The sequence below is a fragment of the Periplaneta americana genome, chromosome 15 (genome assembly GCF_040183065.1).
Source record: "Periplaneta americana isolate PAMFEO1 chromosome 15, P.americana_PAMFEO1_priV1, whole genome shotgun sequence".
Lineage (NCBI taxonomy): Eukaryota > Metazoa > Arthropoda > Insecta > Blattodea > Blattidae > Periplaneta > Periplaneta americana.
In genome coordinates this window covers 181,994,425-182,066,513 of record NC_091131.1, presented here as the reverse complement: position 1 = coordinate 182,066,513, position 72,089 = coordinate 181,994,425, and the positions used below count along the sequence as shown (strand labels likewise).

Genomic DNA, 72,089 nt, shown 5'->3' with positions numbered 1-72,089 from the left:
TCGTCTATTTCCGATATTTCCTTCAAAATTCTCTAATGTTCCTTCATATGAAACGTGAAACATCGAAGTAAGCCAACTGACCAACAAGCTACGAGCTCACAGAGACATTTTCTCTTAGCCCCAATTCCCTTAGCAAGCACGCGTTTCCTCCCATTTCCCCAGCATTTTTATTGGTATAAAACAGGCCTGGACGTTAATAACTCAATCGAGTCACTGCAGACTACCCCTTAACTTCCCACTCCACATTTCCAGGCATGTTTCGGACCTATACGAGTAGACAGGTAGGCAAATTGCTGAATGACAGATTGTATAAGGCAGGCATCATAGCTTTCGGCTCTCGCTGGTCGCCTAAAATCCACCACTGATGCACAGTGCGTTACTGTGTGTTTGTTCCTAAAGCGGTGTAAACGAAAAGGACATGGGCGGGGGGGGATCTCCTTTCCTTTTCCCTTCCCCTTTGCATCAGGGGCTAGTATAGAATTAAGCAAAACTACTTACGTTTTTATACTATCAATCCAAAATGGAATTATTTTTGTTTCAATTCTAAGCAAAATTTGATGTGGAACAGAAATTTAGATTTACAATAACTTTGTCTGATTTGATTGAAAATAAAATTGTACCAACCTTGAACTCGTGCCTGGCTTGGTTGGTACCCACAGGAACACGGCGTCTTTGGTGGAGAAGGTGTATTTCTACGGTCATTCGGAGTCCTGCTGTGCAGGGCCATGCCGTCAACCTGTACGCAGTCAACATCATCGACGAGAGTCTGGCAGCCAGCGGCGTGCTGTACGACGTGCCCACCCACAGCTACCATCTGGAAGTGAATAAGCACACTAGTCTTACTTTATTATTCCACTTATCAATCATAAACTGCTGTATAGGTGAGGAGGCGAGACCTGGCATGTGAGCTGTGTGAGAGGGGAAAGAAAGAGAGTTTGTTTCATAATGGTTAATACATGGGTCATTCAATAATTAGTGGCAACAACGTTTGCATGTGGCGCTATCAGCGGTAAATGATGCAAGCTGATAACAATGAGAAAGAAGAGAATATGATGTGTGTTATCTGTGAGTTTGAGGGCAATAATCTCATTTATAAGATATTTGTAGCGGTAGTGAATTTATTTTGTAGACTGTTATCTGTAGTGCTCTAAAATGTTAAGCAAATATGAACAAAGTTGCTTCATTAAAATTCAGATTGCAAGAGGCAAGAATGCTCGACAATGCCACAGCATTACGGGAAGCTTGTGGTAGAGAGACTTCACCATATCGTCCAAAATTGTTTGACGCTGATTTGCCTTTTTCTTCCTGAATGGATAGATGGATCAGTGAGTGAGTGAGTGAGTGAATGAGCGAGCGAGCGAGTGAGCAAGTGAGTGAGTGAGCGAGCGAACTAACTAATTAACAAATGAATGTATTCCCTTTGACTCTGTTAACGCTAAATCTCTGACAAGCAAACATTCTGATGGGGACAGATGAAAAGGTTAAATTTTTTCACCATATTAATGTTGTCAAAACAAGTGCTTAGGTATACAAATTTTGGCCACTCGACCGCAATTACCGAAGGCCGTAAAAAAAATAAGTTCGCTAGACGCCGTTAACAGAAAGAAAACACAATTTCACAGGACAAATTGATTGGAAGAGATAAAAATTTGTTTAACTATTTTCCAACATTGAGACATTTGCCATGTCATGGGATCGGCAGAGAGGTGCAGACAGCTGCCAAACGCAGGTTCTGATCCCAGGCTGCTAACTTCTACGATAAAGGGATACAAAAATTGGTCCTATGGTATGACAAATGTCTCAATTCCAGTGGGGATACGTTGACAAATAGCGCAACAATTGCTGTATCTGTTCCAATAAACCTTTCCATGCAATTGTGTTTTTTATCTTTAAAAAGAAAATCACCTTCCGGACAGCCTCGTAATTGCGGTCGAGTGGCCAAAATGTGTATAAATACTTGTTTTGACATTTTTAACATGATGAAAGAAAAAATTAACTTTCTTATCTGTCCCCATGAGAATGTTTGCTTCTCAGAGATTCTGTAACAGCATGTTACGTTTGAGATGATATATCACACATAGCAGGAATTAACCTGAAGTCATTACTGTGTATTTGTAAGATGTTGAATATTGGATACTGCGCAAATTCCATGCACATATTACTTTATTCATTGCGAAGCTTTTACGGAACTCTCCCGTTTTCAACTGACTAATGCTTTCTCCTTACAGGCACATCGGCTGCTGGTGCAAATGACCACGGACACTGTGGCCCTGACTGGCCTCCGGTTCTTTCCCGTCACAAGAACACTGCTCCTCACGGTATGTTTGTCACTCTATTCAATCACATTTAACATCATCATCATCATCATCATCTTCTTCATAGTCTCTTCTTATGTTTTTAGCTCGCTGGCACCATCGTTACGTATGAGGTGGTGCTGGTGCAGTTCCGTGACACTTCGGGCATCAGCACTACCAATACTACGGCGCTTTGCCTCAGCATCGCAGATCAGTCTTTCTCTAATTAGACAGCTCTAGTCTATACAGTAGACGCTGTATTGAAGAGATCCTCTGTACTTTGACCACCCCGCATGGCTAAATCCAAGCCTCAGCTTTCTTCTAGAATTTAATTCATTCTCTTTGAGGGCTAAGATTGCTGTATTAGCGATGCACCACAAAAGGTTAAATGTGGTACGAAATAATTAATCTGTAATGAATGTGGCTCAAATTCATTGATTGACTTTCAATGCTGGATCCAAGTTACTGTGGTCCCCAAATTACCTACTACCCCGTCAGATATAAAAATTGTACATCTTGATTACAACTGACAACACACAATCAACACAAACAAATACAACAACTGCAACAACTTCTACATATGACAGACAGGCATGAAATAAATATAATTATTATCTTTTGCTTCATGGATGCAAGTGTTACAGTTCATCATAATATATTTTCTGAATGTATGAAAGGTAAATCGCATACTGCCGTATTTTTATACCTGGAAAAACTTTCTTATACATCGCACAATGCAGTGGGTGCAAATTGAAAACATGCAATATCAGTGTTGTTTATGTCTTCTTGAGTGTCTGTCGGATACAGGGGGGAGAGCCATTAATCCTTCCCATTGAAGGCTTTAAGGAACCAACCTGGACAAATACCCAATGTCCCATCCCTACCTTCCCGTGGTGCAGCTGTTAGTAAGCATAATTTTACAAGCTGAACTAAAGGGAGGGGCTACTCATTCATTAGCACTGGTCAGCTTGATGAGTTAATGACCGAATTTGGTATAATTTTCCTCTATTCAATACCTAATTCCCTCTTTACCCTTTCCTATCCAGTCCTCTGACTGAACTCTTACTTTCTTCGACCCCAACGGCATTCGAGCATTCGAGGCCTAGGGGTTCATTTCCCTTTCTTTCCTCCTCTTTCTACTTTTCTGTTCCTAGTGCTGACCTGCTATGGCACTAAAATCGTCCTCCAGTGGCTTAAGGAGGGAAAGCTGGTGATCAACAAGATCTCCCAGCTAGGTCCAATGGACCCGTCGACCAACAGCTGGTGTGGTTCTCCAGACATTCTGGAGGTTGTGTGTGAATGAAGTAGGCACCAAAACGTTAAAATATGGTGTTCACTTAAATCGGCTACAACTTGCCATTTAAATCTGTGCTTCAGTGGCTGGTCATGATAATATCTTTGAAAAATATTGGAGTGCAAGAGGTCAAATGACTTTTTTTGTCAAACACCTGGCATTAGAAAACAACAACAACAACATTTAATAAGGAATATTTTAATTTCGAGGGGGAGAATGATCACTGTGTTGTCTGTTAGGTAAAGTAAGAATATCAGAGTAAGATAAATGCAGAGATAAGTATTCAGTTTAAACGATGTTTGTCTTGGGGCCATAATAACTTGAATGTCACAACGATATTAGATAAAATGAAAGTGCTCAGAAACAAACAGTGACAAAACCACGGGATCAAAGCTCGAAACAAGTTTATATATCCCCGTTCAAAGAGAAAAAGTGGCATTGCATTTACGTGCCTTCTTTTATTATTTTGGGAAGTATGTGCACTTTAAAATATTTAATTTCATACAGGCCTGTGAGTGAGTAGAATTTTACAACAAAACTTTGTTGTAAAAAGTTGACTTTTGGAGCGTATCTATTAGCCCAAGACATTCCCACCAGCCAATCATATTCAATAACGCGAAATATTATTCTCAGTGCATCCAATCCTAGCGTGTGAATAAAGTTAAACAACTTTAATTTTCCTCTGTGACATAGATTAAGAATAGCCTTCCTAAATAATGTTTAGATGTACCAATGGAAAAAATAAAGAATTGTAAATATAAACTCACCAATATATGGCACCTGGAGGGCAGCAGGCTTTCCATGATCTTGTCGGGGCTGTAAATAAAGGAAATGACAGTCTATTATTAATTCAAGTCATTAAATGATTTGTATACACAGGAAGTAATGCTAATTAGGGGGATGCAGAATTGAATTTAATATAAATTATACTGATCGAAATTTGGACTTTATGCCAGCTGATGTCGAACTGATGCGGAACACATTGCTCAAACAACATGAATTAGAAATATTGTTCATAACCTGACTCGTATGTCATCATCTGTGGATCAGTGAACGAGAAAAACATGGACAATTATTAGGATAGGTTTTTCTCTGAACACCAAGAAGAAATCATAATAATAAATATTTGGGGCTAAGCGGGATGAAGTTATAGGAGAATGGAGAAAGTTACACAACACAGAACTACACGCATTGTATTCTTCACCTGACATAATTAGGAACATTAAATCGAGACGTTTGAGATGGGTATGGCATGTAGCACGTATGGGCGAATCCAGAAAAGCATATAGAGTGTTAGTTGGGAGACCGGAGGGAAAAAGACGTTTAGGGAGGCCGAGACGTAGATGGGAGGATAATATTAAAATGGATTTGAGGGAGCTGGGGTATGATGGTAGAGACTGGATTAATCATGCACAGGATAGGGACTGCTGGCGGGCTTATGTGAGGGCGGCAATGAACCTTCGGGTTCCTTAAAAGCCATTTGTAAGTAAGTAAGTAAGGGAAAAAAGCACTTGACGATCAAGTGATGGCATAAAGTGCTTGATTTGAAAACAGGTAAATTGCCTACACAGTGCATGATGTAACAGATGATGATGATGATGATGAGGAGGAAGAATATGAAGCGTGCTGAAGATGGAACTGAGAAACACATACATACAGAGACGAAAAAATTCTCACCATCATATGAATAAATAATTGGTGTATTTACAATTACTATTAATTCATCACTGGTGTAGAAATGTAAGCTTAATTTGTATGGCCAATCAACACAAATGAAATCTATTTATTACGTAATCTGAGTAATTTCCCATGGACCATGTGTATCGGTATCACTTCTAGCATCAGACTGTATATCCCCTTCAACCTATTCCCAGACTGTAGGTCCTACTATAATGTGTGGCTGAGTTCTCGGATAGGAATAATTTTTTTAGCCATATTTGACAGTTGAATATCAATTAAGACATTAAGAGTAGTCCGTGGCGCACCAGCAATTGAAGCTCCAGGGGGCAATCTACAGGCTGCTAGGGTGACGTTCACTTGCTTGCAGAGAGGTTAACGATCATCCAACAGGTATGGGGATGACGTACTTTCAACATAATTATGCTCCGTGTCAATTGACACTTTACGTAATGCAAATATTTGCAGAGTGTGAACAAAATAATCAATAACACCAATCCGTTACTCTACAAATTCAGCTCATTCTAATTCTTCATTCGTGTTCCTTTTCAAATTATTTAAGACACTTAACATTAAGATGTAACGCCTACAAGAATATTGCCACATATACAAACTACACGATAATTGTAACCATACTCAAATCCATTCCTCAAAATATCCCGGTTTTCTTAAATTCTTTCATCAACGTTACCCATTGTATTAACACATTATTTTCATTCAGATAACCCAGATATAAATTGTTCATACACATCTCTGATATTATTTCCTCCATATTCATCTCAGTTTCTGAAGATTTCTAAGTTCATTGAGGTTCTCGCATTTACATCATATACATTCTTAGAAGCCCTGTAGCGAAATGCGTTGAATACGAATGTGGAATAAACACTGTATAGTACAGAACTTTGGGAAAAATAGAGATCAGTGTCCTATTAAGAATGAAATTGTTAGAGATTGTGCATATGAATTTGTTAAACGCAACAATTTCGTAATCCTTAGCTATAATTTCCTGAAATCCATTCCAGATGATGTGATATAGCTTATTTCATGATGCGACATTTCATCAATTGCTAAGGTTATATAAAATCTCAATGAAATGTAAGTGATAAAGGATGCGAAATGAATCCAGCTCCCATCGTCGAAAGTTATCCAACATTTACCCTTAATGGCATGAGGGAAAACCCTGAGAAAAATTCACGCATGTAGGCTAATTTGTCCCAACTCCACTGGATAAAGAACCCGCTCGCTTCACGATCATGTGCACTCATATGATACAAAGTCACAACATTTAATAAGGAATATTTTAATTTCGAGGGGGAGAATGATCACTGTGTTGTCTGTTAGGTAAAGTAAGAATATCAGAGTAAGATAAATGCAGAGATAAGTATTCAGTTTAAACGATGTTTGTCTTGAATGTCACAACGATATTAGATAAAATGAAAGTGCTTAGAAACAAACAGTGACAAAACCACGGGATCAAAGCTCGAAACAAGTTCATATATCCCCGTTCAAAGAGAAAAAGTGGCATTGCATTTACGTGCCTTCTTTTATTATTTTGGGAAGTATGTGCACTTTAAAATATTTAATTTCATACAGGCCTGTGAGTGAGTAGAATTTTACAACAAAACTTTGTTGTAAAAAGTTAACTTTTGGAGCGTATCTATTAGCCCAAGACATTCCCACCAGCCAATCATATTCAATAACGCGAAATATTATTCTCAGTGCATCCAATCCTAGCGTGTGAATAAAGTTAAACAACTTTAATTTTCCTCTGTGACATAGATTAAGAATAGCCTTCCCAAATAATGTTTAGATGTACCAATGGAAAAAATAAAGAATTGTAAATATAAACTCACCAATATATGGCACCTGGAGGGCAGCAGGCTTTCCATGATCTTGTCGGGGCTGTAAATAAAGGAAATGACAGTCTATTATTAATTCAAGTCATTAAATGATTTGTATACACAGGAAGTAATGCTAATTAGGGGGATGCAGAATTGAATTTAATATAAATTATACTGATCGAAATTTGGACTTTATGCCAGCTGATGTCGAACTGATGCGGAACACATTGCTCAAACAACATGAATTAGAAATATTGTTCATAACCTGACTCGTATGTCATCATCTGTGGATCAGTGAACGAGAAAAACATGGACAATTATTAGGATAGGTTTTTCTCTGAACACCAAGAAGAAATCATAATAATAAATATTTGGGGCTAAGCGGGATGAAGTTATAGGAGAATGGAGAAAGTTACACAACACAGAACTACACGCATTGTATTCTTCACCTGACATAATTAGGAACATTAAATCCAGACGTTTGAGATGGGCAGGGCATGTAGCACGTATGGGCGAATCCAGAAAAGCATATAGAGTGTTAGTTGGGAGACCGGAGGGAAAAAGACGTTTAGGGAGGCCGAGACGTAGATGGGAGGATAATATTAAAATGGATTTGAGGGAGCTGGGGTATGATGGTAGAGACTGGATTAATCATGCACAGGATAGGGACTGCTGGCGGGCTTATGTGAGGGCGGCAATGAACCTTCGGGTTCCTTAAAAGCCATTTGTAAGTAAGTAAGTAAGGGAAAAAAGCACTTGACGATCAAGTGATGGCATAAAGTGCTTGATTTGAAAACAGGTAAATTGCCTACACAGTGCATGATGTAACAGATGATGATGATGATGATGATGATGATGAGGAAGAATATGAAGCGTGCTGAAGATGGAACTGAGAAACACATACATACAGAGACGAAAAAATTCTCATCATCATATGAATAAATAATTGGTGTATTTACAATTACTATTAATTCATCACTGGTGTAGAAATGTAAGCTTAATTTGTATGGCCAATCAACACAAATGAAATCTATTTATTACGTAATCTGAGTAATTTCCCATGGACCATGTGTATCGGTATCACTTCTAGCATCAGACTGTATATCCCCTTCAACCTATTCCCAGACTGTAGGTCCTACTATAATGTGTGGCTGAGTTCTCGGATAGGAATAATTTTTTTAGCCATATTTGACAGTTGAATATCAATTAAGACATTAAGAGTAGTCCGTGGCGCACCAGCAATTGAAGCTCCAGGGGGCAATCTACAGGCTGCTAGGGTGACGTTCACTTGCTTGCAGAGAGGTTAACGATCATCCAACAGGTATGGGGATGACGTACTTTCAACATAATTATGCTCCGTGTCAATTGACACTTTACGTAATGCAAATATTTGCAGAGTGTGAACAAAATAATCAATAACACCAATCCGTTACTCTACAAATTCAGCTCATTCTAATTCTTCATTCGTGTTCCTTTTCAAATTATTTAAGACACTTAACATTAAGATGTAACGCCTACAAGAATATTGCCACATATACAAACTACACGATAATTGTAACCATACTCAAATCCATTCCTCAAAATATCCCGGTTTTCTTAAATTCTTTCATCAACGTTACCCATTGTATTAACACATTATTTTCATTCAGATAACCCAGATATAAATTGTTCATACACATCTCTGATATTATTTCCTCCATATTCATCTCAGTTTCTGAAGATTTCTAAGTTCATTGAGGTTCTCGCATTTACATCATATACATTCTTAGAAGCCCTGTAGCGAAATGCGTTGAATACGAATGTGGAATAAACACTGTATAGTACAGAACTTTGGGAAAAATAGAGATCAGTGTCCTATTAAGAATGAAATTGTTAGAGATTGTGCATATGAATTTGTTAAACGCAACAATTTCGTAATCCTTAGCTATAATTTCCTGAAATCCATTCCAGATGATGTGATATAGCTTATTTCATGATGCGACATTTCATCAATTGCTAAGGTTATATAAAATCTCAATGCAATGTAAGTGATAAAGGATGCGAAATGAATCCAGCTCCCATCGTCGAAAGTTATCCAACATTTACCCTTAATGGCATGAGGGAAAACCCTGAGAAAAATTCACGCATGTAGGCTAATTTGTCCCAACTCCATTGGATAAAGAACCCGCTCGCTTCACGATCATGTGCACTCATATGATACAAAGTCACAACATTTAATAAGGAATATTTTAATTTCGAGGGGGAGAATGATCACTGTGTTGTCTGTTAGGTAAAGTAAGAATATCAGAGTAAGATAAATGCAGAGATAAGTATTCAGTTTAAACGATGTTTGTCTTGAATGTCACAACGATATTAGATAAAATGAAAGTGCTTAGAAACAAACAGTGACAAAACCACGGGATCAAAGCTCGAAACAAGTTCATATATCCCCGTTCAAAGAGAAAAAGTGGCATTGCATTTACGTGCCTTCTTTTATTATTTTGGGAAGTATGTGCACTTTAAAATATTTAATTTCATACAGGCCTGTGAGTGAGTAGAATTTTACAACAAAACTTTGTTGTAAAAAGTTAACTTTTGGAGCGTATCTATTAGCCCAAGACATTCCCACCAGCCAATCATATTCAATAACGCGAAATATTATTCTCAGTGCATCCAATCCTAGCGTGTGAATAAAGTTAAACAACTTTAATTTTCCTCTGTGACATAGATTAAGAATAGCCTTCCCAAATAATGTTTAGATGTACCAATGGAAAAAATAAAGAATTGTAAATATAAACTCACCAATATATGGCACCTGGAGGGCAGCAGGCTTTCCATGATCTTGTCGGGGCTGTAAATAAAGGAAATGACAGTCTATTATTAATTCAAGTCATTAAATGATTTGTATACACAGGAAGTAATGCTAATTAGGGGGATGCAGAATTGAATTTAATATAAATTATACTGATCGAAATTTGGACTTTATGCCAGCTGATGTCGAACTGATGCGGAACACATTGCTCAAACAACATGAATTAGAAATATTGTTCATAACCTGACTCGTATGTCATCATCTGTGGATCAGTGAACGAGAAAAACATGGACAATTATTAGGATAGGTTTTTCTCTGAACACCAAGAAGAAATCATAATAATAAATATTTGGGGCTAAGCGGGATGAAGTTATAGGAGAATGGAGAAAGTTACACAACACAGAACTACACGCATTGTATTCTTCACCTGACATAATTAGGAACATTAAATCCAGACGTTTGAGATGGGCAGGGCATGTAGCACGTATGGGCGAATCCAGAAAAGCATATAGAGTGTTAGTTGGGAGACCGGAGGGAAAAAGACCTTTAGGGAGGCCGAGACGTAGATGGGAGGATAATATTAAAATGGATTTGAGGGAGCTGGGGTATGATGGTAGAGACTGGATTAATCATGCACAGGATAGGGACTGCTGGCGGGCTTATGTGAGGGCGGCAATGAACCTTCGAGTTCCTTACAAGCCATTTGTAAGTAAGTAAGTAAGGGAAAAAAGCACTTGACGATCAAGTGATGGCATAAAGTGCTTGATTTGAAAACAGGTAAATTGCCTACACAGTGCATGATGTAACAGATGATGATGATGATGATGATGATGATGAGGAAGAATATGAAGCGTGCTGAAGATGGAACTGAGAAACACATACATACAGAGACGAAAAAATTCTCATCATTATATGAATAAATAATTGGTGTATTTACAATTACTATTAATTCATCACTGGTGTAGAAATGTAAGCTTAATTTGTATGGCCAATCAACACAAATGAAATCTATTTATTACGTAATCTGAGTAATTTCCCATGGACCATGTGTATCGGTATCACTTCTAGCATCAGACTGTATATCCCCTTCAACCTATTCCCAGACTGTAGGTCCTACTATAATGTGTGGCTGAGTTCTCGGATAGGAATAATTTTTTTAGCCATATTTGACAGTTGAATATCAATTAAGACATTAAGAGTAGTCCGTGGCGCACCAGCAATTGAAGCTCCAGGGGGCAATCTACAGGCTGCTAGGGTGACGTTCACTTGCTTGCAGAGAGGTTAACGATCATCCAACAGGTATGGGGATGACGTACTTTCAACATAATTATGCTCCGTGTCAATTGACACTTTACGTAATGCAAATATTTGCAGAGTGTGAACAAAATAATCAATAACACCAATCCGTTACTCTACAAATTCAGCTCATTCTAATTCTTCATTCGTGTTCCTTTTCAAATTATTTAAGACACTTAACATTAAGATGTAACGCCTACAAGAATATTGCCACATATACAAACTACACGATAATTGTAACCATACTCAAATCCATTCCTCAAAATATCCCGGTTTTCTTAAATTCTTTCATCAACGTTACCCATTGTATTAACACATTATTTTCATTCAGATAACCCAGATATAAATTGTTCATACACATCTCTGATATTATTTCCTCCATATTCATCTCAGTTTCTGAAGATTTCTAAGTTCATTGAGGTTCTCGCATTTACATCATATACATTCTTAGAAGCCCTGTAGCGAAATGCGTTGAATACGAATGTGGAATAAACACTGTATAGTACAGAACTTTGGGAAAAATAGAGATCAGTGTCCTATTAAGAATGAAATTGTTAGAGATTGTGCATATGAATTTGTTAAACGCAACAATTTCGTAATCCTTAGCTATAATTTCCTGAAATCCATTCCAGATGATGTGATATAGCTTATTTCATGATGCGACATTTCATCAATTGCTAAGGTTATATAAAATCTCAATGAAATGTAAGTGATAAAGGATGCGAAATGAATCCAGCTCCCATCGTCGAAAGTTATCCAACATTTACCCTTAATGGCATGAGGGAAAACCCTGAGAAAAATTCACGCATGTAGGCTAATTTGTCCCAACTCCACTGGATAAAGAACCCGCTCGCTTCACGATCATGTGCACTCATATGATACAAAGTCACAACATTTAATAAGGAATATTTTAATTTCGAGGGGGAGAATGATCACTGTGTTGTCTGTTAGGTAAAGTAAGAATATCAGAGTAAGATAAATGCAGAGATAAGTATTCAGTTTAAACGATGTTTGTCTTGAATGTCACAACGATATTAGATAAAATGAAAGTGCTTAGAAACAAACAGTGACAAAACCACGGGATCAAAGCTCGAAACAAGTTCATATATCCCCGTTCAAAGAGAAAAAGTGGCATTGCATTTACGTGCCTTCTTTTATTATTTTGGGAAGTATGTGCATTTTAAAATATTTAATTTCATACAGGCCTGTGAGTGAGTAGAATTTTACAACAAAACTTTGTTGTAAAAAGTTAACTTTTGGAGCGTATCTATTAGCCCAAGACATTCCCACCAGCCAATCATATTCAATAACGCGAAATATTATTCTCAGTGCATCCAATCCTAGCGTGTGAATAAAGTTAAACAACTTTAATTTTCCTCTGTGACATAGATTAAGAATAGCCTTCCCAAATAATGTTTAGATGTACCAATGGAAAAAATAAAGAATTGTAAATATAAACTCACCAATATATGGCACCTGGAGGGCAGCAGGCTTTCCATGATCTTGTCGGGGCTGTAAATAAAGGAAATGACAGTCTATTATTAATTCAAGTCATTAAATGATTTGTATACACAGGAAGTAATGCTAATTAGGGGGATGCAGAATTGAATTTAATATAAATTATACTGATCGAAATTTGGACTTTATGCCAGCTGATGTCGAACTGATGCGGAACACATTGCTCAAACAACATGAATTAGAAATATTGTTCATAACCTGACTCGTATGTCATCATCTGTGGATCAGTGAACGAGAAAAACATGGACAATTATTAGGATAGGTTTTTCTCTGAACACCAAGAAGAAATCATAATAATAAATATTTGGGGCTAAGCGGGATGAAGTTATAGGAGAATGGAGAAAGTTACACAACACAGAACTACACGCATTGTATTCTTCACCTGACATAATTAGGAACATTAAATCCAGACGTTTGAGATGGGCAGGGCATGTAGCACGTATGGGCGAATCCAGAAAAGCATATAGAGTGTTAGTTGGGAGACCGGAGGGAAAAAGACCTTTAGGGAGGCCGAGACGTAGATGGGAGGATAATATTAAAATGGATTTGAGGGAGCTGGGGTATGATGGTAGAGACTGGATTAATCATGCACAGGATAGGGACTGCTGGCGGGCTTATGTGAGGGCGGCAATGAACCTTCGGGTTCCTTAAAAGCCATTTGTAAGTAAGTAAGTAAGGGAAAAAAGCACTTGACGATCAAGTGATGGCATAAAGTGCTTGATTTGAAAACAGGTAAATTGCCTACACAGTGCATGATGTAACAGATGATGATGATGATGATGATGATGATGATGATGATGATGAGGAAGAATGTGAAGCGTGCTGAAGATGGAACTGAGAAACACATACATACAGAGACGAAAAAATTCTCATCATCATATGAATAAATAATTGGTGTATTTACAATTACTATTAATTCATCACTGGTGTAGAAATGTAAGCTTAATTTGTATGGCCAATCAACACAAATGAAATCTATTTATTACGTAATCTGAGTAATTTCCCATGGACCATGTGTATCGGTATCACTTCTAGCATCAGACTGTATATCCCCTTCAACCTATTCCCAGACTGTAGGTCCTACTATAATGTGTGGCTGAGTTCTCGGATAGGAATAATTTTTTTAGCCATATTTGACAGTTGAATATCAATTAAGACATTAAGAGTAGTCCGTGGCGCACCAGCAATTGAAGCTCCAGGGGGCAATCTACAGGCTGCTAGGGTGACGTTCACTTGCTTGCAGAGAGGTTAACGATCATCCAACAGGTATGGGGATGACGTACTTTCAACATAATTATGCCCCGTGTCAATTGACACTTTACGTAATGCAAATATTTGCAGAGTGTGAACAAAATAATCAATAACACCAATCCGTTACTCTACAAATTCAGCTCATTCTAATTCTTCATTCGTGTTCCTTTTCAAATTATTTAAGACACTTAACATTAAGATGTAACGCCTACAAGAATATTGCCACATATACAAACTACACGATAATTGTAACCATACTCAAATCCATTCCTCAAAATATCCCGGTTTTCTTAAATTCTTTCATCAACGTTACCCATTGTATTAACACATTATTTTCATTCAGATAACCCAGATATAAATTGTTCATACACATCTCTGATATTATCCTCCATATTCATCTCAGTTTCTGAAGATTTCTAAGTTCATTGAGGTTCTCGCATTTACATCATATACATTCTTAGAAGCCCTGTAGCGAAATGCGTTGAATACGAATGTGGAATAAACACTGTATAGTACAGAACTTTGGGAAAAATAGAGATCAGTGTCCTATTAAGAATGAAATTGTTAGAGATTGTGCATATGAATTTGTTAAACGCAACAATTTCGTAATCCTTAGCTATAATTTCCTGAAATCCATTCCAGATGATGTGATATAGCTTATTTCATGATGCGACATTTCATCAATTGCTAAGGTTATATAAAATCTCAATGCAATGTAAGTGATAAAGGATGCGAAATGAATCCAGCTGCCATCGTCGAAAGTTATCCAACATTTACCCTTAATGGCATGAGGGAAAACCCTGAGAAAAATTCACGCATGTAGGCTAATTTGTCCCAACTCCATTGGATAAAGAACCCGCTCGCTTCACGATCATGTGCACTCATATGATACAAAGTCACAACATTTAATAAGGAATATTTTAATTTCGAGGGGGAGAATGATCACTGTGTTGTCTGTTAGGTAAAGTAAGAATATCAGAGTAAGATAAATGCAGAGATAAGTATTCAGTTTAAACGATGTTTGTCTTGGGGCCATAATAACTTGAATGTCACAACGATATTAGATAAAATGAAAGTGTTTTGAAAGAAACAGTGACAAAACCACGGGATCGAAGCTCGAAACAAGTTCATATATCCCCGTTCAAAGAGAAAAGGAAAAAGAGGCATTGCATTTACGTGCCTTATTTTAATATTTTGGTAATTATGTGACCTTAAAAATATTGAATTTCATGCAGGCTTGTGAGTGAGTAGAATTTTACAACAAAACCTTGTTGTAAAAAGTTAACTTTTGGGCAAAGTTCGAAGGTCTGTGACTTTAATTATGGAGCGTGTCTATTAGCCCAAGACATTCCCACCAGCCAATCATATTCAATAAGGCGAAATATTATTCTCAGTGCATCCAATCCTTGCGTGTGAATAAAGTTAAAAAACTTTAATTTTCTTCTGTAACAAAGATTAAGAATAGCCTTCCCAAATCATGTTTAGTTATACCAATAGAAACAAAGAAAAAATTGTAAATATAAACTCACCTGAAAATACCAAGATTCGGCGGCTGTATTGTATCGTGTAGGGGCTTTGAATAAAAGAAATGAGAGCCTTTAACAAATTGAAGTCATTAAATGGTTTTTATACACAGGAAGTAATGCTAATAAGGGGGATGCAGCATTGAATATAATATAAATTATACGTGATCGAAATTTGGGGTTTATGCCAGCTGATATCGAAGTGATGCAGAACACATTGCTGAAACTACACGAATTGGAAACAGGGTTCATAACCTGACCCGAATATAATTATCTGTGGATCAGTTAACGAGAAAATGATGGACAATTGTTAGGATACGATTATCTCTGAAAACAAAGAAAAGTGCAAATTAATTAACCCCTAGGAAAAAAAGAATTTAACGACACATCAAGGGATGGCGGAAAATACTTGATCTGAAAGAGGTAAATTGCCTACACCGTGCATGAACTAACAGATGATGATGCTGATGATGATGATGATGAATATGAATCTGAAACCTACTTAAGATGGAGATGAGAGACACATACATACAGAGACGAAAAACTCTCACCATCACGTGAATAAGTAATTGGTGAATTTACAATTATTATTAATTCATGATGGTGTAAAATGTAAGTTCAATTTGTATGGCCAATCAACACAAAATAAAAGGTGTTTAATACGTAGTCTGAGTTATTTCTCTCAGATAAAGTGTACCGGTATCAGTTCTACAATCAGACTGTATATCCCCGTTCAATCTATTCCCACACAGTAAGCCCTACTACTGTGTTTGGCGGAGTTATCGAATAGCAATACTTTTCCCTAGCCATATTTGACAGTTGAATATCAAATAAGACTTAAGAGTTCCGTGGCACATCAGCTAATGGGATCCAACGGCTAATCTACAGGCTGGTGGCGTGGCGTTTACTTACTTGGGCAGAGGTTAACGATCATCCAACAAGTAAGGGAGTAACGTGTTTTTCAAAACGATGATGCCCGCAGTCAATTAAGACTTTAATACAATCATTTGTAGAGAGTGAACAGAAGTATCCATAACACAAATCGATTACTCTGATAATTCTGCGATTCTACATATGTGTTCAATTTCCAATTATTTAAGACACTAAACATTAACATATTCGCAAACAAGAATATAGCAAACTATACCTGATTTGTAAAGACACTAAAATCCTTTCCTCAAAATATCCCGGTTTCCTCAAATACTTTCATCAACGTTGCACATTAAGTTAACATTTTATTTTCATTTCGAAAACGCAGAAAATATTAGTTCATACACATCTCTGATTTTATTTCCTCCAAACTCATCTTCGTTTCTGAAGATTTTCAAGATCACTTAGGTTGTCGCAACATGCATATATACTTTTTCAGTGGCCCGTAGCGAAATGCTTCAAAAGCGTCTGTGGAATAAACACTGAATCACCAAAAAATTTGGAAAAAAATTAATTTATTGTTAAGACCAGTGTCCTATTCAGAAAGAAATTGTAAACGAAAGTCCGTGCAAGTTTGTTTAACACAACAATTTCGTAATGCTTGGCTATATTTCCTGAAATCGATTCCTGATTATGTAATATAGGTAAGTTTATGACACGACACTTCATCAATTGCTAGGGTTACGTAACGTCTCAATGAAATGAATGTGATAATGGATGCGAAATGAATCCAGAGCCCATCGTCGAAGATTATTCAACATTTACTCTTTATGGGATGAGGGAAATCCCTGAGAAAAAAATTCAAGCAGGTGGAGTAATCTGTCCCAAGTCGATTGGATCCCGAACCCGCTCGTTCACGATGAGGTTGCGCAACAACTGTGCACTCATATGATAAAAAGTCACAACATTTAATAAGGAATATGTTAATTGTGAACAGGAGAGTGATCACTGAGTTGTCTCTTAAGTAAAGTGAGAATATCTGCGTAAGACAAATTCAGAGATATGTATAATTGTCAGAACGACATTAGATAAAATGAAAGTGCATAGAAAGAAACAGTGACAAACCACGTGGACAAGGCTCGAAGCATGTTCATGTATCCCGTTTCTAAGAGAAAAGAAAGAAAGGGTAAATGCATTCACATGTCTTTGTGTAATATTGTGGGAAGTGTGTGATATTTAAACAATATGTTATACAGACCTGTGTGAGTAGATTTTTACAACATACCCCTATTATAAAAATCCACTTTTGGGTAATGTTCTAATTTCTGTGACTTAAATATTGAAGCGTGTCTGCTAGCCCAATTGATTCCCACCAGACATTCATATTCAATGCTGATAAATATTATTTTCAATGCATCCAATCTTTGCCTGTGAATATAGTTTAAAAAAACTTTAATTTTCCTCTCTGGCAAAGATTAAGAATAGCCTTCCCAAATCATGTTTAGATGTACCAATGGCAACAATTATAAACTCACCAAATTTAGCACACAGATTGAAGCAGACACATACTAACATGTCCGGGCTGTAAATAAAAAATTGACAGTCTATAATAAATTGAAGTCATTAAATGTTTTTAATCACACTAAGTGGAGCTAATTAGGGATGTAGTATTGAATATATTATCAATTATACTTGATCGAAATTTGGGCTATATGCCAGCTGATGTCGAACTGATGCAGAACACATTGCTCAAACAACACGAATTAGAAATAGTGTTCACAACCTGACTCGTATGTCATCATCTGTGGAATAGTCAACGACAAAATCATGGACAAAGCATTATCTCATAAAACTAATAAGAATACATAATTATGAATCCCTAGGGAAAAAAGCATTAAACGATGAAAATAGTTATTCTGAAAACAGGTAAATTGCCTAAACCGTGTATGAACTAACGGATGATGACGATGATTATGAATATGAATCTGAAACCTGCTCAAGATGGAACTGAGAAACACATACATACAGACACGAAAAATTTCTCACTATCACATGAATAAGTAATTGGTATATTTACAATTACACAGTCATCAGCGAGTTTTAGCCGAGTAAAGACGTGTGCTGAAGGAGCGGAGACTGCACAGCGTAGAGGGGCATTGACCTATGAGCGAGTGATAGAGCAGGAGGTACAATAGAAAATGGATAAAGTGCTACAACGAGAAGTGATACAGAAGGGGAGAAATGAAGCTAGGAATGGAGAACTACAAATGCAGAACAGTACAGGAAACTCGAAGAATCAAGTGGATATATAATCAGAAAGCTTGAAGTGCAGAGTGGATAACATCAGTGCGAAGATTGATTATCTGGTACGGGAAAATGAGCAAATGAAAGAGAAAATCAAATATTATGAAGATAAGCAAAGGAAGAAGAATTTAATATTCTTCGGGGTGGAAGAAGAGGGTCATGAATATGAAATGGATACATATGAGACTGTATGTAACGTGTGCGATAAGATTTTTGGTATCGATGTGAGAGTGGGCCATATTGAACAGACTTATAGAATTGGGAAAGGAAGATTCAGACCTATTTTAATATCATTCGTAAGCATGAGAACAAGAGAAGTTATCTTAAGAAACTTAAGAAAATTAAGAATGACGAAAATAAGGATTGAAAAAGACGTAAACTATGAAACAAGAAGCAGACGCAAATCACTGATACCGTTCATGAAAGCAGCTAGAAATAAGGGACATTTTGCTAAGATATATGAAGACAAACTGAAAGTCAACGGGAGATACTATGACCTGGAGTTTTGTGAGAAGAACGTAAATCATCCGGAATTTTGATTAAATAACGTGGCAGAGAAACATCAGAGGGAGCAATGGTTTGGTTTAATACCGAGTAATGGGACGAAACAGCTGTTACAATCCGAACGTGACGTGAAGCATGCGGCGAAAAATGATGAATCAGGAGTCGAAGCAAGAAGGCGACATACGCAGAAAGAAGACATTGAACCAAGGAGCAAAAAACGGATCACCAAGCATAATCCTACCAAGCTAGCAGACAGGGAGAATGACACTTCTAAGAAGAGTGGCATAAAGGCTACAGCGGTAAAGAAATATGCGAATGATAAGATAAAGAAAGGTTTAAGCTGTGTAATGATGAATGAGTCTAGTGAAGAAGGAGGAGCTACTGGTGGCTATGAATCAAGTGAGCGGATAATAGAGGTAAGAAGAAGGAAAGAGAAGGAGAGGAGTCCAGGGTCGGGAAAAATAGGAGAATCAGCGAAGAGGAATACGGAGACTATAAGGAAAGGAGTCTTTGCGAGTGCAGGTCCCAGTGTAAGTTACGAAAGGGACTGCGGGGAAGAGAAGAACGAAGTCGAGAATACAACAGAGTCCAACGTCCATTCGTCGAAAGGTATTCAATATTCATTTACTCTTAATGGATTGAGGGAAAACCACGAGAAAAACTGCAACCAGGCAGATTAATTTGTCCCAACTCGAAATGATTCCGAGGCAGCTCGTTTCACTATCACACTTGCCGACCATTGCGCCAAAACAGTGGATGATACAAAGTCACAATATTTATTAAGAAATATATTAGTGTCAAGCAGGAGAATGACGTCTGAGTTGTCAGTTAGATAAATTGAGTATATCAGATTAGGATAAATGCAAAGATATCTTTCATAATTGAACAATGTTTGTCTTGTGTCCAAATTGCATAACAGTCACAACGACATTAAATAAATTGAAAGTGTTTGGAAACAAACAGTGACAAAACCACGGGGACAAAGCTGGAAGCATGTTGAAGTATCCCCATTCAAAGAAGAAAAGAAACAAATGGGTGAGAATAGTTTCTAATTGCTTTGACGTGACTTCATCTCTTATATTGGGAAGTTTGTGAACTTAAAGAATTTCAATTTTGTACAGGCCTGTGTGATTGAGTAGATTTTTAACACATGCTTTGTTCTACAAAGCTCAATCTTGGGCAATATTCGAAGTTCTGTGACTTTCATTTGGAGCGTATCTAGTAGCACAAAACTTTCCCACCAGCCAATCATATTCAATGACGCTATCTACTATTCTCTACGCATCCATAATTCTTTTCGCGTGTATTAGTTATGCAACTTTAATGTTGATCTGTAACAAAGATTAAGAATAGCCTTCCCAAATCATAGTTACAAATGTACGAATTAACACAAATAAATAATGGTAAATGTATAATCACTAGACAGTATATGCGGGACAACTTAAGGAAAAGTGAAGTTCTTTCGTATCAGAGTATATGGCACTTGCCGTGTCGTCCGTCTTTTGTGTACCTGGCGAGTAGAGCAGCGTACAGAACGAAGGGACCCCGGTCCGTTCATAGTAACATTTCAACGCAATGTGTGCAGTTGTGTTATCCTGCAGGATAGGCGAAGACGCTTCAGCTTCGACAACTTACGAGACTATATCGTCGTTTACTGCAACGCTAGTAATTACATCAATGAAGACGAGGGATGAGCTACAGTACGTCATTTTTCTTTTCATTCTGACTGTACAGAGATGCAGTAGCATGTTGACGTCGTCTGTTTACTTTAAAACCTGTTCAGCCAATGGTCTGAATGAAAAAATTTTAACATATGGTAAATGTGCACCTACATTCAACGATAAGTCATCCCGCATCCGCTGTCTAATAATCACCATCACTTAATAAGGGGAGAGCGGCGACTTCGCCTGCGTGTGTTGGGCATCGTAAAGGAAAGAAGTGGAATTAATGGAATTCAATAAATGAGTAGCTTAATATCAAAGACGGACATCTGACTTCAATCGAAATTTAGATAGCTGTGGTTTTTTATACAAATTTTCATGCTGTTGCCAGTTATTTTGAAACCATATGCAAACTCTAACACTATATTTATAAAATAAATTGTGTTAAATATTACAGAGAACACTGTGAATTAAAAAATTGCCTCTAGATCAAAACTATGGAGAAGACAGATGTCCGTCTTTGATATTAAGCTACTCAAATTACGTAACACTAATTTGGTGGAGCAGCATCGAATATAATATAAATTATGTTTGATCGAAATTTGTGTTTTTTGCCAGCTGACGTCGAAACAATGAAAACAAATAAAGAATGGTAAATATAAACTCACCGTTACTTAAATTATGCGGCGGCGGTTTTCTGTCATAATCCGGGTCTGTAAGTAAAAGAAACGACAGTCTATAATAAATTCAAGTCATTAAGTGATTTTTAAAGACGGGAAGTAACACTAATTACGTGGATGCAACAGTGAATATAATACTACATTATGCAACGAGCCTATAATGATAGTAATTAAGACGCAAGTATGATTGTTTATGAAACGGGCGCAAGCGAGTTTTATAATATTCATACGAGCGTCTTAATTACCCTTATAGGCAAGTTTCATACGACTTTTTATGCTCGACCATATTTCTAACTTGAAATTATTCAGATGTATACATTTTATTGTATCTGACAAGATCGGAAGTGACCTTGTTCTAGGTCGTGAATTGTGAGATGTGCGCAGACGCGAAAGTATTGATTTTTTTCCGAGGAACAATAATGTCATTGACCTTGATGTAATCCCGTTAATCTTGATATAAGCTTGATTATTGAATTCGACATTGAAAAACGAGATGACAAATTGAATTTATTTGAATATTATTTGCAATTAACGCTAATAATTATAGTAACAGAACATAACCTTCTGCGACAGCATTGGATTTCCAGCCTCCGTGACTTTTCGCTAATTCTCTTCGATTGCATATCCGAGAATAATCGATACTTGCGGTTTTATAACGGTACAAAGTTGACTTGTCATTGGCTGAACACCTGTAAGCTGAGTTGTCATTGGCTGAACACCTGTACTTTAATGAGTAGGTGTACTTTAATGACATTCATTAAAGGACTGCTACCAGGTGTATAATTACTACATTTCGGCATGGTCGAGCATAAAATAAATTATATTTGATCGAAATTTTGGTTCTGCCAGATGATGTCGAATTGATGCAGAACACACTGCTCAAACATTTTGACTATTATGTCGTCATCTGTGGATCAGTGAACGAGAATGACATGGACACTTGTTAAGAATGGATTAACGCAGTAAACCAAGAATAATGCATAATCATGAAGCCCTTGGGATAACGACACATGAGAGATCTCAAAACAGGTAAACTGCCTAAACCGTGCATGATATAACAGGTGATGAGGATTAGGGTCCTTAATCATGCTGAAGATGGAATTGAGAAACCCATACATACAAAGACGAAAAAATCTCATCACGTAAAGAAGTAATTGGCAAATTTACAATTATTATTAATTCATCACTAGTGTACAAATATAACCTTATTTTGTATAGCCAATCAACACAAAATAAAATTATTTAACACGTAACCCGAGTTGTTTCTCTTAGACCAAGTGTACCGGTAGCATCAGACTGTTTCTCCCTGTTCAACCTATCCCGGAACTGTAAGCACTACTATATATTTTTTTAGTTTGTTATTTAACGACGCTGTATCAACTACGAGGTTATTTAACTTCGATGAGATTGGTGATAACGAGATGAGGGCGAGGACTCGCCATAGATTAACTGACATTCACCTTACGGTTGGGGAAAACCTCGGAAAAACCCAACGAGGTAATCAGCCCCAAGCGAGGATCGAACCTGCGCCCGAGCGCAACTTCAGACCGGCAGGAAGGCGCCTTAACCGACTGGGCCACGTCGGTGGCTTCATAGTTTGTAGCTGAGTGCCCGGATACGATTACTTTTTCCTTGCCCTGTTAGACAGTTGTATATAAATTAAAACATTAATAGTAATCGTAGCGCAATAGTCCATGAAGTTCCAGGTTAACCAGCAGACTGCTGGCAGAAGTGAAAGATCATCCAACAAGTACGGGAGTGACGTGTATTCAAACGGTTATGCCACGAGACAATCAAAACGTTACGCATTACAAACATAAGCATGGAGTGAACAAGACGTCCGAAAATTATCGATAAAACCGAACGATTAATTACTATGCTAAAGCCGTGATTCTACACGCGTGTTTGCTTTCAAATTATTTAAGAAACTCAACATTAACATAGGGGTCTGCGGGAATATTGCAAACTATAAGTGAACTGCAACGACAATGAAGCAGTAGCGGACAGTGGGGCTTGAAGGTTGAGGAGGCCAAGATGATTAGCAGGGACGACACTTTGTTCCAGGTTGGTTGTTGCTTGCCTATATTGACGTCACGGAGGCCATGGGTTCGAAGGTACTGTACTGTGATAAAGAGCAACACGTGTGTGCTGCGTCGGAGAACGAACGTATGTTTCATCTATTTAGGATTCGAACCTATGCTGCTCTCTGCCACTGCCTGCTTGTTTTGCATTGTAGTGGCTTACCTGCAGTTCCTTAACTGTTGTCACTTAATGGCGAAGTGATTGTGATCGTGACTTTGTGTGTAAACATAATACAATGTAGTCAGACAAGAACCCTAAACTGAATGTAATTGCAACTGCGTTTGGAAGTGAGTATTCTAGTGTGGAGGGCGACAGCATGCGCTGTAAAGTGTGCAACACAGAACTAAAGGTCGTAAAGATTTGCAAAAGCACTGTGAAACGAAAAAGCATAGTGAATGTGTGCCGTTATTTCTCTCATCTGCACGGTTTACATACTCTTGAGTTTTATAATGATTTGTGTGACGTGATGGTATTCCAATACACAGCTCAGTAATCCACATTTTCAACGGTTTAAGGAAAATTACACGTCTAGAAAACTGTCTAGTATAATATCAATGCGTACAACCTATTTACGAAAAAACTGTGAACCGCATTCAAACAGCTATAGGTAGTAACAGAATATTTCTATCTATAGATGAGACATCGGATGCTGTGGGACGATATGTAGCTCGCGTTGTTGTAGGAGTGATGTCCTCCAATGAACCAGAAAATAAATTTTTGTTGACATCGGAAGTACTAAGAAAAGTAAACAGTACAACTATTGTTAATCTTTTTGAGACATCTACTGTTTAGTGACAGACAGTATTGCATATATGATCAAAGCAGGAAATGAATTAAAAACCATATACCCCAACATAATCCACCTCACTTGCGTAGCCCATCCACTCCATGGTGGCGATGTTGAGATAACTTTCTCACAGTACAAGCATATTTTTAGTGAAAACAGAAGGAATTTCACTTTTTCACACTTAAAAATGCACATTGTTATATACTGTAACGGATTACAGTTGTATCAGAACAATGTACGTACCTCGATTGCAAATACGTATGTGTAATTTGACTAACTCGTCGTTATTATAAATATGTGTAAGTAATATTGTAAAGATGTAACTAATCAAGGCATAGTCTATGCTACGCGCATACATACTATACGGCAGTAGTAATCTGTAGAAATGTTGCGTTTTTGTTCCGCCGATCTGTACCAGCAAACAGTCGCGTGTTGTCGCTGGACTGCTCCTATCAACTAGTAAACACAGGTACTCCATACACCAGTACCAGTGAACCTCGTGGCGAACTGGGACAAAGTGTCGTCCCTGATGATTAGACTTCGTGGAATTGCCAAGAGAATCGCAAGGTTTACTGCGCACGCGGTATAGACTGTATGAGAAGGGGGCGTGCAACGGATGGAGTATGCCTCTAATATAAGCACTGAGCAGTATACTGAGGTTACAATAAAACCTGTATCCTGCATTCAAGAAATATAATGAATGATCATTGAAGTAGGATATGTCTAAACAATTATTTTATAGTGAGATATATTAACTCTTAAAATTTAATGTAAGATACTCACATCATCCTTAATACGTGCACTGCAGTGAAAAGTTACGTACATTTTGAGCGACTGCAAAGTAACCTCCTCCGATGGTCACTTAAACAGTTTTCATGTTGGGAAAATGTATGTTCAACATCACACGATGTAATACGTACATATTTCAAGAAGGGAAAGTCACAACTTTTTAGTACACCAACTTCAGGTGTATTGTCGAGACCTCATAGTACACCATTTATAGTACGAATTTATGAATAGGCAGAATATTTAGCAATAATGTTTCTCAACTTACATCTCATTTTTTCTGAAATTAATGAATTGTTATTTTGGATAACGGGTTGTGATACTTTATCCACTATATTAAGGGCTTCTGAGAGTTGTAGTTTAGACGATTCTAACAGGATGATGCTTTTGGACACGATTTTAAATTAGAATAAATGAACAGAATATCTTCCAATAGCTGTTCAGAAGGCAATGATTTTACAGCTGCAACAGCGGAACTGTCTGTGCTATCCAATGCATCAATTACCTCCATTATTTTTCATCAATGTTCTGCATAATAATGAACAGCATCCAACCACGTTCCCCAACGGGTCAAGACTGGCTGCGGGGTTAAGTGTATTCAAGGGGCAATTATTTGGAATAGTAACACTCTCATTGTAGTATGTTTGATTGAATTCTTGTCTGCACTGAACAAATGTTAAGCTTTGACTATTACAACCACAGTAATGTAAAAGCAAGTAGGTATACATTAGCTGTAGCTGCTCTATCTATTTGGACCGGTCACAACTCTTAACATGAACTGCTGCTACTACGAGACCGGGCGGTCGCTCACCTCCTCTATACTACCGTACATCGGTAACCTGATTGCATGCTGCGTGTGACAATTTAACGAAGTCTACTTATGAGAATATAAAAATATAAGGCCTGTGACGTACTTCATTACCAAGCGCAGAATTTATAGATTTCAAGAAATTAAAATTATGTTTTCCAATTTATGTTTTAGGATTTTAAATCTTATGTTTAGGAATTTATGTGGTTTTACGGGGAAAAAAAATAAAAATAAACAACACACTGTTAATATATTACAACGGCTTGGTAAAGTTGTCTCTCTTTAGGACATTGTAAGTCCTAACCTACGAATTAGTTCTTTTTAGCTCATATTGAATTTAAGAATGTTACCCTTCGCTACATAAAACGAACAAGGAAAGCAATATTTCGAGAGTAACGAGATAGCAACAAAATTGATTCGAACCTAAGAATCCGGGTATGCTCATTACTATAACATAGCCTAATTTTACAGAAAATTAACTGGACGTTCCTCTTTCTTCGCAAACCAATCAAATAGATCACAACATACTGAATCACTGCTACTAGAAGAAGCTAGAAACAAATCTACATTTGTTTCTAAACTCTCTACATATTTGAAATACTGTATAAGTAAATACATCTCGTAACACAAAAGGATAAAATAACAAGAACACCCGCAAACAAGAGAAAATCTAACAACATAAATGAAAACTTTTACGCAGGAAGAGAAAACTAACAACACGTGACTCAATTTTCTAAAAGCAAGAAGAGAGAAAGAGAGAGAGCTTCCCAATATAGGCGAAACCAGCCGTGACTATAAGCAGTACAGTTGTCAGCAGTGGGTAGGACGTCTCCAAATCGGCTCCCTTCGCGCGTTCTAGTCAAGTTTAAACACTCTTCTAACCAGCTATCTTATTGGTTGAACTACTGTTGTCATGGTTACTGGGGAGTAGCGTCATCTAGCCGACTCCTCTCTCCCGCTCTCGCATAGACACTGCAGGCTGCTAGATGTCGACTATACAGGTTACAGCGCTATCTGTTATTTTTCAGTACGAATTATTTGTACTATCTACATTATAGCCAGTGGGCATCAACAACCGAATGTGATCGACTTTACGTAACTTACATCTTAGTCGTAGTGCATAATAAAATTAATATACATTTACTGTAACTTGTCTGTGATCTTAATTCAGCTGAAATTATTACTGTCATATTGTGTTCTGGTAAAATATTGGGGGAGGCAGGGCCTCCCTTGCCTCCCCTGAAAATCCGCCTCTACAATGAAATCCATTCCTCAACATGTCTCGGTAATCTTAAATACTTTCTACAACTTTGCCAGCTGTATTAACATTTTATTCTCATTTAGAAAATCCAGGAGTAATTAGATCATACACAACTCTGATTTCATTTCTTCCACTGTCATCTTCGTTTCTGAAGATTTATCAAGTTTGTGGTTCTCAGATTTTGTACATACCGGTATACATTTTTTGAAGCCCCGTAGCGAAATACTCGAATGCGACTTTGAAATAAACCCTGCATCATGTACAGGGACATCATTTTATTTTTACTTCAATTTTTATTGTACCTGAGCATTTGAATGTACTTCACTCCCACCCCTTCTACTAATGAAGTACAACCGTACTCCACACAGATCAGAGGCCGCATATACAGTCAAAGTAGGCTTACGGTCATAGTAAATAGTACGTTCCAAAAATATGTTCGCGTTTTCCAGTGACGAAAGAGCTTTCAATATTGAATCATTTTCGCAAAGGTACTGTCGTCCATTTGCCTACGTCGTATCCCGGTTTCCCCCCACAAACTTTTATTCGCCAGCTAGTGGTTGGGCTGTCTTAGCTCTTTTCTGAGAGCATTAATTTCTGTCAGGAATTGAACGTCTACGTGATATTATACAACTGTTTAAAATAACTTAACTGGTAATTGGAATTAGGTACAATAGTTTATAGTGCGATAATATGAACATTAGAACTGAAGCCACCATTTAAAAAAAAAATGTTTAAATATCCATATTATGGTTATTTTTCAATTTAGATTCATTCTCTATATTGTACGCTAATGTGCTGTAGACAGTATAATATACACTGCATAATGAATTCGTCCACATGGACAGCTCAGTTCGTGAGTAAAAACACTCATTGTTAACAATGTACTGTATTTTGATTAAACAAAAATCTAATGAAAATTATCAAACTCAAAATTGCGATATTTCCTAGTTTACGTAAATGGATGAACTACTTTTCTTCCCTCCTATACCTAGTAAAGTGATTTGTTTGTATATTACGTCAGTATCATCGAACTCCAGTCGTGGATGGGGGTAGGAAACGGCGTTGATCCAGAGGTATAGGCAAGTTAATATTAAAAATGTTAGTAAAAATAAACTGATGTCCCTGTATCAACTTGGGGTCGGCCTGGTTCGCTGAGTTGGTATAGCGCTGCCTTATATGCCCGAGTTTGCGGGTTCGATCCCATGCCAGGTCAATGGCATTTAAGGGAGTATAACTGCGACAGGCTCATGTCAGTAGATTTACTGGCACGTAAAAGAACTGCTGTGGGACAAAATTCCGGCACGCCGGCGCCGCTGATATAACCTCGGCAGTTGCGAGCGTCGTTAAATAAAACATAACACTTTATAAACTTGGGAAAATAATAATTATTAAGATCAGTAGGCCTATGCTATTGAGAATGAGACTGTAAGAGAATCTGCAGAACTGCATACATTGTATTCTGCACCTCACATAATTAGGAACATTAAATCTAGACGTTTTAGATGGGCAGGGCATGTAACACGTATGGGAAAATCCATAAATGCATGTAAAGTGTTAGTTGGGAGGCCGGAGGGAAAAAGACCTTTGGAGAGGCCGAGACGTAGATTGAAGGATAATATTAAAATGGATTGGAGGGAAGTGGGATATGATGGTAAAGACTGGATTAATCTTGCACAGCATAGGGACCGATGGCGGGCTTATGTGTGGACGGCCATGAAGCCGCGTTTTCCTTAAGAGTCATAAGTAAGTAACTAAGTAAGTTAGCTTGAAATAGGATTATAATTGATTGGACACTTTGGTACATTTATCTTCATAACTAATATATAAATCAACTAATGGACACCGGTAACAACAAAGAAAATAAACGTAATGCATAGGTGAAATCTGACATATAAACAAATTAACACTTTAAATTATACATTTACCAAATCGTTAACCAATATACATACCAACTCTAAATCATATAATTTTTCATGTCCTTCTTGAATAGAATATTCGTGAAACTGTAAAATGTTAAATTATTCTGGGGGGAAAATCGTATTAGTTCTAATCAACTATTATGAAACTATAAGTCTTCAATTTCGCATACTATTGTATTATTGATTTTATTTTATTTTATTTTATTTTATTTATTTATTTATTTATTTTTAATTATGTATTTAATTTCCGATTTTGAGCCATTTCTTGTAATACCTCCTTATTGCCAATTGTTGTTAGTAAATGCATTTAATTCGTAAATTTCAAGTCATCTCTTAATATAGCTATTTATTGCTTTAAAATAATGTGTTTAATAAATATTTCATTTTTATTTATATATATATTTCTTCCTATAACCATTACAGGTTGCCATTGACAAAGAGTACCGTGATACAGTAAGTATAGAGAAATATCTTGAGGCTTTATGAAACATATTTTGTTGTTACAGTGAAAAACAACAAATTGAAATAGATTGAAACACAAAATAATATACGAAATAACGTCAAGAAGATGTGAATTAAAATCATGGTCCCTTTGAATGATGCCTGAAAATAGCTATTAATCCTTTGCGTGTTTGTTTTTTAAAATAATGTGTTTAATCTGTAACTACAGTCAGTGTATTATTATTAGTATCTCTTTGTTGTTACCTATTGCTTTAAAAAGAATGAGTTTAATTTGTAATCTTAAGTCATTTTTATACTATTCCTTTACTGTTTACATTTGTTTCTAAATCTCTTGTATTGCCCCTACTATTATATATTGCCCTTCAAGAAATTCGGTATTCGTTAGTTGTAAGTCATTACTTGTGTTATATTTTAATTATTGTAATTTATTCCTGAATCATGTATGTAAACTGTAACCGTAAATCATTGCTTGTAATCTCTCTTTATTACTCTTAACTGTTTCATTGTTCATGAATTAAGTACTCATTTGAAAGTGAAAGTCAAACTTTGTTTTATTAATCTACTATTGATTATCTTTTTAAGATCGTGATTTACTCTGACACGGTTAGACATTCTTGTATACCTTTTACATTGATTATTCCTCAAACATCTCATTAATCTTTAACAGGAGCCATTATTTCACTAATGTGCATCCTTCTACATCATTCATGTGAATTTCAGCTGTGACCGCTATTTTATGTTATCACTTTACTATTGTTTATTGGTTATAAAATATGTATTTTGATGCCAACTATAACCCTAATACAACTCAGGGTGAAATAGGGTTTATTAAATTGGATAATAAAAGAAAGAAACAAATACAAGAATAAAATAAATTACAATTACTTACAAAATAGACGACAAAATACATACACACCTATTATTGTAACGTTCATACTTTAAACTCAAAATACATAGGCTACCTCTGAATTTAGGAAAGAACAGTGTTGTTAAGAACGGTATACTGTTCTGAATGAAACTGTAAGGGAATGTGATGGTAACTTTATCAAACGTAACGATTTCATAACGTTTAGCTATAATTTTCTGACAACCAGATCAGAGTATACAAATAAGGTAACAACATTTAATAAGGAACGTGTTAATTTTGGCAAGACGAACATTGTGTTGTCTGTCAAGTAAAGTGAGAGTTATGTAGGTGGACTAATGCAGAGCTACGTATTCTGATTACAACATGTTTATCTACAGGCCATAATTGCAGAACAGTCACAATGACATTGAATGAAATGAAAGTGTTTGGAAACAAACAACGGCACACCCATGGGAAGAGGATCCAAATGGGCCCAAGCCCCCCCCCCCAAAAAAAGGGGGGAAAACAAGAAAGAAAATGAAAGGTTTTATTTGCCTTGACTTGAATGTATATGTTGTTGTGAGAAGTCTGTGATCTTTAAAACATTTAATTTTAAGTAAACACGTATGTTAATGCACGGACATCATTTTATTTTTACTTCAATTTTTATTGTACTTGAGTTTTTGAATGTACTTCACTCCCACCCCTTCTACTAATGAAGTTTCAACTGTTCTCCAGACAGAATCAAGGCTGCTTATAGTAAACAGCACTGAGTTACTGAGTATAGTACGTTCCAGAAATATGTTCGCGTTTTCCAGTGACGAAATAACTTTTAATATTGACTCATATTTTCGCACAAGTACTGTCCGTTTGCCTACGTCGCATCCCGATTTCCCCCACCTGCTTCTGCACGCCCCTCTGTAAAAGCAGGGCTGTCTTAGCTCTTTTCTGAAAACATTAATTTCTGTTAGGAATTGGACGTTTACGTAATATTATACAACTATTTAAAATAACTTAAATAAAAGGGCCTCGTTAAGTAATTAACTGTCACGTGAGTTCCCCCTTTCTACGACCCTGCGGCATAACCACTTGGACGGACAGTAGATAGCATGTCTGAGTAATTTTATCTGTGCGGGTCGGGCAGAAGTGAAGATGGAATTTACAGTACGTAAGGTACTCTTTTATAGAGTAGGTACAGAATTATTTCAACATGAGTTACTAGTACGAAGGACGAAACTGGCAATTGGAATTAGATGCAATAGTCTATAGTGCGATATTATGCACAAAAGAACTGAAGCCTGTATCGAAATGATCGGCCACCATTTTCAAAAATGCGTTTAAATATCCATATTATGATAATTTTTCAATTTAACTTCATTCTCTATATTGTACGCTAATGTGCTGTAGACAGTATAATATACACTGCATAATGAATACGTTCGCATGAATAGCTCAGTTCGTGAGTAAAAACACTTATTCTTAATACAGTACTGCATTTTGATTGAACAAAAACGTAATGAAAATTATCGAACTCAAAATCGCGATATTTCCTAGTTTACATAAATGGATGAACTACTTTTCTTCCCTCCTATACCTAGTAAAGTGATTTGTTTGTGTTTTACGCCGGTATCATCGAACTCCAGTCGTGGAAGGAGGTAGCGAACGGTGTTTCCGGTTCTCTAAAGGTATAACCAGGTTAATATTAAAAATGTTAGTAAAAGTAAAATGATGTCCCTGTACAATTTTATCACATCTTCATTCAAAAAGCTCAAGATTTTGATAATGTTAGAAGATCTGTAACTTTTACTTGAAATGTGTTTAATAGCCCCAACCATTGAATCATTTTCAGTGATGCCGTCTGTACTTCTCAGCACATCCGCGCTTCACAGCTATAGCAAATACTGATTACGGTTAGTCCCCCCACCAAACCATATTTCTAGGTGTGTCACTGGAAACAAATAAATAACGGTAAATATGAACTTACGTTATCGTCAGCCTGATGTTCCGGCCTCGGTGATGTAGTGCTGTAAAGAAAAGTAGTGACATATTTTGTTAAAACCAGGTAAGTAACAGTAATTTACAAGGGATGCAGCCATTAATATAATATAAATTATGTTTGATCGCCTTTTAGAATTTTTCCAACTGCTGTTGAAGCATTAGAAATATCTGGTTCTGAACTCGGTATTCAAAACTAATTAGAAACATTGTTCACAATTTGAATCGTGCTGAAGATGGAATTGAGAAAGGCATATTCCTACGTATAAAAACAAAAAATACCTCATCATAATGTAAATAAATAAAAGATAAATTTAGAATGATTATTAATTCATCACCAGTTTAGAAATATAACTCCAATTTATATAACTAATCAACACAAAACAAAATACGAGGCGCATCCAGAAAGTAAGTTTCCCTATTTTTTTTTAAAGAACACACACCTTTAGGAAAACATTTATTGGCAACAGGTACAGCAATGTTTCAGCTATTTTCCAACATAGCCACCATCAGAATTGAGACACTTGTCGTATCGTGGGATCAACTTTTGTATCCCTCTGTCGTAGAACTCTACCGCCTGTAAATGGAACCAGCGTGTGACAGACGTCTTCAGCTCTTCGTCGTTGCCAAAACGCTTATCGGAGTACAGGAATTTCTTGAGAGAGAGAGAGAGAGGGGGGGGGAGAAGGAGAGAGGGAGAGAGAGAGAGGGCGAGAGGGGGAGAGGGAGAGAGAGGGGGAGAGGGGAGAGGGAGAGGAGAGGGGGAGAGAGGGGAAGAGGGGGAGAGAGAGGGAGAGGGAGAGAGAGAGAGGGGGGTTCGGCCCATAGACCTGACAGCTGCCGATGAGAGCTGGCAATGCTTTGTGCATTAAAGAACTATCACCGACCGAACCTCGATGCGGCGGGAGAAGGAATAAGAGCTTCCATTTCGAACCACTGCTGCCACGCTACTGGCACCAGGCGGGACCTGTCCGGCTGGCATATGATTGATACGTCATAGATCTGTTACGCATGCGCAATTGACACGGCTAATTACGTTTACTTTCAAGGGGAAAAAAATCGGGAAACTTACTTTCTGGATGCCCCTCGTATATTTAATTAACTGAGTTTTATCCCTTGAATCAAATCTATTGCTGCCAGCATCACTGTCTGTCATTGTTGTAGTTTCGACATACTAGGTATAAGAGTAAGCGGATGGGAATACTTTTTCCTACCCCTATTTATAATTTTAATCTGAGGCATGATAGCCCATGAAGGCCATGACCGACCAGCCAGCTGCTGACCTCAAGTCCACATACCGAAGCAGAGGTAGACGATCATATCCCTATTAATAGCTGTATATAAATTAAGACATTATTTGTAATCCGTGGTGCGACAGCCCATGTAGAGCTTTCGGAAATTCCGCTTTCTCTCTATCTCGCGTATTCCGGTGAGCAATCCGATGGCATCACGGTGTTCCGAATTCCACCGATGACGTCATTGATGCTCCACCGGTGTCGCACCGGTGCCATCAACTTGCAGAAGTGGTGGCATTCTCCATCAGCCGCCATCAGTGAATCTGATTGGTTCTTGTATAGGGCGGGAATTAGCAGAAGAATAACATCGTGCACTGTTGTGTCATGGCGGTGTGTTCTGCTGTATTGTTTATAATGAGCACAACGTAAAAACAATATGTTAATGGCTTATGAGCGAACACATCAACGGACCCGTTATTGCTACCGGTTGAAGAAATAAATTGTTTATGCTATCTTTTCTTTGAACGAGATGGGAGTACGAAAATTTTGCTAGTGTAGCACAGACAACAACCTGTACAGTCGCCATGACAGCCAAGGATCCTTCCAGCAATTTTTTTGTTCGTTATTTCGCTGCAACGTGACGTCATTGATGCCACCGGACCGGTGAGATTCGGAATACGCTGATACGGTACCGAAAACCCAACAAACCGATAACAGCCAGTCACCGATCGCTTATTTTTCCTTCTAGATACACTCATTTCAAAAGCTCCTTATGTATATCTCTCATAATTAAAACTGACAATATTTAACAGATTTACATTTTTGTCTCTGGAAGGAAAAATGTGATGTAATGTTTTCAGTTTTGAAACTTCGACTGTTTAAACTGTAGCATTGTGTCTCATAACAATGGGTTAGAAATATCCCAGTCATCTTTTGCCACAATAAAATACCATTCAAGTACATCATACTTTTAGGGTTGGTAGCCTGCCGGTATTTTACCAGCTCAGCCGAACATGTTGGTGGGTCTCATCATGAGGCCGTTGGCTGTTATCATTGTTAAAGACTCTAATTTCGGCAGGTAATTTTATTAAATTAGTTTGAAAACTTGTTATAGGAATTTTTATTACATAGGCTGAAAGGGATATTTCTCTATTTCGTGTAACGTGAAGATAGGGAATTTTCAAGTATTTTTCAGTTTTACTTGATGGTTCCACACCAAACGTAGAAGAAATGTTATGTATTAGTTGAAAATTAAAGCTACAACTTGATGAAGATACAATGTATGGTGACCTGTGCCTATTAAATGAAGTGGTTTCTTCCTTTGTGAAAGATGCGTATTTGAAAAGTTTTGGGAAATTAAATAAATATTTTCAGACTAAAGGTGCCTCAGAGAAATCTCCACAATTAGAAATAGTAGTTCAACACGTGGTTTATACTCGAACCCATGCTCTCAGAAGTCGAAATTCCGATAGAAAATCTGAAAAAGTACAAGTCTCCAGGTATCGATCAAATTCCAGCACATTTATTACAAGAGGGTGGAAGTGCATTATATAGCGAAATTTATAAAATTGTGCTTCCTATTTCGGAAAAGGAAATTATACAAGGACAATGGAAGAAGTCCATAATTGTATATATTTTTAAGAAGGGGGACAAGACTAACTGTGGTAACTTTCGAGGAATATCACTTTTGTTGACGTCGTACAATATTTTGTCCAATATTCTTTTGAGAAGATTAACTCCGTACGTATATGAAATTATTGGGGATAATCAGTGTGGTTTTAGGCGTAATAGATCGACTATTGATCAGATTTAGTGTATTCGACAGATATTGGAGAAAAAATAGGAATATACGGGCAGAGTACATCAGTTATTCATAGATTTAAAAAAGGCACATGACTGGGTTAAGAGAGAAGTATTATATGACATTCTTATTGATTTTGGTAATCCCAAGACACTAGTTGGATTAATTAAAATGTGTCTCAGTGAAACGTACAGTAGAGTCCGTATAGGCCAGTTTCTATGTGATGCTTTTCAAATTCACTGCCGGCTAAAGCAGGGAGATCCACTATCACCTTTACTTTTTAACTTCGCTTTAGAATATGCCATTAGGAAAGTTCAGGATAACAGGCAGGTTTTGGGATTGAACGGGTTACATCAGCTTCTTGTCTATGCGGAAGACGTGAATATGTTATGACAAAATCAACAAACGATTAGGGAAAACACAGAAATTTTACTTGAAGCAAGAAAAGCGATTGGATTCAAAGTAAATCCCGAAAAAAAACAAGGTATATGATTATGTCTCGTGACCAGAATATTGTACGAAATGGAAATATAAAAATCGGAGATTTACCCTTCGAAGAGTTGGGAAAATTCAAATATCTTGGAGGAACAGTAACAAATATAAATGACACTCGGGAGGAAATTAAACGCAGAATAAATATGGGAAATGCGTTTCATTATTCGGTTGAGAAGCTTTTATCATCTAGTCTCCTGTCAAAAAAATCTGAAAGTTAGAATTTATAAAACAGTTATATTACCGGTTGTTCTGAATGGTTGTGAAACTTGGACTCTCACTTTGAGAGAGGAACTGAGACTAAGAGTGTTTGAGAATAAGGTTCTTAGGAAAATATTTGGGGCTAAGAGGGATGAAGTTACAGGAGAATGGAGAAAGTTACACGACGCAGAACTGCACGCATTGTATTCTTCACCTGACATAATTAGGAACATTAAATCCAGACATTTGAGATGGGCAGGGCGTGTAGCACGTATGGGCAAATGCAGAAATGCATATAGAGTATTAGTTGGGAGACCGGAGGGAAAAAGACCTTTGGGGTGGCCGGGACGTAGATGGGAGGATAATATTAAAATGGATTTGAGGAAGATAGGATATGACGATAGAGACTGGATTAATCTTGCACAGGATAGGGACCGATGGCTGGCTTATGTGAGGGCGGCAATAAACCTTCGGGTTCCTCAAAATCCATTTGTAAGTAAGTTCAAAACGTGGTTGCAGAGTGTACAATTAATATCATGAATAGTCGTAACAGATTACGAAATGATGAGAGAAATCGTTTAAGTGTGGAAATACTAAAAACTGAACTTTGTATCATTGGAAACCTTAAATTACCAGATTATCTCCTATCTTATTTCTCATAAGTGGTGACTTCTTGTTTCAATTGTGAGGTTCAGATCTGTCTTCACACAGTTGACTAAATAACAAAAATACATGGGTGGCATTTGGAAATTGAAATGGGCCTCGGAAACCTAAAATGTAATTAACACTTGTTTTATAAACTTTACCCTCAATACATAAATTTACGTGTTTCTTGCTTAAATTTCACTTAATTGATATAAATAGTTATATAGACTAGAAAGCTTTGGAATGAAAGTCACTGCGATTTACGCATGAAGACGTTTACTTACCCCGCCTGTTCCTAGGACAGGCGGACAGTCCGCTCACACCTCCAGTGGATGTTGTTGGAGGTGTGGACCTGTGAAAAGAAAAGAATCTAGTAATTTTTTTTCTTGACTCAGTTTGTGTCAAAAAATTATCTTTGTGTTTAGATATCTCCCTGAGCACGAGTTTTTTTACTCCTTCAGGGAAGAACTAAGATTGTATTTCTGTCAATGCTATTTTATTAACAATAAACAACAATAAACAATTATGTTTATGCTTCTGATTGAGGTTCGGCTGATAAATACAGTAGTGTCGATAATCCGAACTAATTGATGTTCATTCCTGTTCGAAGTATCGATTCGTTCGGATTTTCGAACACAGAGCAATAACAACACCACAAATAATTTAACTGCATGCTATATTAACTTTAAAGATTTCAATAGACCTACTGACTGTACTACAAGCAACATTAGACAGATTTTAAAAAGTCTTTGATCATTTTTTAAATTTTTACTGTGTTTCGTTTCTTTGCAGTCAAGTCTCTAATTTGTAGACAGACAAGCTGTGTTACCGTATACACAGGCATTTTATTCAGCCAAATTTAAAAGTCTCTAGACCACTGATTGCTTCACCGTGAATTGACCTCTACGGCTTCTTTCATCCTAGTTTTCTGTTACGCCGTCATCTTCATCTACAGGTGCTTCATTATCTGTTACAACAGTCAGAATTTCGTCATCGTTCAAAATTTGGTACCCGAAGTCATTTTGGTCAAGATTCAACCATTCGTTAGCATCGACCTTCTCACAATTTCTGAAGCTGTGTATGGCATTAGAAAGAGTCGTAGCTTCAGTTAAATCTTAATTTTGCACACATTTCCATTCCTCATTTTTTCCTGCTTCTATACGTATAGGCCATAATTTTTTCATCCACAACTTTTTAATTTTCTTCTGTAAAACTATCCAAAACATCAGAAACCATATAAACACAGTCCTTCAAGTTAAGTGTTTAAATTATTCGGTGTTAAATACTTTCTTTTTAAATTTTTTGTAGAATAATTCAACTTTCGTAGAACACATCACAAACTCCAACCATAGCTACAGCAACATACACACTGATATGAAATACTACACATTGAACCAAAGAGCAAAAACTCAACACCCTAGAACAATACGAAATTTATAAACCTTAAGAATTTCAAATGAAGGATATGTGGGTCGTTATCTAGGATTAAAAGAACTTTCCCTTTTTTATATTCTGACTGTTTTAATATTTGATGTAAGGTTATTTCCGTACCAAACCTTGAAATATCAGCAGTCATCCAGGAGAATTTTTGGGAGTTATAAGTCACAGGCAGACAGCTTTTTCATTAAAAAAAAATTTGAGCGTTCGGAGTCGGATATTCGACTGTTCAGACAACGACTTTCGGATTATCGACGGTCTACTGTAATCTATTATCAGGCAGTACATCTCATTTGACGATATTTGTCAGAGGAAGAACAATTTGTTTGCATCTGAAATCTGATTAGTGTTATTTGTAGCTAGTCAGCGATGTATGCAATGGAGGAGAAAAGGACCCGGCCACACTAGCCCACTGCTTCCTGTCTTAGTTGCTTCATGAGTGATACTTCACGGTGTCACTTATGAGGTTCAGACCAGTCTTCGGACAGTTCACTAAACGAGGGAAAAGTTTATTTAAAAAAGTCATTGCATTATACAGCGTGGAAGGAAACCTATTACATTAATAGACGAAGTCAATGCGAACAACTTATGTCAATACGTTTTTGATACGTCCAATAATTTTGAGAATATGAAATGTAACGTGTTGCAACTTTGCAAGGAGTAGCTGTGCTCCTTGAAGTCATCGCCCTTCAGTGGAGGTGACTGCAACTCCAATTATTATTCACTCGGCAAGACTTGCAACAGGAGAACGTACACAAACTTAAGTGTTTACTAGACGTACTGTCTATGGAGTGTTTGAATATTAGGCGTAAGAAGAATTCTTTCTTCTAACCTTTATTTTTATGTTTGAGAACAACTGAGATATTTTATGAATTCTTCTAGCACATTGCTCTTCACCTAAAAAATCAAGTAACTCATGCTCAAGCAACAAATTTCTAGAGAGAATGTGCCAATGAATGATTAAGAACTATAAGGAAGGTGTGTAAAAGGGAGACTATTGCTCTTAGCAACTTTTGTATGGATGGAGCAAAATAAACTTTGTTAAGATAAAGTATATAATCGGAAACTGATATCAATATCATTGTTCTAAAAAGTAATCTATTATCAAAATATTATTTAAAGATTGCTTTCCATGTGATTATTCAGTCATATAACTATCATGGACAGCCTGCAAGGAGTACACACTGTGATCTATGAATACTGAATAATTACTTACGGAAACAGTCTGGCCCTTTTGAATGATGTTGTAGTGGCCTCGGTTCTATAAAAGAAAATAAACCAGTAATAATTATAGGGGAAAAATCACTGGACCAAATATCTCACTCTCTTCTCAATCTTCTTGCTATATTAAGCTTCAGCGGCCTGGTTAGTATGAGAAAGGGGTGTACAATGTACACTGTACACTGTACACTATACCTTTAGCATTCACCATGGAGATACAGAAGTCTGCCTTCAGTAAAAAGAAGATATAATGCGGTTAATACATGAACAATCTATGAATATTAAGAAAAAACGTAATCAGAGACATTAAGTGAAAGTGATTCAATTATTCAATCCAAATTAGAACCCTTCTGTTATGTTATCCTTAGAGTTGCAGCTGGAAATAATTGATTTTTCACATACTGCACTATTCAAAAACACGTAAAATAACGAGAACTGCCGCACCTTTAACAGTTACTTAAACCCTGAACAGAATCCGAAGATTCGTAAATTCCCTGCGCAACTGAATTTCAGTTTCACAAGCATATGTAAACCATTTTCCATTGAAAGAACTAATTAAGCAATTATTAATGGTCAATTTTTCCGATGATAACATGCATGATATGCTTAGACTGGTTTCTTTAAATAATGCTTCGGCATTTTTCAAATTAAACAGATCGATATTAGTTACTACAATTAAAAATTTGCCGATCTGTAATGTCATTACAATATTTGAGGAAGAATTCTGACAGACTATGCAATAATATTGAAAATATTGTCGACTTAGAATGTTGTTGACAGCATGAATGACAAAGATGGAAAACACTCTCACAGCCGCCTCTATTGCGAAATAAGTGGCTTGATTTGTCTTAATATTATCGGCAGATTCAGTAATAGAAGCTTTTCTTTCTTAATCTTCTTGGGTGCTATTCATAGACTTTTCGCTAGCCCGTGCTACGAGCGTGCCAAACTAGCCCCGGCTATCGACTGGTTACTTGTTCAGGATTAATATGAATTCATATCGCTAATTCTGGTTTTTGAATACGAAAAATTTGGTACGCTGATGATCCACCGGAAGTCCGCGCTAAGAATGTCTATGAATACGGCCCCTTTGTTCTAAACACTTCCCCCAATAAAAATGTGCTTTTTCTGACAAAGAATTTAATCGTAAAGCAAATAATGAAAATTATTTTGATCTCATTCCTCCAAACCTAAGGAGAAAAAAGTCGCATGAAAGTGAAATTGAGAGAGGAGTACAAGGATGTCCTTTATCACCTACCCGTTCAACATCTACTTGGAGGATTTAGTGAAGAACTGTTTTCATAATGGTAACTGGAGGAAGAAGAATAACGTGAATAAGATTTGCTGATGATATGGCGTTGTTAGCAGAACAGGTATTCTACTGGAGCTGAATGACAGCTGTGAGCAGTATGGGATGAAGATGAAGATAAATGCAAATAAGACGAAGACCATGGTTTTCGGAAGAATAATAAAAATGGTAAACCTGCTAATTCTAAATGACGCAGCAGTGCAAGTGAACAGCTTCAAATACTTTAAGTGTGCTATAAGCAATAACATGGGCTGCTGCTAGAAGCTGAAAGGTGGATAGCAATGACAAAAGCAGCTTTTAATAGAAAATGGAGAATCTTCTGCAGACCTCCAGAAAAAGAACCAAGGAAGAAACTAGTGTAGTGCTGTGTGTGGAATGTGGCATTGTACGACATGGGACAGAAATAAGGACATTAAGAGGAAGAGAAGAAAAGCGAATAGAAGCATTTGAAATGTGAATACGGAGAAGAATGGAGCGTGTGAAATTGACAGATATGAAAAGAAATGAAGCTGTGTTGGAACGCGTGGGTGCAGAAAGAATGATTTTGAAATTTAACAGGAGGAGAAAAAGGAATTTGTTGGGTTGTATGTATGTATTTATTTACACTGCAAGTGGGCAAGCACCCGGTGGCAGTGGTATATACAATATTAACAATACACAGTGGTTACTGGCTGAGAAGAAATTTCCTATTGAAGGATGCACTGGAAGGAATAGTGAATGCGAGAAGAGTTCGGGGCACAAGAAGATATCAGATCATAGACGACATTAAGTTATATGGATCATGTAGTAGTAGTAGTAGTAGTAGTAGTAGTAGTAGTAGTAGGTTTATTTTGCCTGGCAGAGTTAAGGCCATGAGGCTTTCTCTTCCACTCAACCAGGTTTCAATAATATACATGGAATACAAAATTAGATTACAAAACAAAACAAAAGAAAATACCTTAGAAATTACATAAAATATAGTAGAAAATTACAATAGTCAAGATCAGTTACATAATATAAAAATACAAATAGTCAAGATCGGTACATAATATATAGAATAAAGTAGAAAATTACACATAATAAAAATCAGTTACATAACATAAGGGGAATATACACACTTACACACAATTTATAAGGCCTAAAATGCTCGAGATAAATTCGACGATTATTTCACTTGAGATATATTATACAGTTAATATACTAATAGGAGAATACATGTGGGTTACAAGACATAAAATGTTGATTAGCAAAGTCTACTGAATGGCATAGAAATACAAATGATTAAGTAATATATCAAAATAATAAAAAAAGAAAAAAAGAAGAGAGAAGAGAAAAAAATAACAACTAGGTCATTTAAGACTATTTAGAAACTTCCGCAAGAGTGTAGTTCTGTTCATTAAAATCATTTGTAAGTAGAGTCTACTTAAAATATTTTAGACTCAGACTTCTCCTGATTTCCTATGACAATGAATTCAAGGAACGAGCTGTGCGTATTGTGAAGGAAGCAGAGTAGAGAGATGTATGATGGAATGGAATTGATAGAACAAGGTTATGCTGTGAACGTATATCACGGTTGTGGTGTGATGCTAAAAGTGTGAAGCGAGGAACTAGGGAGGAGAAGAGGAAAGCAGAAAAGAAGAAAGATTGCAGAATGATGGGTTTGCAGTGAAAGATCTGTCCTTGGACAGGAAACTATGAATGAATGCTCTAAACATCGAATTTATTGTGGTTTCTCTGAACTTGATAACTGGAACAACAGTGCACTCAAACTTTACAATTCTCGAAATTAAGGAAGCTATCCCATGTTTATCCCGAAACGTTTACATTTTCACTTATGCAGACTGATAACGATTCCTGCATGAAACAAACGTTCTTTTGCTTTCCCCATTGTCAGCAGTATTAAAAAATTAATTATATGACAAATTCACAGATTCAGTAGAGTCGCCATTACTTACACTGAAGATCATCGACATAACTCTGCTGCTGAGACAATTCTGGCCCTATTTCCTTGATAATGCACTGGTCAGCAATGATTTTGTTAAATGTACAATTTCTGCTGTTTGTTACGTAATGTCATCTGCTGATTCCAAAAATGAAGTCAGAATTTTTCTACCACCCACCATTTTTTTTTTTTTTTGTAATTTTAGAAAAATAGATCTATTTTTGTACATACTGTCCTTAACATGCGAATGGAAAGAAAATATGTCAAATATTTCATTTCATTGCTCTAACAATTAACCTAAAACTTTAGACCACTGTTGCGTATGAAGTCACAATTCATAAAAATTAATTTCATTCCTCATAAGACTGAGAGAGATAGTATTAATTTATTCTCAGTTGAGCTGGAACTTACAATCATGAAACAAGTTTCATAACCTGTGTTTTCTTTGTCCTAATTTTAAATGTAGTATAAAAGTATCTTGTAAAGTGAAACATACCTCGAAATACTGTGTAAATCACAAACAAGTTTTGTTACGTTTGTGGTTAGTTAACGTTGAAAACACGCAGGTTAATGCTAGCTACTAAACGAATTACAAGAGCTTGCGAGTGTTCTTTTGATTGCAAAATAGATGAGGACTGGAACTGAGCCCATGAAATCTGCTGTGCTCTACTGAGAATAAATTAATACTTACTCTAATTGGCTAAAAGGATCCCGTCATATATCTTTTCCAGTTCCAATGATATGCCGGGAACGTAAGCAACATTCAACAGACTGTTACTTTCTAGGAACCTCAGATCAGAAGATTACAGAGAACTTGTCAGCCAGCTGATTCAGAAATATAACGTGATCGGGTGGCATGTATCTCTGAAAATAACTTCTTGGATTCTCATCTATTTTTTTTTCTTTCCTCAAAACCTTCGGGTAGTCAGCGACAAACATGGGGAGTGTTTTCATCAGTATTTTTCTGAAATGGAAAGGAGCTGCCAGGAAAAACTGACCCCAAATGTTCTGTCAGATTACTGTTGGACACTCAAAAGAGATAATTTCGTGCAATATAATACAAACTTACAGAAGATCTTATGAAATGACTGTCAAATGTCCCATGTGACCAACAAGCAGGCTACGTTCACCTTAACTCTTCTTTGCACAGTCTTCAATTCTACGGGGCTTCATACTTCACCCTTGTCTTGCTTTCAGATATTCAAATGAAGAAAATCTTATCGAGAGAATTGGCGTCTGGAAAGGTTCCCAAAATGCTGACTGCGTTTCCACGTTGGATGGCTATTCCTATTCGTTGCCGTAGGTAATTGGTGCAGTGAGGGTCTCCAGTAACAGTCACCAAACTTCTATCAATTTCGGAAACCAGGTCTTTTGCTTGTTTACACCAGGAGCCTATTGTTTCCACGGCAAAGACGATGAAGATGTATTTGTCTACTAGATGTACGTATTTACGACGTTTATTGAGTACGGCAGATTCTGCTGCAGAGCTAGCGAGTTTAGAAGTTGTTGGCAAGTGGGATGGAGCTAAGGTATCCACACATGTCGTATCCCACATTAGTGATTTTTCTCTGCTCCACGGGACCAAGGTTAATCCATCAGGGCACTTACCATCCGTGCGACTAATCCCAGAGGATTCTAAAATAGCTGGGATACCAGAAGATGCTAATGCTCTCTTGATTATGTCGTTAATTGTTGAATGTCTATAAAAACGTCCCTTACTCTTGACATAGCTCAGAGCATGGTGACCGAAAGTGTCGACAACTTCCCCACATACATATTTATGTGGTACGCAGATTTTCCATCCAAGACGTAGAGCGACTGCAGTCTTAAAAGACTTGTTGTTCATCAGCGTTCCAATATTTGGGGAAGGTAGAGCTTGTAGCCAGGAACCCGCTTCTTTTTCTTGTAGAGCCAAAAGTCGAGCTTGGTCTGTTTCTGACGTACAAGATGTTACAAGAGAATCTAGGATGTGCCTAATAATTATATCAAAATAGAGGTTTCTCAAGCGAAGTATAGAATAAAATCTATTTCACACACATATTTTAGGTAAATAAATATGATTTTAGGTAAAATGTTACAAGATATCAATACTAGAAAAGTCTGAAGTACATTTGGTAATTATTCAAAACCCTTGGGTGATAGCAAAATTTTGAAAACAGATTTGAAATCAGCATGAAAAATGCTATAAGAATCACCCATTCTTTGTCTTTTAACAAAATACATGTTTAATTTTGTTGACCAGTGTAACAGAATTGATTAGTTTACAGCGATTAATGGGAAGTTCGAAATGGCATATAAATGATAAAGGTAGATTTCTGAAATTCTATACAGCCATTCTGCAATTCATACAACAACAAACAATAATAATAATAATAATAATAATAATAATAATAATAATAATAATAATAATCACAGTTGCTTCATTCCTTTCACAAGACACGCTACACCGCTCCTGGTACCTTATGAATGATTTCTAGCATAACCGGAATATATTCACAGTCCATATCTCGCAACGTAAATAAGAAAGTAGAACTGGAACAATTATATACTGTTCTGAAATTTTGGTTTCATGGGAAAAATAGGGAGTAATTGAACTAATATAATCATATGTAACAGGCTAATGTAGAGGAAATGGTTGTACAGTAGTGGCAAAAAAATCCGGACCGACCCTTGGAGCTGATTTCAGAGTCACAGATTCAAATTCTGCTAGTCACAAAACACATCCATCTTGTACAATTAATTTCTAAATTACAAATTAAAATACTACATTTTAACACACAAAAAAAATAAAAAAAAAGAAAAAAAATTGTAACAATGAAATTTACTGCATTTGTTCGATTCTTACCGTCTTGTGTTTCCTTCAGTGCCTCAAACTTACAGACGAAAAACTTTGAGAGTTTTATTTTTATCTGGCATCAATATTACATTTCTACCTCTATTCGGCAAAGATAACTGCGTATTTTTACATTAAATAGCAGTACATACCTCTGGCTTCACTATCCATATTGAAATTACTACAGTTTGACACAATACACAGCACAGGATTCTTCTGTATCAGCTACAAGGGTCGGTCCGGTTTTTTTGCCACTACCGTACATTATGCAAGGTAAAGCCGAAATTGTGATTCAGCATAGCATGCCTCAGGTCTTTCTCTCTCAACCGCGAACATGGGTTGAATTTCACCGTCGTCACCCAAAGACCTGAATCTAATTTTCAAACTCTCAGGATACCTGTTCTGTAGGAGGACGACAAACTGGGCGATCCACGATAATGACAGTTCTTTTGCGGTATTAGATCAAGGTAACAGCAAGTGTCACCCGATCAGATTGAAAGGAACTTGGAATTCCTAAAACTCTATGCACCGTATTCTGCAATATCATACATATCATTCTTATAAAATCAACTTTTGCAGGAACTGCGTACTCGTAGTGGTGATTCTGATCGTCCCACAGTGGGGGCATTTGGCCACCGATTTAGGCGGCCGAAAATCGATTTTCTAAAACTCACTTTGGGTAGAAAAAAATATGACATGGTAAAGCTGAATGGAATTGACGGGAAATAATAAACTACCCTACTGCCATCGCTTCGCGCAAATCCTGAGACTGTATGACAGTGGAAACTTGATCGTCTCTTGCAGTGCTCGCACCTTTTCTCGGCATTGTTTGTGTAAGCTCAAGTTCTACAGTGAATATTATTTGTTCGGTGTATGGTTTGAAGTGAATAGTTGCTGATTCTGATGAAACTGGAAAGTTGAATACATTTTAAATATTTTTATCGGTATTACAGGCCTAACTATTTTGACGAAGACAAAGCGATATCAAAAAATGACATTTCTTTTCATTATTTTTTAAGTTAATTTAAGCAAATTCGAGTACAATAGTTCACTTCCGGATATTTCCCGGTACTGTTTTTACTGTAAAGGCTAGTTCACAATAAACCGGGAACGAAAACGACAACGAGAACGAAAATGGAAATAATCTATACTAATAATAAATCTGTAGCCGAAATTTTTCTGGTAATTTTCGATTTTCCAAAAATAATTGGTCCTAACATATATAATTAACCACCCTGAAACCGAAAATCGCATTTTTGAAATTTTTGTTTGTATGTCTGTCTGTATGTTTGTTACCTTTTCACGCGATAATGGCTGAACCGATTTATATGAAAATTGGAATATAAATTAAGTTTGTTGTAACTTAGATTTTAGGCTATATGGCATTCAAAATACTTTATTTGAAAGGGGGGTTATAAGGAGGCCTGAATTAAATCGAAATATCTCGCTTATTATTGATTTTTGTGAAAAATGTTACATGACAAAAGTTTTTTCAAAAATGATTTCTGATAAGTTTTATTCTTTACAAAATTTTCATAGGACTGATATTTAAGGAGATAAATGAGTTTTAAAATTAAAATAACGCCATCTAAGACGGTGCAATGTATTAAGAACAAATGACTTCGTCTATAAGGGGCCTTGGACAACAGCAATCGAAACAGGGGCCTTGGACATCAACAATCGAAAGCTATTAAACATAGCCTACATAGTCATAGTATGTATGACGTAATATCAGAAGCTAAATTAACCGATTTGTACATACTAGGTTCAAAAAGTTCCCGGAATTTGCTAGTATCATAGAAACAACGTACCTTAAACACTATTCTACAGCATTCCCTTCAAAATAGTTTCCTTCCGCAACAACACACTTTTGCCAACGCGTGCAGAGTTCCTGGAAGCCATTTTATGAAACCCGTCTTAGTGCTCTCGTCGCGTTTGCGATAACCTCTTCAGCATTGAATCTCCGTACTTTCAGATGACTTTTCAGACGGGGAAACAGAAAGTAATCAGGTGGTGAGAGATCAGGAGAGTATGGTGGGTGATCCAAAGCAGTTATGTTGTGCCTGGCAAGAAAATTCTTTATAATAATTGCGCGATGAGCAGGTGCATTGTCATGCATAAGCAACCAGTTGTTTTCTACCCACTTTTCTGGACGTTTCCTTCTCACTGCGTCCCGGAGGCGACGGAGGATTTCTACGTACAATTCTTTCGTTACAGTATGACCTTCTGGAATGAACTCATGGTGGATGAGACCCTGAGAGTCGAAGAAAACTTCCAACATAACTTTGCCTTTGGAAGTGTCCCTAGGAAATTTTTGCTTCCGAGAAGATGTTTTCGATTTCCACTCAGATGACTGTCGTTTAGGGACTGGGTCGTACAAGTAGCACCAAGTTTCATCACCAGCAATAATTTTGTTTAAGAAATCACCATCTTCATCAGCCATACTGATCATGTCCCCAGCAAGAGTCATTCTTGTTTCTTTCTGTTCTGCCGACAACATTTTCGGAACTAACTTCTGAGACACGTAATGCATGTTGAGATGCTTGTGAAGAACATTGTGTACACTTCCGACTGATATTCCGACCTCTGCTGCTATCTCTTTTATGGTTTTACGTCGGTCGTCCCTCACAACATTACCCACACGCTGAGCGATTGCTTCATTTGTTGCAGTTGTTGGTCGGTCATCTTTGATGCTATCGCGGCCACCAGAAAAGCGTTTATGCCAGGCATACACTTGAGTTTTTTTCATTGCTGCTTCGCCATATGCTTCTTCCAACAATCTTAATGTCTCTGCAGGAGTTTTGTGTAACAAAACACAAAACTTGATGTTTGTACGTTGCTCTGTGGACATAATTACAAAATGCGACGAACAAACAAAACACTATGATAAACAATTGCCTACAACTCAAAACCAACAATCGCCATTATCAACAAACTTTAAGGAAATGACATCATGAATGTCACCAACAAAACAAATGTATAATATCCCTTGTTATATATTAATACGAAAAATGGTAATAAAATTCCGGGAACTTTTTGAACCCAGTAGTATAATTAATTATTATTTCACCATTGGAAAGTGTAGTTTCTCTAGATGGACATAATGCTATAATGTTATTACAGTAACGTCTGAGTGAATCGAGGACAGGTAAGATTAAAATAGCTTCTTATGCACAGAAAATTTGATAGGCTATTTTGTACATTCGTTTTCTGTATTTCTTAAAATAATATTTATGTACACTCATTTTAATCTCAGAGAATTAAAGAACAACGAGAGTGTATTGATTTAGTATGCAGTAATAGTACGTTAGCTTAGCAATCCATTATTTTATCATTCAAATTTTAACTATGCTCAATTGAATCGTGTTAAAATACATAAAATATATATGCAATAAATGCAATGCAAAAAAAATTGGGTAATGAGAGCGAAGCATATTATCTTGCGCTGTTGTAAAAGTTGTTCCCTGGATCAAACGTCCTATTTTAATTATGTAATTACTTTATATTTATTTCTAACAGGTGCAGCGGAGCGCACGGGTACGGCTAGTGTTAAAATAAATGTATTGAAATGGGAGCATTCACAATTAACCATTGTGAATGTTCAGATTGAAAAATATATATTTTAACATTATTTTCGTTCTCGTTCTCGTCGTTTCCGTTCCCGGTTTATTGTGAACCAGCCTTAATAGAAACTTTAAGGCTTCTACTTCACTATTAGGCCTACTTAAAAATCAGCCACGGAATCACGCGGTTTTATAGGATAAAGATTCATCAACTATTTACGACCTTGCGTGCATGATTATGTTACATCACCAAAATTTCGTTTTTCTTTTCAGCTTAAGTACACAGATTTCATGAAATTGCACTTCTTTCTGTGTGTTGAAGTATTAATTTCTAAATTACTTTGTAAAAATATACCATTTACACGTTGAAGAAAAAATGGAGGGGGAGCTAAAAGCATTTTCTTAATTTTGAAAATTTAAATTTGCAAGAAATGACCTTCAGGACCCCACATGTCAAAATATGAAGGGGAAAAAAGAACATTATTATGTAAAATTGAAAATTCAGGTTTGAATGCATGAAGCAGGGTAGACCTATTAGTAAAACGTAAGCTAGAAATGTTGGTATAAATGTAGATATTTTTAAGCTATGTTTATTTCTGTTTTATATTATACAAAATTTCAGGGCACCGGACGTCAATATAACATCTCGAAGGAAGTTATGTAACATGATGCAGCGGCAAAGTTTACCAAAATTTAACGCAAAATTGGAATCTGTAGAAAATTAGCTGCTAGCCTATGAAAATTACATAGGCGAACAAATTAAGGAAATAAAGCATAAATTTTCACGTTATAAATCTGAATTGAAATGAAGATGGACCACAGCACACAAAATGGAGCATACATTCAGTAACAAAAACAATGACTTGTTCGAAGGAATATTCGCGATTACTAAGATAGTGGATCAACCGGGACGACCATGAAGACTTTGCAGAAATTGACTGAGAGTTGCAAAGAACGGAAGAAAGAAAGAAAGAAAGAAAGAAAGAAAGAAAGAAAGGAAGAAAGAAAGAAAGAAAGAAAGAAAGAAAGAAAGAAAGAAAGAAAAGAAAGAAAGAAAGAAAGAAAGAAAGAAAGAAAGAAAGTAAGAAAGAAAGAAAGTTTGTATAGAACTACATACTGTATACGGAAATATTGACTTATAGTTTCCCAGGTGAAATTAAGAACTTTGGCATGTTTGTTGAAGCTGGTGTTTCAATAAGACAATATGAAATAACAAGAATTAATAAAAAGTTATAACCTTGCTACAGTGTGTTACAGAAGGCAAAATTGGATTGCTACGCGAATGAGGAGTCATACGATGCTACTATTATTTCTGCTAAGAAAAAGTTACAAAGGTTATTGGACTATAGGATTACACGATTGTTGACGCGTCTTGTGAGTTGTACAAGCTTTAATTGAAGAAGAAAGAACGAGTAACTGGTTGGTGTTAATTTGGAATGAGGATGTGACTCCATTTAAACAGAAATTTCAGAATGATGCTGATTCCCATAAAAATATTTCTTGGACTTTTTTCCCACTAATTTGTTGCAAAATAAAAATTACATCTGGCACAATCCAACTCCAACTTCGCCACGTTATTGTTGCCCTATTAAAATAAGAGTTGTCAAAGAATCTACTGACATAGCAAGTGAAATGATCCATGGCACTCAACATCATCATAAGCAACACCATCATCATCCGGCTGATCAATGTGAATCAGATTTTAAGCAATAATAAACATGAATATTTAGGTTGAACTTATGTCTTGATTTTAATGTATTATTAAATGGCTTGAAAATGTAGAAATAATATTTTTATTCATAAAAATATTTCATGTCACTTAAAATACAATATATTAGTAAGAAAACAAGTTTAGACTCAATTCAAGTACAAAAATAGCTTTGGCCGCCTAAATCTGCCAAATATCCCACTGTGCGCCGGGAAGAATTTTGTAATTGGTTTACTAATAATTAAATAAACAGGCAGGACCATGGTCATGTGCACAAGCACAACATGGTGAAGTTATCGCAAGAGAATCCTCATATAGCATAATATATTGATACCCAGAATAACAGTGCGAGAGTTTTCTTCGAAGGACACGTCAACACTAAACGATATCTGCAACTCCTAAAAGATGTATTCGAACCGTAAGTCGGCGATATGTCAGTAAAGGAAGTCGGAGATTCAAATTGCAACAAGACGAATCTCTCCGCACTTCGATGTTCGTTGTATGAGAACGACTTCACGAGAACATTGATCCTGGACGATGGTTCAGTCGTAGAGTGCTTACAGAATGGCCCGCCAAGGTCCCCAGACCTCACACCTCACATACCGTAACTCTTTCCTGTGGCGAAACCTTAAATCTATCCACATTCAACTGATATCTCAAAGAAAACATTAATGCTGCAGTGCTGCATATCACGCTATCACAAGAACAATGTTCATAACATACAAAGATCTTTCCATGCTCGCATCCATATTTTTAACGCTCAAGAGGGAAATCAATTTGAACATCTTTTACATTAATGCTTTTTCTATTTCAAACGAAAACTCAAATGTCAATATTGTGCAACATTCATTACATCAAGACTTGAGATTTGCACTAAGACAGCTGACTTTTGAGACATCCGGTATAATCCAAAACTGATAGTCTATCGGTATCTACGTTATAAAATCAAATCTATTTTATAACTTTTTTTTCCATTGAATACGTTTCATATGGTGATCTAGTGACACAACTTTTAAATATCTATGTGCTATAAATAGTATAATATTGTAAATTGGTAAATCGTGAAGTTACTTACAATTAGGGCCATTATAACGGCCAGCTTCTCGGGATGGAACAGGTCCTATAAAAAGAATATAAAACGATAATAATTATGCTGGAAATACATCTCTGGCTCAGTAATTGCCAGTAACAGTTACTAATACTGATTTACTACCAATCCTAATAACAACAAATAAAAAAAATGTAATACTTTCTTCCCTCTGAACACTTACCAGATACTATCTTCACAATATATGTGTATATGAATTGGTGAGACGTGAAAGGAGCTAACTACACTTTGAGTGGATTTCGGCAAATTTAAAAAATGTGTCGGATGGTTAAATTTTTAATGTGTACGTTTATTTTATTTTTGGGACAGGTAAAGATTGGATCATTGATTTTAAAAATTGAATATAAATTATAATTTTGTATTTTAATGTAGTTAGAGAAATAAATGAATGTATTGTAGATAGTTCCTTTTAATTTTACACGAAAATATCACACAATCAATATTGGCACTACAGGTTATTTATTATTATTTTTGCAAACATAAATTTGAATTGCATCCTCATAAATAATAACTGGACATAATGCGAAACAGATGAGACATCATTATCATCATTATAGAAATAAATGAATGTATTGTACTTTCAATTCTACTTAAGTATTAGAGTATAAGTTGGCACTTCAGATAGTTTGTTGTTATTTTTGCAAGCATAAATTTCATATCCTAAAATGTTAACACGGTAAAGAAGTTGCAAGTTAACCAGTGACTAAATTTCAATCTGTGAAATTAAAATGTAATTTAGAGGTTAAAGAAATTTCAACTGGAAAAGAATCTGTCATAATAAACCTCCTTACAGATATCTCGTGGGACTCCGTCAGACATTTTGTTGTAACTTCTGCCGCCTTTTGAACTCCAGATTTAGATCAAAAGTGAATACCATTTACTGTCTTATAAACTGAAGTTTCACAAAAGATTTTCTATAAATTTCTAAGCGGTTTGAGTCTTGTCTTTACCAAGAAAGTCTATCTGATCTCATGCTTTTTTCAGAATCTATGTCAAACTATTGTTTTTTTTAATTATTTCAAACAAACCTTTTAAAACTACCAAATTAAACTCTCAGAGGGTACTAAGGTTTACTTCATGCAAATACATATTTATTTGTCATATAAATGCAGCCAGTATTAAGACAGGTGACTCAACTTTTGGATTTGAACAGAAATTTCTTCACCAACTCTAAAATAGGGTTAGTAATCTGCTGTCCTACACAGTTACTGTAACTAACATTACCAAAAATGTTACTTAGTGCCTTTTAATACTCATACATATATATATATATATATATATATATATATATATATATATATACACTGATTTTATTAATATTTATCGTGTGTATTAAGTTTAAGATTCATTGACCCGGTTATTACAACTGACTGCTTTTTACTGTGATTATTGAATGCTAATACATTCTATGTCTGTCCAAACTCATTGGTCAGAAGTGGTCCTTTTGGTAAACTGACGTTCAAAGATATCTGACCTAAGATTTTATGATCGTGTAAGCGAATTTCTACTCAGTCGATAAGTCAGAACCAAAGATATAAAAAACTGACAAATTTTAAAATAATTCCTCTAGTTTTCAATAGGCAGACCATTACAGGGGCGGCTTAAAAAGTGTCTGGGAAACTGATGATGCAGATTAGGCATAAATTCTTCTTATAATTGACAATATCAGCGGTTGTCAGCTATACCCAGTGTTGGTTTACAATAAAATTAGCACACGTGGATGCCATATTGAATTCTATAATGAGGGTATACTTATGTATCATCGGCAACACTTGTTACTATCATCGCCATCTATTCATAGAAGTAAAAAGTAAAGGAGCCGCACTTACACCAACAAATTACCTATAGTGACCAATAATCCGATAATTTGTTAGTGTAAGTGTGGCTTCTTTAATTATCATTCCTATGATAAGACGGCGAAGATAATAGTCAGTGTTGCCAATCGTACATAAATATACCCACATTATAGAATCGAATTTCTCATACCATTCTACTGATTGTAAAAGAACACTGGGTTTAGCTGGAAAGCGCTGATACAGTCAATTAAGAGAATAATTTATTCTTAATGTACATCAGCTATCGGCAAATTTGTACTCACGATGCGCAAGCCGCAATATATATATAAGGTAATATCAATCAAGGTGTATAGAGCACTCGGTTTGGATCCCAGTGGCGGACTCGCAATCCAATCATGTGACGTATACTGCACAATAATGATTTATAGATGGATAGATTATATTTTATTTCACCTTTATTCTTAGTGTGCTGCAACAACCTAGGAAACACGTCACAATTTGCCACTCTTAATACAAATCGTAAATTATTGTCTCCTAGTCACGATCTTTGTTTAGACTTTACAGTTTTCATTCAGAAAACAAGTGTTCGTAAATATACTGAATAGAGGCGACAGGCGACCTAAGATAGGACAATAGATATTTTTTCTATGGAGAGAATCTATATAATAACAATAATAATAATAATAATAATAATAATAATAATAATAATAATAATAATAATAAATCTGTAGCCGAAATGTTTCTGGTAATTTTCGATTTTCCAAAAATAATTGGTCCTAACATATATAATTAACCACCCTGAAACCGAAAATCGCTGTTTTGAAATTTTTGTTTGTATGTCTGTCTGTATGTCTGGATGTTTGTTACCTTTTCACGCGATAATGGCTGAATCGAGTTATATGAAAATTGAAATATAAATTGAATCGCATTTTTTAGAAAGGAACTAAGTCAAAATTTGCCATTTTTGTTTTTATTCGCCAAATGATTACTACTTCCAAGACACATTGATTGGCGAAGAAATGAACTTAGTCAGACCTTTCCATGTGTCTCTAACATCACCGTGATATTTATACTACGGTAAAGAAAAGAACTAAGTCAGGAAGTTAGTGCGTTTCTTCACCGTTTGGACATCGAAAACATGACAACATATCATTTGTAACTCTGTTATGGTACTGGTACATTGATTTTTGGTATATTGTTAAACTTGCTTACGAAACATGTGTTTATACAGACAACAGTGTATGTTTGTATAGGTAATAATTAAGTAATATGTTGTTTACATAATCATTATTATTTTATTCTTACAGTACGATATTTTCATAACAGAGAAAGTTGTGTGCGTCAATACATGAGCCAGTAATTTCACTAAGATGACTCCTAAAATACAAAGACATTATGAATGTTGTCAGCATAATATTATAAACCTGCCCTTCCCCCAATTACCAGTTCAAAGAAGTCTTCTATATGAGGTAATTATAGGTTAATATATTTTGCATTCATGATCTTAAAGCCAACCAATTTGTGCTGTACGTGTATTACGAAGGACAGGCTCGAAAGGGAGCCAATGATGTTTGTTCGTTTTTGAAATAATATTTTGATGAAAACATAGACATGTTCTCAGATAGCTGCCCAGGCCAAAACAAAAATCATACAATAGTTAGGTTTTGTCTTGGTCTGGCAGCTTCTGGAAGATTCAAAACTATAAAAAGAATTATTTTCCTGAACGAGGCCATTCCTTTCTCCCTTGTGATAGGGATTTTGGGGTTTTCAGAAAAGCAATAACAGGGGGCCGATATGGTGTATACAATAAAAGAATATATAGAAATAACCGTACAAAGTGGACTCTGAAAAACTGATCAGTAACTTTGGTATGTAATGGTCTAATTTTTCAAAAAGAATATCATATCGGAAAAAAACTTCATAGAATCCTCGTGAAAGAAAGATTCATTTCACACCCTCTATATGAAAGGAATTCACATACAGCTGAGACAGTCCTGGCGTTGTAGAAGCTCGCTCATACATCAAGAGTTATGTAAGCAATATGATTCTCCTTGGGAAGGGGAATTTATGAGTTTGACACTGGAACTAACAAAGGCATATCCAGAAGGAAAAGTTCCCATCAATGCCCAAAACATTGAAGACCTTAAGAAACTAATGAAGTACGTCAGTGATGAAAATGCTGAAGCATTTTACGAAGAAATATTTTCATATTCCACTACACAGGTCCTGGTGCACCATGAATGAGACTCACTAGTCATTTCACATGTGTTAATATTTTATGAAACATGTCCATTTTGAATTATTTTTTTATTCATAACATTATTTTAAAAATTTCTAACATGTCAATTTAATCAAAATATATGTAGATCTGCATTGAATAACTGTTGTAAACTTAATATATTTACTTCGTTCTTTCAAAAACAATTTCCAGTGAAGAAAGGAACCAAGTCTCAAATTTAGAAATTTATGTATACTATTGTAGCACAACATTTTCTTCAAAAGTCTGTTATCATTAAATTCAATCCCATGTTATCTTTATATAATGTAATTCTTAAATATTTTATTCAGCTATATGTACATGGAAAAATGTTTTTATGCTCTCCTGAAAAGTAGCAAATTTTGAATTAGTTCCTTTCTAAAAAGTGCGATTCAATTAAGTTCGTTGTAACTTAGATTTTAGGCTATGTGGCATTCAAAATACTTTATTTGAAAGGGGGGTTATAACGTGGCCTGAATTAAATAAATCGAAATATCTCGCTTATTATTGATTTTTGTAAAAAAGTAACATAACAAAGGTTTCTTTAAAAAAGATTTCCGATAAGTTTTATTCTTTGCAAAATTTTGATAGAACTGATATTTAATGAGATAAATGAGTTTAAAATGACGCCATCTAAGGCGGTGCAATGAAATAAGAACAAATGACTTCCTCTATAAGGGGCCTTGGAAAACAACAATCGAAAGATATTAAACATAGCCTAAAGAGAATGTTTCTGTGTTTGTATGAAGTAATATCGGATGCTAAATTAATAATTTGTATAATTAATTATTAGTTCACAATTGGAAAGTGTAGTTGCTCTGGATGGAGATAATGCTACAATGTTATTACAGTAACGTCTGAGTGAATTGAGGACAGGTAAGATTAAAATAGCTTCTTATGCACAGAAAACTCAATAGGCTATTTTGTACATTCATTAAACTATGGTTGCATGTAATAACAAATAAGAAACCTATTAAAGGAATTGTCATTGCACCAAATGAGTGGTCTCTGGACCAAAATGATCGCATTTTAATTATTTAAATACAATTTAAATTAAGTAACATATTAAACTATTTATCCTTCTATCAAACACGGATGTTCTCTGGATCAAACGTCCTATTTTAATTATGTAATTACTTTATATTTATTTCTAACGGGTGCAGCGGAGCACACGGTACGGCTAGTTTTGAAATAAATCTAAGTCAGCCTGGTGTGTTATACAATGGAAACATTTCATGTCTTCACTAATTCCATTAAACGTTAGTCCCCCTACTAGAATTTTTAAAAGTCATATTTCGAGTCCCGTCTGTTACTACAGATACAAAATACTTTATGCTGCAAGTCATATATTCTACATATTTTCTTCATGCTTGAATCTGTTGCATTCTCCTTAACTGCAATGAAATGGAGAAAATATTCTTATACAGAGGGATCCTTCGTAACCACGTGGGTAAAAATTAACCCTTCTACTACATCAACATCTGTGTTTCCACCTAAAGCGAGAGATTAGACCACAGTTCGATGCATCTTTGATATTATTACTCGTTTAGCTAGTGTTTCAATATCCCTTATCCTCCTTTGTATTGTCCGTGTGGATAATTTCATATTGTTAAAAACTTCTGATTAATCGGGACAAATAATGTTAGCAACTTTATTCAGGCATTTTTAATGAAATGCTCTTCATTATAACACTTTAATGATATTATTCATTCATTCATGTATGTATGTATGTATGTATGTATGTATGTATGTATGTATGTATGTATGTATGTATGTATGTATGTATGTATGTATGTATGTATGTATGTATGTATGTATGTATGTATGTATGTATGTATGTATGTATGTATGTATTTATGTATGTATGTATTTATGTTTGTATTTATTTATTTATTTATTTATTTATTTATTTATTTATTCTGGTGTAGTTAAGGCCATCAGGCCTTCTCTTCCACACCACCAGAAATACAAATACAATAACAGAAATAAAAACAAAAAAAACATTATAAACAAAGTAAAGTCACACGAAAATATACACAGGTTGCAGTCACACAAACTTTAAATGAGTGATTAAGTTTGTTTGAAAAAATTTGAAATTTGAAGTGATCATGCTTCATTTAATTTAGGATGGTCCTTATTATTATTATTATTATTATTATTATTATTATTATTATTATTGTTTTTTTATTAGTTGTGTTTATTATTAATTGTCATTATTGAGTGTAATTAGTTACCACTGCCACGGGTACATACCCATTTGCAGTGTGAATAAATACATAGATACAATAAATGAAAAAAAAAAGTAAAATTAATTGTATCCTAATTAACTAACATAAACAACAAACTTGCGATTTTAATCTAGATTAAAAAACCACAAATCAACACTTCTAGCAATACCTAAAAAGCATTAAACAAGACAAAATTTTCCAATTTAATTTTGAATTGTGATAAAGTCCGGCAGTGCCTGACGTCATTAGGTAACGAATTCCAGAGACGAGGTATTTCTACAGTGTAGGAGGATGAGTATAGAGACGTTCTATGATGAGGGATAGAAAGAAGTACTTGATGCCGGTTTCGAAGAGTTGTAAGAAATTGAAAGCGCGATAAGAGATAATTCGGAGTAGAAGCATGCATGATTCTAAACAGAAGAGACAGTGAATGTATTGTTCTTCGTTCCTTCAGACGCACACATGAAAGTAACTGGAGGGAAGGTGTTATATGGTCACATTTACGAGTATTGCAGTTGAATCGTATGCACATATTATGAACACGTTGTAGTCTCTCAGCTAAGAGTGAACTTACATTAGTTAGTAAGGAATCGCAATAATCAAAATGGGGCATTACAAGCGTCTGAATAAGATTCTTTTTTAGACTAAGTGGTAGAAATTCTTTCATATGAAACAAAGAGTGAAGTTGAGAAAATATTTTTTTTTTGCAAGTGTGTGTTACTTGAGTGTTCCAATTTAGATCGCTATCCATAAAAATGCCAAGATTTTTAACTGTTTCACTGTATTTAACAATAATCCCATTGAATATTATATGTGGTATACGTGGTACAGTAATTAAGTTCTGACACTGACGCCTGAAGGGTAGGCACCTACAAGAATCTGGATGTCTCAGAAGATGCCGCGTGATACGGCGTACACTTAAACAGATCGACATCCTCCCTCCATATAGTCGCCGTTGGCCGCTATGCACGTCTGCCAACGTTGGTGTAGCTGCTGGAAGCACCGCTGAAAGATGTTGGCAGGAAGATGCCGTACGGCTTCTCTTGTGGCAGTCATGACCTTTCGGCCGCATAAAAATTACGCCCTCGTAGGATTGATTACATGAGGGGAAAGAGAAAAAAATCGCATGGTGCGAGATCAGGTGAGTACGGAGGATGTGGCAAAACAGCGACCTGTTGCCTTGCCAGTTCCTCTTGGACAAGGATGGAGCGATGTGCAGGGGCGGTGTCGTGTAGCAACAGCCAATTCTTCCTATGCCAAAGCTCAGGACGCTTACGACGAATTGAATTGCTTAAACGGCCAAGAATCTTTTTGTAGAGGATCTTGTCTACAGTTGCACCTTGTGGGATGAATTCTATGTGAACAATTCCATTTGAATAAAAAAAAAACTGTTAAAGCATCACCTTGCCTTTTGACCTGTTTTGTTGCGGATTTTTCTGTCTTGGAAATAATGGCGTTTTCCAGGTGGCGGATTGTCGCTTCAGTTGCGGATCGTAAAGGAAACACCATGTTTCGTCTCCAATTATGATCGGTTATAGCAGTTTCGCCTAATTTCTGACAGAACGTGACGTTTGCCCGTTGCTCAAACTGCAACATACTCGAGTTCCGACGCGCGCATTCAAATCGCCGTCACAACAAAGACCGTAGTTCTGCTTACAGTGCATGCACTCAACTGTCTCTTGTTGGTTCGAGAGACTAACTGACAAGGTATCATACCATGGCGCCACCTATGCGCTATAGTGCACCACAACGCCACTATGCGCTCAGTATTAGAACTTAATGACTGTACCACGTAGTACCACTATCAAGAGTACTTCGTAGACGATTATGTCCCATTACGATTGCTTGCGATTTCTCTGGATTTAACCTTAATCCAAATTTGTGTGCCCACAGTGAAATCTAATTTAAGTCTTCGTTTATTTTATTTTGCGATTTCCAAAGCAATAACATAACTTGCATGGAGTTCTCTTTGATTCATATCTTGTTTCATCATATTTCAGTACCAGAACTCTTATTTGAATTTAGTTTCTTTTAATGATTTAATTGCTTCGCCCCGTCCAGCCTTATGAAAAGAAAATTATTTTTATCCTAATTTTTAATGTATACATTTCCGTTTTGGATATAGTCATGCTTACCTATGATTTCGTGATAATTCTACGACATGAGCCATAATGTCGCTAGATGTTTGATTTACAAGTGCTTATTAGAATTTTAGAACACAAAAGACGTCTACATTGCCACCATATGCACAACAAATACTGTTCCTCTCATTCTTTCTAAAGCATAGTTTCCGAACAGACGTTGAAGGTTTTGAGAAAGAAGCAATCCAAATCTCCCCAGGTAACCCGCCACTGATAGATGCCTGTGTACTGGAGTTGTAGGGGAACTGGACGGAAGGGGAGTGAAGAAAGTGCCTCTCGACGTCACTATTGCAAGTGATCACGATGAACATTTTTACCGATCCCTGATCTACATAATCATTTTCCCTGATATATTTTCAACCGTCCAATAATAGTGTCATCTATTGAGAACTAGTATAACTGTTTCAAACTTTGTTAATTTTTTATATCTTTGGTTCTGACTTATCTCGTTATTGGTACGTTCGCTTACACGATCATAAAATTGTGTGTCAGGTACCTTAGAACATCAGTGTACATACCTTACTGAAAGAATATTAATAAATTCAAATCTCTAACGTCTTCAATGCATAATGATTAGGCCTATTATAAAGCCATTCAACATCGCTGTTAATCTGTTATATGTGATCGGGTTTAGTAGCTACAAGTACTTTCTTCACTACTGGGTGTTCATTTCAAATTGTTTCATGACGTCACTGTTAAGAGTCAGCGATTTAAAGCGAGTTTCAGCTTTTATGTCAGAGAAGTTGCATATTAATCAAGGCGTTCAATCTGAACTTGAGAACATGTACGGTATAACTTGAACGTCATAGCAACAGATGGCGGTCTGTACGGTCTGTGTGCTACCATAACCTCTTTCGAACTGTATTTTGCGCGGGCAAGTCGTACGCAGGGTATTTGTTATCATCGGTTGCGTACGGCAACATTCCACAATACAAATCAAATGCTCCGTGTTCATGTTGACCGTCGAAGTTAATGTCAACAAATACGTAAGTAATCGTCTTAACACTCTCCACATATCCCGACAGTAAGAAAAAAACTCACCTCAGTACGTGTTTCCAAAAAGTTCATATTCTTGCCACTACAGGTGTTACCGTACGTATCGGTAAGTACTCTTCAGAATGAACGCCGTACTTGCTAGGCAACTTCTCTGGCACATACGTAATACGCCTCTGTGTAAGTGTAGAAAGATTGAATTCTCTAGGCCAGCCGTGGCGAGAAAGTGACTGGCGAGACTTTGTGGCTCTTAGTGATAGCTGTGATTTCGCTTGTTTCTAACCTCCGACAACCTCCACCCACTCACTCACTGGAGTGTATTTGTCTCTGACCTGCGAGTGGCATATGTCTCTCTCGAAACCATGTACGAAAGTTCCAAGTAGGATGGGAGGACGCATTTTTGTGCTGTCAATATGATGAGAATATTAAATGTATGATTTGTTCACAAGTATTACGAGGAAAACGGTTGTATAACATAAAACGGCATTATACTATATGACTGTTACTGATGAATCTTTAAAAGGTTAAGTGTTATTGTTGTTATCATCATCATCATCATCAACATCATCATCTCTGTACGTCGACCCTTTCTCAGCAAATGTACGACTAATGCGGTTAGCTCTTTAATTTGAACTCATTGATTTACTATGTGATGTCAAATGAAAGCCAGGTGTAAGCACTTGTCAAATGTTGAACTTTCAAATCTTTGCCAAAAAATAAATATCCGAAGCTTCGTTCTTTCTCTTGCTCTGTTGAAGCCATGTTCGTTACAACTTACGTTTGTGAAATATTATTTTCAACAATGAAAATAGTAAAAACCAAATTTAGATCACGACTGACAGACAAATACCTTCGTGATCAACTACGACTGACAGTAAGTGGCATAATTCCTGATTTTGAGACTTTGTCGCAGAGATATTCTGAAGACAGTTAATTTTAGGTTGTGATATTGTTCATTTATTTCTTCGTTACACGTACTAAACATTAGTTTGTAGCCTTGTACTGTATAAAATTATATTTAAGTGCTTGACGTAAGGAAAATGAAAATCCGTTAATAAGTCAGATAGTTGCTTCACTTCCCCTTCGGGTGTCCGCCTCCTTCCATAGGTGCTATGCACGTTGCAGGTTACACAGTGGCTCGGCGCACGATTACATGACGGCATACAGCGAGCCATGACACACTTTGAACTGAACACGCAGTAGATCTTGAACACGATACCAATTACGTTCGTTCCTATATGTTATCGGAAACTAAAACGCCTATTATTAGAGGGCTAATTACTGTCGTAAATGCCAGACGTATAAGTAATACTGTTCTGTGAAATATTCTAAGCGTTGTTTCAGTTAGGTAAAGACCGTTTAATTAGTAGAGAATATCATGTTTGACTTGTGATATACCATATTTAATCTGGTACAATGGCATGATTTACGATTTTAAAGAACGTTGAAATTGCAGCTTTAGTGACAATGTCTAGCCTATGCCTAGAAATTAATACCGCTATCACATGTCATTTCATCAACCAAATTTAACTACCGATATTTTTAAGTAAGGAAGGTGGATAAAAATAACTCGTTGTCTCCATTGTTGAGACTGAACAAAATAGAATATTCTTGGGGTAAGGTATACATACCGCTTATTAGTTACTTACCAGACTTGTCTTCTTCCGAAGAATTTTGTCTTCGTTTGTAGCGATCTATAAAAAAAAAAAAGAGCCAGTATGAATTATGCATGTCAGTAGTAGTTATTGAACAGCAATGCCGATAAGAAGAAACAAAGAAAACAATAATCTATAACCGGGCTTCGTCAGTGCGCAAGCCATGACATCCTTACACGAATCCACAAAACAAACTAACAAACAAATAAATAGATAAATAAACAAGCAAGCGAACAAACAGACAAGCAAATAATAGTACACTATGCAACGAGCCTATAATGATAGTAATTAAGACGCATGTTTATGAAACGAGCACAAGCGAGTTTCATAATTTTATACGAGCGTCTTAATTACCATTATAGACAAGTTTCATACGACTTTTTATGCTCGACCATATTTATAACTTGAAATTATTCATAACGTTCACGTTATCTTATGTGAATGGGAAGGGAACTGACCTTGTGCAATCTCGTGAATTGTGAGATGTGCGCAGACTCGAAAGTATTGATTTTTTTCCCCGAAACGAATGTCGACGACCTTGATGTAATCTCGTTAAACATGATATAACCTTGAAATTGAATTCGACATTGAAAAATGAGATGACAAATTGAATTTATTTGAATATTATTTACAATTAACGCTAATTATTACAGTAACAGAACATAATCTTCTACGACAGTATTGGATTTGCAGCCTGCGTCACGTTTTGCTAGTTGTCATTCGATTGCATATCCGAGAATAATCGAAAACCTGAACTTTAATGAATAGGTGTACTTTAATGACATGCATTAAAGTGTACTTTAATGACATGCATTAAAGTGTACTTTAATGACATGCATTAAAGGACTGCTACCAGGTGTATAATTACTACATTTCCGCATGGTCGAGCATAAATAAAATTTTATATACATGAAGTTGTGAGAATTATATAGTTCTAAGCCAAAGAGAAAAGAAAAATTATTGAGAGCATATTGAAAATTGAGTGCAATGCTATTAGGTGCAGTGTCATAATTTCCTGAACATATATGCTATTTACGTCATTTGTTGAGTAAAGTTTATAATATCCAACAAGTAGATGCTCAATATGAATGAGAAATGAATTCGCACATAAAACAATTTCGCTTAAAATGTGGCTTTGGACTATCTCATTCTCATTCCTTCTTATAGAGGAGTGATTCAGAGGGGTTACTGCCACTAACAGGGATTATCTTGAAGACATTCTGAGAAAAAAAAGTCATTTAAACATGGGTGCTGTTCTCAATATTTTAAGACTTACACTATTTTGAAATTGCTTGTAAAATACCTCTCTTATAGAGAACGAGCTATTCAGAATATAATTTCTTTAATGTTGGCTAGTATTCTGAAGCTAAAAATATGTTATTAATTCCTTAGTGAGGTTGTACAGATTTTGTTTTCAATTTTTAACTAAAAATTTCATTATTTTTCAGCACTTATCGCAAGACTTGTTACAAATCACATAACTTCTAGCAACTTGGTTCTTTACAGTTCAGTGTTTCATCCTAATTTACAGTCTTAAAGAGTTTACAAGGGTGGCGTGATTTGTAACAATTGTGTGTGGAAAGTGGGTAAGTAAAATGTCATTTTGTGATTAAAAATTGAAAAAAAAATTCTGTAAGAAACAATTATGGAATTAACAATTCTTTTAAAGCTTCAGAATAATAGCCAATTAAAAAATATATACTTCCCTATTTGTAATATTCTTTGAACTTTAATACTAATTACAAGAAGTATTTTAGAAACAACTTCAAATTACTGTAATTCTGAAAATACTCGTGTTTATATGACATAATTTAGCCCAAAATGTCTTCGGAAATATGCTTCGTAAGTGGCGCTAACTCCTTCTGTATCACTCTGTACATTTGTAGATTATCTACTATTTGCAATAAACGGTAACTCTGTTATAAATATGAACCAAATCACGGAATGTAAAAGTCTAAACTACATGAAAGCATCTACTTTGACAGCATCGTAATGGGAAGCCCGAAGATTGGCAGACTGCCATTAGACGACAACAAGAACAACAACATATCGCGGGCTCAAAATAAAAAGGTTCTATCTGACATTTTTAGCAAAATAGACATTTTTGTTGCATTGAATTCTGCTACTTTTCACAGCTATCTACAATGTAAATTATACGTTGATATCATTATTATTGTTCGTGATAAAGTTAGTTTGAAAAGGTTCTAATTACACACCGAGTTCTTTTATGAGAATGACAAGGTTCTTTCTGAATGTTTCTTCTTGAATCAGGTAAACCAACGTAATCAACATTATGCTTTTAAAATAATATTTCATGATGAAGTATGAAATTTATCATTCAGCACCATTAATCAATTTTGATTGTTATGTGACGGTATTTGAGTGACTGCACAATATAAATATAGACTAGGCGTACTTTGAAACCACAATATTGTTGCAAGAATAATTTCCCTTTTATTGGTAGCACTGGTACATTTCTTCTAATGTGTTACGTTACCTACTGCAATAATTTAAATTCAGACGACGATTATGTACCAGAATACAATGATTTATCAAGCAGTGCTGAAGATATTCCACAGCCTTTTCCTGTAGGCATGATGTTCCAAAGGAGAAGATAAGTAATGATTGCAAATTGTGCTCTTAATCACTTCGGATTTATAATTAGACCTGTAATTAGTGGATATCATTGAATGAATCCTGCTATAATAGCAAACATTGCTCTCAGCAATTATTAAAGACAGAACCTAATTCAACGGATATATTAATTCTTAATTTTCAACTTGGCTGTCAACAAAACAGAATGATGCTAATTTTTCCCTGTGTTAAGGATTATCAGAGTCATCATGGACAGACGTGTAAATATAACACAAATTAGCTTTACCTAGCACATTGGTCAATAATATGATTTTTTCTTATGGAGCAATAATAATAATAATAATAATAATAATAATAATAATAATAATAATAATAATAATAATAATAATAATAATAATAATAATAATAATAATAATAATAATTTAAATCTGACCGTTACTCCACAGGTGTGGACGTTCCTCTTTCAAACTTATATATATATATATATATATATATATAAGCTTTCCCATGGAGATGATGAATTTTATGTTGTTAATTTGGCGTATGCAGAAAAAATATGTGAAGCGAACGCGGTTAAATCACAGATGCAGCAAATACTGACAAGCCTAAACTTGTAAAAGAAAAACTAGCTGACGTTCAGTTAATGTGTAAGTGCATGCCAGAGGTTGACAAAACTTATTCCAAAAACCTCTTCAAACAGTAATCATTTTCTGTAAAAAAAAATGTAGTAAAAGTATCCCCGTCAAACGCCATGAAGGCACTTGGGGGGGCATGGAGGTAGAGCCCCATGCTTTCCATGACCTCGGCACTAGAATGAGGTTGTGTGGTCGGCACCACGCTCCGACAGCTTTTTACCCCCGGGAAAGACCCGGTACTCAATTTTATAGGAGGCTGAGTGAACATCGGAGCCGTTCTGGAAGTTTGGCAACGAGAAAAATCCCGTCACCACTTGGGATCGAACCCCGGACCTTCCAGTCCGTAGCCAGCTGCTCTACCAACTGAGCTACCACAAGGAAATATTATCCAGAATTAAGAAGAAAATATTGTAACAGCATATTTATGTTAATATTAATGCTATATACTATTTAAAAATTTAAATTATGGTTTATTTAACGACGCTCTTAAGTTCAGGGGTATATCTGCGTCGCCAGTGTGCCGAAATTTAGTCCCATAAGAGGTTTGTTACATGCCAGTAAATCTACTGACATAAGTCTGTCGCATTTAAACGCACTTAAATTCCATCGATCTGGGCAGGGATCGAACCCCCAACCTCGAACACAGAATGCCAGCGCTACTCTGGCCGACTATAAACTATTAAAAAGAAAACAATATGTAATATAAATAAATGTGATATTTGTTTAGAAACACTAATGCTATATTGTATGTAATGCACAATGTTTAACGTTGAAAAGTAGTGGTTAAAATTGAACTTATTAATCCTTATTCTGTTTTATTTCTACACTACATTTTCAAAGTGATAACTTGATCAAACCAGTAATATTTTAGTTATGGATACAAAGTTAAAAATGATTTCTTAATGCTTTCCTTTTCATTATCTAAACTATATTGAGATGAATTTAAGAAAAAAGGACATTAATAGTGAATTTAACTATGTAAAATAATACGTTGATCTCTTTTGTTTTATGACGGTAATGAAACTAGAAAAATTAGTTTGGAAACACAAATCTCTATTTGACAATAAAAAAATCACAATTTGGGAACATAAGGTTCTATACGAGAACAATCCATGAATATTAATTGAATCCGCGTTTTAAACTTGAGTCATTCAATATTCTTCCCAGATTACATTTTATTTTTATCTCATTTCATCACAAATAATTTAATTCTGAACACATGTTAAACAATGACTTTAACTATCTAAAAGTCCAGAAATATTTTTAAAAACTTCATCTGCATTGATTTTATTAAGAACCAAACTTTTAAAATTCTCTCCTGTAAAATTTACGAAACACTAGATAGAACCTTGTCATTGTGAACCAGCGATATATCAGCGGACTGAAATTAATATTCCCTTGATTTTATTAATCTCCTTTGTATACTGTATATTAAGCTTTTATGTCCTGGTTAGTATAAATGAGTGCTGTTACTCTCAATATCTGTCCCATTGCTGTGTAATTAACGGAGAGGCATGCACACAGACAACGATTACTGATCTACAATCCTCTTTCATTATAAAATGACACCGACATAATCTTCAGTAAGAATTTTAATGGAACGGTTTGCAGAATCATTAGTAATTTCATTTTGGAAAAAGATGCTTCAATAATTTATCTTGGGAAGAACTGGTTTAGAGAAATAAAATAGCATGATGAAAAATGTGTTTGCTTACAAAACGGAATTTCGAATAACATTACAAATAGACAAACATTTAACGAACAAACAGGTCATCTTCACTAAAGTTCTGGAAGATGGTGATGGCGGGGTAGGAGACAGTAACGATTAGTGAGATATCTTATAAAGGTGGTAAACGGACATATGAATTGAATTGGAAGAGGACAATTCGGAGGACAAAATTTAAAAGGTACGCAAATCGCGTCCTTGCAAGGGGTTCGGGGCTGTAAGAAACTACATATGTGAGCTCCAAGCCTGTTGGCCACTAGTCTCACTCCAGGTTACGCTGCTCCACTGAAGGAGCTCTAGAAAATTTTGAAGGGGAAAAACCGAAAATGGACGTAACCTCTTAGATACCACATACGCGAGGGGACGAAAATGTGATCAAAGTGATCACAGAGCGGGACGAGGAACAAATGGCTGGTGTCAATCTGCACATTGAAATGAACTGTGTCATATCGCAGTGTAGGTAGAGTCGAGAAGACTGCGTCATTTGTTGTTCGATGACAAGGCAGGTGAAGGGCGTCAGAAGAAGCGCCGTGTAATTTGAATCTGCAATTTGAAAGGTTCCCTGTCCTTTCGCATTGCGACTAAATGAGTGACCTGGCACATTTTATAGGCAATTTATAGGTTCTGAACTAGGGCATTACGTCGTTTGCTAGAAAAGGGGAATATATGGGGAAGGACATATGGGTCTGTGGCCCATTCCTTTTAGGGCTCATCTCGACATTTGTCTTACACCTTAGGAAAACTACGGAATACCTTAGGCGGGATAAGTTGTCTCATATAAGAGACTGGCATGATTGATTGGCATGAGCCTTGTTGAATCGTCTCAATTTAGAGACCAGCCATTTGGCTTTATGGTGACTCAATTACGAAGAGATGGCAGGGAGAGATGTAATTATTAATTAAGTTTCTAAGTTTCTTGAGGTTTTTTCTATTTATTGTTGACTCACAATTTAAAATAATTATTGTCCCAGCACATTGCAAATTAATTCCTGTAGGCATATGATTTGATTACAAGATTAGTCATAAAATTATGTTTTCTTTCTAACCTTTATTTTATAATTAAAAACCAGGAGTTATTTTGATAATTATCCTACTCTCGCTTGTCTCTTCATTTATCCAAATTCAATTTATACATGTTCGAATGACAAATTGTAACTGAAAGCTTTCTGTGCCAATGAATGGTTATGCTATTCTGTTAGCTATTTAGTTAGTTAGTGGTGTTTAAAAAGGGCGCGTCAGCTACTATGGCTATTTGCAACCTTATACAAAATCCATTCTAAAAAACAAAAATACTAACAATACAATAAGCTGAATGCTATGAATCAATGATTATGAAAGCAGGAAGATGTCTAAAGGGGAGAAAAATCATATTACATACTGTGTAAGTGCAATAAAGTAAAACTTCTTAAAGGAAGGAAAATAATCCGAAAGTGACATCAATATCTTTGTTCTGAATAGTAAATAAAATTTTTAATTTCTTTAATACATGATTTTCATATCAAGATTCAGTGATATAACTATTAAAGAGGGCCTGTAAGTGCGATGGGTCTTAGTGGGAACGGTAGGAATGGAAAGATGAATGTTCAGTCGGTTTCCCTGGGACAGGGAGAGGAGTGAATAATTTCCCTATAATATAAAGAGGAAGAATTTTTTTAAATTTTCCGTGTTCTTTACTTCATAGCAGAAAAAACTACCGAAAATTGAATTGGTCTTCAAACTGTAAAATTTCAGATTACCAAGATGATGAAGACAGAAGAGTTATCTCGTAATGTTTGAATTTGCAATGTGTTGTAAAACACGATCAGAATTGTTTCAGAATTTTGAAATTATTTACTGGAACTATATTAGGTGGATTAATTATAGAAGAGCACAGCAAAGAAGGAGTAAGTGAATGTAGGTAGGTTTGAGTATTAAAAATGGAGATAATTCAGATAATTAAAGAAAAGAATATATAACATAACAGTTGGAAGATCGACAAATGGAAGGGAGGCAGTATAGGACTGGAATAGATTAAAGAGGATGGATTAGGGAGGCAGAGGTGGCTAAATAAAACAGGGTAAAATGAGAGGAATAAATGAGGAAGTAATTAGCAAATAAATTATAAATTGAAAACAGTGGTTTGTTTTTTTTTTTGTAGGTTATTTTACGACGCTTTATCAACATCTTCGGTTATTTAGCGTCTGAATGAGATGAAGGTGATAATGCCGGTGAAATGAATCCGGAATCCAGCACCGAAAGTTACCCAGCATTTGCTCATATTGGAATGAGGAAAAACCCCGGAAAAAACCTCAACCAGGTAACTTGCCCCGACCGGGAATCGAGCCGGGGCCACCTGGTTTCGCGGCCAGACGCGCTGACCGTTACTCCACAGGTGTGGACACAGTGGTTTGTAAAACAGATAAAGCGATTAAAGAAATTTCAAAAAGAGGAAATGAACTAGAGCGGAAATGACAAACAATGGACTGATGTGCAAAAGTTCGAAAATGTTAAAGTGATGGTGGACAGATCAATGATTATATCATATCATATCATATCATATCATATCATATCATATCATATCATATCATATCATATCATATCATATCATATCATATCATATCATATCATATATCATATCATATCATATCATATATCATATCATATCATATCATATCATATATCATATCATATCATGCTTAAGGATAATAAACTTTCTTCTGGCGTATATTTTTATATTTAAGGCAAAGAGTCCTAGAGAAATTTTATCAATATCGCTGTCACATGCCTTTCCATAAAAAATCAAGCATGGGTAATTATTCATACTCACATGGCATCACTGTAACTGAAGGAAATAAGTGTAAGTATGAATGATTATGATTTAAGGAAGGTGGATAAAAAGGAGACAATAAATCATTGTATCCAATGTGAAGATGTAACTAAGTAGACTTCTTTAAGTAAGGTATAGGCTAGTCCGAAACTGGAATTAACATCTCTTTTCTAAAATTAATTCTATTTTCGAGAATTTTTGTTTTTCGGTGAACGCTTAACCAACGGAGATCCAGTGATGTCACTATTATGGACGAGCCTTTAAGCAACATATTATACGAGCACTATTGTACTTACGGTTATGTTAGTTCATGAGTTACTTACGGTTTTGCTGAAAGTCCCGACTTTCACTCCATATGTCAATTCCTATAAAAGAAAAAAACAAATTAGTAAAATTATACTCAAAATATAGCACTGAGTCAGTAATTTCCAGTAGTGGTGACTCATTTAGCACCAATGCTAATAAGAAACCCCCCCCCCAAAAAAAAGAAATAATAATTTGTAGTGAGCTTCAACTGAGCACTTGCCATCCACAGTTTTACATATTAGAAGATATCAACAATAAAGCAATAGATATCAATAGACTAAATTTAATATTTCACTGTTTTTAATAATCTTCTTAGTAGAAATTAAGCTTTAGTGGCTTCGTTTGTATAAATAAGTGCTTTCACTTTCAATATCTGTCCAATTGCTCAAAGTGGCAACCCCCCCCCCCCTCTACTGACCTACCTAGCTGAAAAGGTTATTAATAATTTTAAACATCCAACGTGTTCAATGCACAAAAATTCGGATGGCAATATAGGTATTGTTTAACTACTTCATACACTGATTTAGACTTCATTGCGGGGGGTGGGGGGAGCAGGGACCCACGCTGCGCTCTCATTGCTAATGGAGCTGTACGTCCATCCAGTCGGCAAATAGTCCGCTGGTGCAGTGAAGACAGCTTCCCAGCAGATCACCTTATATATTGACCACAAGGCATTGAAGTTAAATAGTTAATGTTCAATTTTGACGTAATTTATTTGAAGTCACCTGGCAAGTTTACCTCAATTTTCGTGCTTAGCATTAAAAATTAATTTAGCAAAAGCTAATTCCACTGCCATTACATCAGTGATATCAATCGGTGCCCATATCTACCGCAGAGCACGTGGACGCAGCTAGAGTACGCTAGAAACGCAGCAACAGAAAGTAGGTAGGCCTGTGAGAAAGTGTAAGATTGGAATTCAACAAGGAAACACGGAAGAAGGCGTACAGTAATAAAGTGGTAGGTATGATGTGCTTATCATGTGGAAAATACATGATTATGAAGGAAAAACATTATTTACAAACACTA

The 72,089-nt window shown here is 35.9% G+C and overlaps 1 long non-coding RNA gene across 1 annotated transcript; it reads right to left on the bottom strand.

Annotated features, from left to right (window-relative positions):
• Positions 1–21,492: 21,492 nt before the first annotated feature.
• Positions 21,493–37,178, bottom strand: LOC138715703 (uncharacterized). Its single transcript, XR_011336557.1, has 3 exons — positions 37,110–37,178; positions 32,441–32,480; positions 21,493–21,537 (listed from the first exon to the last, which is right to left on the bottom strand). It is a non-coding gene; the product is annotated as an uncharacterized lncRNA (long non-coding RNA).
• Between the last annotated feature and the right edge of the window lie 34,911 nt (positions 37,179–72,089).